Here is a 72089-nt window from a genome sequence, read left to right as displayed (position 1 = left end):
TCATGGCTACAGAAATAAAAGAGCAACACAAGCACTATAAAAGTTCATGGTGGAGCCAAATAAGGGCTGTGATTGGCTATTAGGGGCCTCTATGCACCCTATCAGCTTACAGGGGCTTTATTTGGTAGGAAATCTTGTTTTTATTCAACCAAAACTTGCCCCCAAGTCAGGAATTCAAAAATAACTCCCTGGTTTGGGGGCACTGAGAGCAACATCCAAGGGGTTGGGGAGCAACATGTTACCCCTGAGCCACTGGTTGGGGATCACTGGTCTATGGCAGGGTATTTTCTGGTGTTTAGTACCATGAAAAAGTAGCTGCTACTAGTAGCTCAGTGTGTCTTAACCCTAAAGGCATTCAAGCTTTATTAATCTGCAATTCAATGGAAACTGATAAAGTGTAAGGACATTTTTTTAAATTAAATTACATTATGTGTAGACATATTTAGAACATTTCATTTGTCCCTATCATCATTGTCCTTATTTCATTATGTATTTTCCATTGTTCATGATCTTCCCAACTTGGTAGCCATAAATTTTCTAACAAGAATGTTTCTACGGACTCAAGCCTTTGAACTTTGGTTTAACACTTGACCTTGTGTGACACTAAATTACTCCCCTTGTAAATAAGTGTTACTAACGAGCATTGGATTTCAGTAGAATAATAGGCATCTAGTGCCAATCAATCCCTATTTATCTATGTGATTGTCCCCTGTCTTTATCCATATGAATTAAGCACCAATCAAGTGCTGCAAATCCCTTTCTGTAGGCCCCTAATTACCCCAATGACTTTGTCTATGTTTGACCCTATTTGGATCAATGATTCTGACCCAAGCAGCTCTTTTCCCATCACTCACTACATAATACAGGTATGGGATCCCTTATCCGGAAACCCGTTATCCAGAAAGCTCCGAATTACGGAAAGCCTGTCTCCCATAGACTCCATTTTAATCAAATAATTCAGAATTTTAAAACTGGTTCCCTTTTCTCTGTAATAATAAAACAGTACCTGTACTTGATCCCAACTAAGATATAATTACCCCTTATTGGGGGCAGAACAGCCCTATTGGGTTTATTTAATGGTTAAATGATTCCCTTTTCTCTGTAATAATAAAACAGTACCTGTACTTGATCCCAACTAAGATATAATTACCCCTTATTGGGGGCAGAACAGCCCTATTGGGTTTATTTAATGGTTAAATGATTCCCTTTTCTCTGTAATAATAAAACAGTACCTGTACTTGATCCCAACTAAGATATAATTACCCCTTATTGGGGGCAGAACAGCCCTATTGGGTTTATTTCATGGTTAAATGATTCCCTTTTCTCTGTAATAATAAAACAGTACCTGTACTTGATCCCAACTAAGATATAATTACCCCTTATTGGGGCAGAACAGCCCTATTGGGTTTATTTCATGGTTAAATGATTCCCTTTTCTCTGTAATAATAAAACAGTACCTGTACTTGATCCCAACTAAGATATAATTACCCCTTATTGGGGCAGAACAGTCCTATTGGGTTTATTTCATGGTTAAATGATTCCCTTTTCTCTGTAATAATAAAACAGTACCTGTACTTGATCCCAACTAAGATATAATTACCCCTTATTGGGGGCAGAACAGCCCTATTGGGTTTATTTCATGGTTAAATGATTCCCTTTTCTCTGTAATAATAAAACAGTACCTGTACTTGATCCCAACTAAGATATAATTACCCCTTATTGGGGGCAGAACAGCCCTATTGGGTTTATTTAATGGTTAAATGATTCCCTTTTCTCTGTAATAATAAAACAGTACCTGTACTTGATCCCAACTAAGATATAATTACCCCTTATTGGGGGCAGAACAGCCCTATTGGGTTTATTTCATGGTTAAATGATTCCCTTTTCTCTGTAATAATAAAACAGTACCTGTACTTGATCCCAACTAAGATATAATTACCCCTTATTGGGGCAGAACAGCCCTATTGGGTTTATTTCATGGTTAAATGATTCCCTTTTCTCTGTAATAATAAAACAGTACCTGTACTTGATCCCAACTAAGATATAAATAATGCTCATTGGAGGTAAAACAATCCTATTGGGTTTAATTAATGTTTTATTGATTTTTTAGTAGACTTAAGGTATGGAGATCCAAATTATGGAAAGACCTCTTATCCGGAATACCCTTGGTCCCGAGCATTCTGGATAACGGGTCCTATACCTGTAATAGCAAATAGTCCACACATATAGAATAGCCAGAGATCATGTGACAATTCTTTGCAATATGACTGATTTTTGGCACTGTTCAGTATGTTCCCAGAAAAATTTCACAAAATGCTGGCAAACCATGCATTAAATAACTGTCCAAACCACTGCATCTGAAACCTGCCAAATCATGTCATCGATCTCCACAAACAAGAACTAAAAAGGAAAAATTGACGTTATAAGTGACTTCTGTACAGGAAGTTTTTGTCGTACGAGTTTACTCGTACGTTATTTCTAATGTTTCATAAGTTCTGTGGATTCCATGGCTGTGTCTAGATATAGGAAGGCAAAGTTGCCAATCACTAATAGGTGCGTGCATTAACAGTAGGGGCCAATAACGTTTGTTTGGTTTTGTTGCACAAATAAAAGAGGCAAAAAAATCCCAAAAACCTCTAAAACCATGAAACAAGTAAAGATTAGTTAATTTAATAAGGACAGCTGCCATTGGCTTCTACATGACCTTGACAGCTTTTAGATGGCGTATTGTTACTTCTGGATTAGTAATGGGCCCCTTCAGTTCTTGTTATTATTATTTAACCAATTATGAACATGTGATTATTTATGAAAAAACTTGAAAAGTCGATTAAAACGCAAAGAAACAACTCAAAAGCAGTAAAATCACATCACCCTTTACTTCCAATGAAAGAATATCAAATAAAAACCCAATTTTTAGCTTGAATTTTAAAAATACAACTCCTATTGACTTCTACATGACTGCCCCAGCTTGATGCAGAATTTTTTTATTGGAGTTAATAAATCTTGAGTGTTGGAAACGCAAATTTGAGAGTTTTACCATAAAAAAACCTGAATCATAAAAAATCAAGGCAAATAAGAACAGATGCTTGTGTCTCTTTTGTGTGCCCAATATTATTGGTCATGATGACCATGATGATGATCCTTCTGAAAGGATGAAGGCTCTTCCATGACAGAAAGAAAGCCCTGATATCTGAACACAGAAGTTTTTCCATAAGGAAGGCCTACATCCTGGCACTTTAAAAAACATGGAGAAGACTAGAAGGGAGGAAAGTATGGAGACATTTTGCCCATGTCATACACTTAATGAACATTATGATGCTGCCACTGGATTATATTTCTACATAAATATGTTTATTCAAGGTCAACATACATGGCCAGTACTGTAGCAAACAAACCTCTGCTTAGGTACTTCCATATGTAAAGCAAGAGTTTCCTGTAATGGACCATCTAGATCAGGGGCCCCCAACAATTCTGAGCCACCGTCAATTGTAAAAAGACTTGGGGAGCAACACAAGCACCATAAAAGTTCATGGAGGAGCCAAATAAGGGCTGTGATTGGCTATTAGGCAGCCTCTATGCACCCTATCAGCTTACAGGGGCTTTTTTGGTAGGAAATCTTGTTTTTATTCAACCAAAACTTGCCCCCAAGTCAGGTTTGGGGGCACTGACAGCAACATCAAAGGGGTTGGGGAGCAACATGTTGCCCCAGAGCCATGGTTGGGGATCACTGATCTAGAGCTTAGGCCCACTTAGCAATATTAGTACCTGCTGTAGGCACTAATAGGTTTTGTTGATTTCTATAATGGCATAATAGTCGACCTACCTCATAGAAAACAAAACCTATTTCTGTCCGGCTATGAGTAGCAGCTACAAATCCTAGTTTGCAGGTTCTGCATCAATTAGAACCTTCAAGAAATAAAAATAATAGTTCCTAATATTCCTTCTGACCAAAAATTCATAGAATTTAACTTTTTATGTATTGGGCAGGATGGATTCATAGACAGGGGAAGAATTCAGGAGTTTCCATCCAACAAACCAAGGTGCCGGCAACTTAACTACTCGCTTGCTATCTAGGCTTCTAGAATACGGTAATGTTATTCTGTGGGGCTTGATGTTCTTTTTCTTGGGGTTAAAAAAAAAAGCAAAATCATTTCACATGATGAAGTGACAGAAGCGAACTGCATACCGTCAGCGCTGCCAGAGACCAACATGAAAGGGTTTAAATGCTTCAAGCTGTGTAAGCATGCATTTGTTCGAGCAGGCCTAACTGTTCATTACCGACAGGCAAAACTCTAGTTAAACAGATGAAAGTTAGTTCTTTTTTTAATCATTATTGAAAGGACAAGGGTCTTTGTGTGGGGATAAATTAGGGGTTATGGAACCAGGCAGGTCAACGAAGTGCGGCTGATGCTTCTGGAACTCCAGGGGTTAAAGACGTCGCTGGTAATCCCATATATATTTATCTTTATCACCTCCACTCCTTTGAAAAAAAATTAATAATAGCAAAGTACATTTTGTCAAAGAAGAAAAAATATTTCCCTGCTGTGTCATTAGGAAGGTTTCTGGTCCAACAAAAATTTGTTTCCTTCCTTCTGTGCTACTCACATTTTTCCTTTTCCTTGGCTCACCTTCCAGTCCTCATTAATAATTCTTTCAAGTGTTTTATCCCCCCCCCCCAAGCTTAAGTGCAGCTCCCCTTCCAAAAATAGGCAATTCTGCATAAAATTTTAGGGCACATTTGTAAAAAAAATAAAAATTTGAGTGGAAGAAAGGGTTTTGTTTTTTAATTGGTTGCTGGTGGTGATTGACAATGTTTTAGAGCAGGGGTGGGCAGACTTTTTCCATCGACGATCGACCAATGACTCCTCCCCCAAGAGGCAGTGTATGTACACATTCACCCCGCACTTCCGCATCCCCCGGCTTCATCACGGACCACCAGAAATCCACAGGGGATTGACTGGCGGACCGTGATCGACGTCTTGGCCACCCCTGTTTTAGAGCAACATGGCAGCTCATCATAGCCTATTGACAGGGTATGTAAAAAAATAAAAAGGATAGTCATCTAGAGCAACCATTCAAATGTGTACTTTTACTCAATTGACTAGTAAATACTACCTGCTGATTGGCCGCTAGATAAAAGTGACAATTTACTGGACCATATACCTAAATCTCTCTAGCCCTCACCTATATTAGGGCAAGCACCCATGCAGCGAGTCACTTGCCCACTATACTGTAGATCACAAGCAAGTAGCTGCTCTGAAAAGGGTTTCCACCGGCGACTTGTATTGAAAGCCCTTCGCATTGCTTTGAGAAGTTTCGTCCTGCAGGCAACTTTGTGCGACTAAATAATCCGAAGTGATGCAAAGGGCTTTCCACCGGCAACAATAGAAATCACCGGTGGAAAGTCCTTTGCATCGCTTCGGTTTCTGAAGTCGCTCCCTTTTCGGAGTGGGTACTCACCCGCGATAGCAGAGATCTGTTGCGGGCGAGTAAGTCGCTCCATGGGTGCTTGCCCTAAATCCTTTCTGAAGGTATCTGATGATCTGACATTTCTATACGACTGAGCTTCTTAGGACCAGTTGATCTGTATCCATTATTACTACTACCACATTTAGCGGAATCACAGGGCATATGGCAAATGGATAAATGAGAATGTGCCTTAAGGTCTGTGATTCTCCTTTACTAAAATAAGATAGAAGAAAGATAATATTAATTATTGTGCCCTGTTAAAGAACCCCAAATATCAGATCTTACTCAGTCTTGCACAAGAGTTATGTAATTGCTGTAATAATTGAACAACCATTGCTCTCCTTGTGGGGCCATCCATTTGGAGTGATCATTGTTGCAATCTCATTGGGTTGCATTTGCTTGCTTCAGGTCTACAGGTCAAAAATAACACATGCAGGGTACAAGGTGCAAAAAATGGGCACTGAGACCTACGTTTGTCCCATGAATACAGTTCAGCAGCTCTGTATTCATAAGAGGCATGTGGAGGGAAGAACATAGTTGTGGACTAATCACTTCAGTGTGTCCATATATTGAGCATTACAGCCTTCATTATCTAAATCAGGGATCCCCAACCTTTTTTTTACACACTCAGATGTAAAAAGTGTTGGGGAGCCACGCAAGAATAAAAAAAGTTCTTTGGGGATGCCAAATAAGGGCTGTGATTGGCTATTTGGTAGCCCCATGTGGCCTGCTGGCCTGCAGGAGGTTCTGCTTGGGGTAAAACTGTGTCTCTGGGCTTCCAAAACTTGTCTCCAAGCCAGAAATGTAAAAATGGCACCTACTTTGAGGCCACTGGGAGTAACATCAAAGGGGAGGTGAGCAACATGTTACTCACGAGCAACTGGTTGGATCACTGCTCTAGATGGACAACGGGATCTCTAAGAATAAAGTCATGTGATCACTCACCTTGATGACAATTCATTTGCCCCACTTCTTTTGCAATCTGATCAATCCCAGTGGTGCAGTTGGCCTATCTATGTAAGCAGTCAAATAATATGCTACCCACATACCTTGTTCCTGGATGTTCAAAGCAATGAAACAAGAGTTTTGGCTAAGCCAGTGCCTTCATGTGTGGCCAGATTTTGGTCTCATTCGAACTTGTCATGATTTAATATGTGACTTTACTGATATTTCCTTTATGATCAAAGACTATGATTTCTGTTCCCATTCGCATTGCCAGTAATGTGTGCTCTGAATGAAAAGTGTTTGGGAACATCTAACATTGAGATGTAACTTTGTTCCATACCCTTAGGTCATCTTGGCTAAGCTTTTGGCATCATTTCTAATTACATGGACAACACATGTATGAAATCTGTGAGTGATAAGCAAATAACGCACAGCAACACAACAGGCCGCGTCACTTTATCTTAATAATAATTACTTGTATAATGTATAATGATGTAGTAAGTGGGAAACTGGACAATGACATCGCACCATACAACATTCGCTTATTGAGGTTGCCATTTGAACATCAATAGAAAACAGGTTGAAAGATCATGTACAGAGGGTGCTTGCCAATGGTAAATTCTCTAATTGGACTACGTGTGACAAAGCAGAGAGCTTTCACCATACATAAGGGCTATCAATCTCTTATAGTAATTCAAAATGGCAAAATATAAAAAAAAAGCATCTACATAGATATATTTTTTATAAAGAGTCAATATAAAGCAAGTTATTTGAAGTGTAGTACAGGTATAGGACCCGTTATCCAGAATGCTCGGGACCAAGGGTATTCCGGATAAGGGGTCTTTCCGTAATTTGGATATTCATACCTTAAGTCTACTAAAAAATCAATGAAACATTAATTAAATCCAATAGCATTGTTTTGCATCCAATAAGGATTAATTATATCTTAGTTGGGATCAAATACAGGTACTGTTTTATTATTACAGAGAAAAGGGAATCATTTAACCATGAAATAAACCCAATAGGGCTGTTCTGCCCCAATAAGGGGTAATTATATCTTAGTTGGGATCAAGTACAGGTCCTGTTTTATTATTACAGAGAAAAGGGAATCATTTAACCATGAAATAAACCCAATAGGGCTGTTCTGCCCCCAATAAGGGGTAATTATATCTTAGTTGGGATCAAGTACAGGTACTGTTTTATTATTACAGAGAAAAGGGAATCATTTAACCATGAAATAAACCCAATAGGGCTGTTCTGCCCCCAATAAGGGGTAATTATATCTTAGTTGGGATCAAGTACAGGTACTGTTTTATTATTACAGAGAAAAGGGAATCATTTAACCATTAAATAAACCCAATAGGACTGTTCTGCCCCCAATAAGGGGTAATTATATCTTAGTTGGGATCAAGTACAGGTACTGTTTTATTATTACAGAGAAAAGGGAATCATTTAACCATTAAATAAACCCAATAGGGCTGTTCTGCCCCCAATAAGGGGTAATTATATCTTAGTTGGGATCAAATACAAGGTACAGTTGTATTATTACAGAGAAAAAGGAAATCAATTTTAAAAATCCTAATTATTTGATTATAATGGAGTCTATGGGAGACAGGCTTTCCGTAATTCGGAGCTTTCTGGATAATGGGTTTCTGGATAAGGGGTCCGATACCTGTATATCCAAATGTTATAAATAAATTCCAATAAAATAAGTACAAACTCAGTTCATCCAGATCTGCTTCTAGTATAGGCTTTAATCAATGCCGTTGCTATTCCATTTGAAGTGCAGTGTACCACTGCAGAAAACAAAAAGGGCACCTACAGTTCAGTATAGCCCATTTATTAAATGTTATAGTAATATAATGTTGATAAAGCTGCATATATCCCATTTTTCCAACACTGTTTTTTTTAAAGGGGAACTCCACCCAAACACAGCTTTTTGAAAAGTAAACATAACTTTGAGTAACTTTGCAATATAGATCAATTAAAAATATGCAGCCTTTTCATGATGTTTAATGTAATAATCAGGTTTGGAACAGTTCCCTAAGCCCCGCCCCCTGTTCCCCTGCTGATCTGGCTGGCTACTTTGTGACTCAAATAAAATGTAACAGTAGTCGCCTGTCCTCAGCCTGCCTTCAGCCTGCATTCTCCCAATCCCACAATCCCCTGCTGCCCACGTGATGTCAATAAGGAAAGGAACATCCCAGTGCAATGCATTGTGGGTTATGCAGTTCCTGCATGCTGTCTGTAAGCTGTGGAGAAGTTGTTACAGTTTGTAACCTCAGTGGTTTAGTCCCTCCTCCCCTGCCAGGATTTCAAATGATGCCAAAAGAGAAGAACTGTTTTGCAGCTGGATTTCAGCATATAAAATGGTATTTATTCCTACTTTTTGAAGGAACATATTACAGTGATAGGGATATTAGGGGTTTCAGCATCATTTGAAATCCTGGCAGGGGAGGAGAGACTAAAACATTTATGTTACAAAAGTCCTGCTTTGATTGAGAACTGAGCACGCATTCCTACTGTGTCTCACACCACATGGCACTTACTCCCTGTGTATTTATACTTATTTATTGTATTTATTATAACACTTGTCCTCCCTGTGTGTAATTTTGTATATTGTAAGATTGTACAGCGCTGTGTACCCTTGTGGCGCTTTATAAATAAAGTTATACATATATACATACATACATAGAGAAGTGGATTAGAGGAGGAGAAGGAATCCTATATGATTAAGGGGAGGCTGCAGCCTTAATATTAACCTTTGAACAACCAGAGTGGCAGGTATTTAAAGATTTCAAAGAAGCTGTTCTCTGATTATTTTGTTTGGGGGGGGGTTACATGTCCAATGTAATTGATCCAAAGCAATATTTTATATAAACCCCCCCAGATACACAGTACCAGTAGCCCACTGTCCTTTCTAACCCGGAAGGGACTTGGCACTCTATTAGTTACTGTGCCCCTTACAGAACCCGTTGCTTGGTGCTTAGCATCCTTGTCCCACTCAATGTCAACAACTGCAAAAGTATTTTATGAACTTGGTCTCCTGGGAAGTTATTGCCAACACAATCTGACAAGCCCTTAACGAGAAACATGAGGCCCACAAAACCTTAAATACTTAGGGAAGAAAATTAGATTTAGCAATTTATGGGATTAAAGGATCCTCTTTGTTGCTGCGCTGAGCAATTAGTGGTGCACTGAGCAGAAGGATTGGGTGCGCTACATCGGGCTTGACAGAACACATGAAAGCTGTTCAGACCACATGTTTAATTGCACATAGCGTATGTGTCATCGTTTGTAATTAATTGCCAAAATACACTTTCTATGGAACTCTTCAACAAAGAAAACTATTCTGCAATGATTTCCTTACAGTTCCTTGTTCCTAGAACACTGTACATTGATCCAAACATGTCAATTAGATTCTATGGGTTTGTGTGTGTCCTCCTCGTCAGGTTAACCAAATTGGGAGCATAACTGAATAATATAAGATCTATAAGTCCTATATGAATATTGGGGTACAAGAATGGGTGTCAGTTTGAACACTGTAAGATCCTGCCAGGATTTCAACCAGGAACCCACTGCTTGCTGTGCAGTTTCCTTGCCTCCTTAGTTTTTCAAGCAGACATGATGGCTATAGGTGCTCTCTATTGCTCGCCAATTATCCAGCCTTTACACTCCTATCTCTCAGTTTCTCCCACGCCCGATATAGGTCTATCTAGCATAGTTCCTGGGTGCACATTTTGTCCTGTCAGTCTGGTTCTGACCCCTGCCTGTATCCTGACTGCGACTGAATCGGCCTGGACTGACCCATTTGCCTACTTGACTTTGCTTCTGGATCCTGATTTTGTACTGCACTGCTGTTCTGGTTTTGACCCGGCCTGCCTGACTCTGATTCTAGTAAGCTGCCTTAGATCTGGTTCTGTTGCTTGCTCAGAACATTTGCCTTGATCCTTTCACCTTGATCCTACAGCCATAAGCACTCACAGAAAAGCTGTGAGTCCTCTATCAAAAGAAACACAGGATTTCTGGTCTCCTTTGTTGTGAACATGTTCTTAGGTATCAGACTTCCTCTCTTTTAGGGCTCCTTCAGGTTTGGGGCTTGAGTCTGCTCAGTTCTCTCCTCTCTCCCTCCCTTCTCCTGCTCCCCCTTACCGTAAGTGGGCGCAAATTGCTTTAGATACTAATTAGTGCACTCCCTTAAAGATACAATTCTAGGGTAAAAAAAAAATTGTGGCTAATAGCACATTTGAATTTTGTACTTCAATTTCCATTTGTAATTGAACTCTCAAGTGTCATTAGATTGAGGTCAAGCGCCACCAAAGGAACATGCTTTCTTCTTCACCCATGCCCTGAATTCCATTTTATTTCTGCCTTTCATGAGATTACTGCCCCACTGTATTTTTGTAGTTCCTAGGTTTCTTCTATTTGCACTTTGTCTATTATTATTATTAACATTTATTTATAAAGCACCAACATATCCCACAGCGCTGTACAATAAGTGGGTTACATACATTGGGCATACAGAGTAACATATAAAGCAACCAATAACCGATACAAGAGCTGAAGAGAGCCCTGCCCAAAAGAGCTTACAATCTACCGCCACTACACCATCCATAGAAGGGAGGTACTGGGGTAACGGGCAAAGTGCAAATACAATAAATGTAGCCATGTTTATTACAATGGCAAACTTAGTTTCCAGACTAGTAATCCATGATCCACCCCACACATGACCTACCAAATCAAGTTTCCATCTAAAACCCAGGACACTCCAGCAAAGTGTCAATGAGGGAATCCCTACCCTTCTACTGACAGATGGGAACTGTATAATGAAATGATGTTACATTTTTTACGTCTGCTCAGTTGAGTTCTTCCGAGGACCTTTTATTGTGGAAGTATTTTTTATTTCCCAAACTGATATATACAACACTCATGGTGGCCCGAACTGTGAGATCACCCATTGGAACCGAATAGCCATTACTTGTGAAACAAATTATCTAAGAGGCTAAAGAAAGATAAATTTGCAGTACGACCCAGTACAAAATATTAATGACCAAGCCGTGAACCAAAAACAGTACATCATCCCAGATTAGACAATAAATGTACTTTCTAGCTCCGTCTTTCACACCATCTGTGAAATGTATTAAGATATGAGCTTGTATTGTTCGCTGAGGTCTCAGAAACGGCTATAAAGGCTCCCAGGAGATGTGCAATATTTCTGCTTAATGGCATTAACTAATAACAGTCGCAATATATTCATCTTATCTCTTGCCACTTATTACAATTTAAGTCACTCTTCCCAGAATCTTCACCTTTCCATTGTAAAATCATTTTGCTGGAAAGTTTGAGCAAATTGGTGGCTTGTTTTCCAACATAAGGACACTTTGCCCCTATTCTAACCTTCACAGCAACCAATAACATATTTATTTACTTTACTGTACTGTCCAGCCTATACTGCTACTTTTCCAAACTGGATTTGAACCCTGGTTTCCTTAACCAATGAGGTCCTAGAGGCATTGTTTCCTGTAGATACCTGTTTCTTCTTGTTGTCCAGTTCCTTGCTGGGGACTTACTACTTATTGTAGTTCTGTTTCTTGTCTGGTTCCTAGCTCTTGTCTATTTTGGCTGGGGCAACCCTGGTTCTTTAACCAATGAGGTCCTAGAGGCATTGTTTCCTGTAGATACCTATTCCTTGTTGTTGTCCAGTTCCTTGCTGGGGACCTACTACTTGTTCTATTCTTCATCTGGTTCCTAGCTCTTTTCCATTTGGCCTGGGGAAACCCTGGTTTCCTTAACCAATGAGGTCCTAGAAGCACTGTTTCCTGTAGATACCTGTTTCTTCTTGTTGTCCATTTCCTTGCTGGGGACCTACTACTTGTTTTATTCTTCATCTGGTTCCTAGCTCTTGTCTATTTGGCCTGGGGCAACCCTGGTTCCCTTAACCAATGAAGTCCTAGAGGCACTGTTTTCTGTAGATACCTGTTTCTTGTTGTTGTCCGGTTCCTTGCTGGGGACCTAATACTTGTTCTATTCTTCATCTGGTTCCTAGCTCTTGTCTATTTGGCCTGGGGCAACCCTGGTTCCCTTAACCAATGAAGTCCTAGAGGCACTGTTTTCTGTAGATGCCTGTTTCTTGTTGTTGTCCGGTTCCTTGCTGGTGACCTAATACTTGTTCTATTCTTCATCTGGTTCCTAGCTCTTGTATATTTTGCCTGGGGCTACCCTGGTTACCTTAACCAATGAGGCCCAAGAGGCAATGTTTCCTGTAGATACCAGTTTCTTTTTGTTGTCCAGTTCCTTGCTGGGGACCTACTACTTGTTTTAGTTCTATTCCTTGTCTGGTTTCTAGCTCTTGTCTATTTTGCCTGGGGCAACCCTGGTTCCTTTAACCAATGAGGTCCTAGAAGCACTGTTTCCTGTAGATACTTGTTTCTTGTTGTTGTCCAGTTCCTTGCTGGGGACCTACTACTTGTTTTATTCCTCATCTGGTTCTTAGCTCTTGTCTATTTTGCCTGGGGCAACCCTGGTTCCCTTAACCAATAAGGTCCTAGAACACTGTTTCCTGTAGATACTTGTTTCTTGTTGTTGTCCAGTTCCTTGCTGGGGACCTGCTACTATTTCTCATCTGGTTCCTAGCTCTTGTCTATTTTGCCTGGGGCTTTGTTCCCAGTTTTGGCCCTTTTAATTGGCCCATCCCTTCCATTCCGTTTGACTGTCTAGTGGTTCTGATGCTAATCCACTGGCATGGCTGAACTTGCAGATCTCTACCCAGACCTGATTTTGGGCTATTTGCTTCTATTCTCTTATTCTCTTATTTTATTTTAGTCAGTACTATGAATTTCAGTCTACCCTGATCTTCGGCTTCTTTATGTGTGGTGCCACTGGCTGCCCATGTAGGCTATCAGGAACCCTGATACAGTAATTCATGGTGGCATCCAAGGATGGTGAACCCAAGATAAAGGGAGTTGTTATAGGTTGAAGATTAATAAGATCCCCCACTGATAGAGAAGGAACTTCTCAAATATTATAAAAATAAATAACTAAATATCATAACTCATCTATACACATTTATTAAACATCAACGTCCGCCTTATAGCGATGACAGTTCTGCTTTAATTACTACATTTTCTTCTCTCTTCCTCTTCATTGCCCTTCTGTAGGATTAGGCTTAATTCATTCATTTTTTTTCCATAAATCCTTTGTATGACTGGCCCTTTATAATAGGAGATCTGAAACACTAAGTGCTCCCTCCACTCATCTATCTACAGTCATAAATAAGGTATGGGCTGGTGTAGAGTAGGCATACTGCAGCAGCAAAAAAATGAAAAGTTCAAGCTAGGGTAATGTGTCAGCAAAATCGCACACGGGGGATCCCACCCACATATATTTTCGACCCCCGTATCAGAATATCCTGTTTATTTTAATATCAAGCGTTCTGAGTAATACGATTAAGGGCTCACGTGAGTACGTACTGCCAGCTCTATACCTGGCACCCTGAGAAAGTGCAGGCACTGCATCGTAAACTACATTCTAAATTTTATACAATAAAGTGACTTTATCTGCTCATTTATCTGCGAGGCTCTTTTCTGTGGGCCATAGAAACATCTCAAGATGGCTTAGATTTAATCCTGTTTCTCAACAACATTTTTTTACAGCTCTCACAAAACGACCGCATCGGGTATAAATAATCCTGTTTTACAGCAAAAGCAAGAAAAAAAACTCAGTTACTGACATTTGAAAGCAATTTCTTGGGTCACTTTCCTGCTGGGATGCGGCGTCATAGAGATCTGTTCTAATCAAGCACAGGGCAGACAGCAGCTTTTTTATCTCTGTTGTTTTCAAGGGGAAGTTCTGTTTCAATAAGGTGCAGACGATGGTATTCAGCATAGGTGGCTGTGTTACTGAAGGGTGAGTGCACCCCGTAGACTTTAATGCCCTATGTCTTCAGGCTGGTCATTCGCTTCAGCTTAGAGCTGTGGAAGGGGGGGGGGGTTCAGCCTCAAGACGGGTTGGGGTGAGAATTAGGGGAATGACTATTTGCTCATTTTCAGTTGGTCACTAAACAGAGTTGTTAATTCCAACTAGGAGATAATGTACTAGAAAAGATTCAGCATAGGTGTATCCAAGTCTTTGGTTCCCAAGATGTTGGGCTTCAACGGCACAGCCAGGAGTCATTGGGGGAGTTAGGAGTCTGGGGAGAATGGCCATTAGTTTTCCTGGATACCTCTGAATGCCCAGCATGAAGGTCACTTAGGGTGAAATCTGGGGAATATTTGCCATCGATATTTGCCATCCTAGAGAATGGGGGTCAATATTTATTTGTTTCCCTAGCTATCCATAAAGCTATGACTAAATATATCTGTACTTACTACATGAGCTAAGGGGGGTCCTGGCCAAAGGTACAACCTTTGAGTTGGACTGGGTACACAGACAGGGCTCAGTCATTTAATGTGAAGCCATCCAGTTCCAGATAGACTTATTCCACCACCATGAAACCCTTACTTTGAATTAGACATTATTACTGCAGAAGCCAAAAAGAAACCCCCAGTTAAAGAAGCCTCAAAGGTCACGTGCTTCCGCTAGCCCCCCGAGTCAGTGGTACATAACACAGTATGGATCAAGTGCAGTGTGCAAAGTGCAATTTCAGATGCCATGTTTTTTCCCCCACAATTCATGTGGCATGGCAATAAGTATCCATTGGTCCATTCACACACACAATATGCTTCTTATGCAGCCTACTATGGACTATGGAATGCCTCTGCCATTATTTTACACCACTTTATACCTTGCATAAGCCATAAAAGTCAATTAGAAAAATACTAGCAGCAAAGTTAATTTCCAGCAGCAAAAAAAGTGAGTAAAATACAGCGATATATGCAATATATGTCAAGGTTTCCAAATCAATCTATTTTTAAACACAATAAGATAATTTCATATTTTTGTTATAATTCACTGATGTTTTACACTGACTTCAGTATCGTGGAATGTAAACTTAATAAACCCCACAGCATCCCAGGCTACCAAATCATTATCACAGCAGTAGGTCTTTTATTTTACAAGTTTTCACAACCCCAGTAAACTTCATGACATGACTTTGGGATATTTATTTTAATTTATGTTTCATTTATTTTTCTCTTCAGGGATTAACATGGCACATAAGGTTTTATTTCATATATAAAATTATGGGGTTAATTTATTCAAATTTGAGATCACATTTTTTTTAGCAACTTCAGATTTAATTTTATAATCGAGTTTTCCGAAACTCAAATTTTAGAGATGTGTCAAATGAAAAAACTTGCACTATAAATGAGAAAATATACCTGCCATTTACTTCAACAGAAGTTCCATATCATCTGTGAAAGCAATGGCAGGCCAAGAACTATTATCCTAGTATGCAGTGTAATAGCAAAATATCTTCTGTGTCTTTCAAAAAGTTGCAATATCCATCGACATTCTACAGAAATACGAACATCCAGTCAAAAGCAGGTTCTCATGAAGCCCCTGTCTTTGGAGAAATCAGGAATTGCATTAGGAAATTTTTTTTTTTTAGAAAGTTAATTGTGGCCCAAAATACTGAGTCACTTGTTACTCATTGGTTCTACCAACAAAGCTTCCAATATAGTACTTGAGTATAGTAAGCAATTCCTATTGTATCTAAGGCTGTGATCCCCAACCAGTGGCTCAGGGGCAACATGTTGCTCCCCAACCCCTTGGATGTTGCTCTCAGTGCCCCAAACCAGGGAGTTATTTTTGAACTCTGACTTGGGGGCAAGTTTTGGCTGAATAAAAACAAGATTTCCTACCAAATAAAGCCCCTGTAAGCTGATAGGATGCATAGAGGCTGCCTAACAGCCAATCACAGCCCTTATTTGGCTCCTCCATGAACTTTTATGGTGCTTGTGTTGCTCTCCAAGTCTTTTTACATTTGACGGCGGCTCACGAGTAAGAAAGGTTGGGGACCCCTGTTATAAGGGAATTATTTAACTCACTTTTATCACTAAGGACTCACATGTTTATGATAGCCTAAACTTCATTACACTTGGAAATAAATGTATTAAAATTCGAGAAACGTAATCTTGAATTTGTGTTTTTCAAACTTGAATTTCTTAAAACAATTAAATGTAAAAATCTCTGCAAAATGTCCCCATCTAAAGGTGGCCATACACGTTAATATCCGATCACTTGGCAAGGTCCCCAAGCGAGCAGATCTTCTCCCAATATCCCCACCTACAGGTGAGTAATATCGGGTGAATTTAGGCTGATACGGATTTGAACGCCGGTAATAGGTGTAGTCGGTATGGGACCGCATCACGAGCTGATGCGGTCCCCAATCCGACTAAATTTTTTAACCTGCCCAATCAATATCTGGCCAATTTCAGGCCAGATATCAGTCGGGCAGGCCTGTCGTTAGTGCCCCTACATGGGCCGATTAGCTGCTGAATCGGTCTAAGGGATCAGATATCGGCAGCTATCGGCAGTCCTGTGTATGGCCACCTTAAAGCCTGTTTATATTCTATAGAAGTCAATGGGGGGGGGTGTCTGAAACTTTTTGGGTCAATGGGATGTTATGAATTATAAGTTTGACCCTGTTCAGCTAACGATGGCCTGACCATGGCTCTTGCTAATGAGGAAGCTCCCCCCTCTGGGTTTAAGTTACGGTAATGTAATATAAACCCTATAAAAAAACAGACTGATTGGCCTAGTGCAGTAGCCTATAGCAGCCAACTAGATTTTATATTTTAAAGTGACCAGTAAATGCTACCTGTTGATTGGTTGCTATGGGACACTAGACCTGTAGGAAACTTTGGATAGTATGGATATAATTCACATTTGTATTGAGTAAAAGAACAGCCAGTTCTTTTAACACCGTTTATAAAGTATCAGCATAAATTAAAGCTTTAGTAAATAAATTTTCTCTTGGACCAAATGCCCAAATGTATTTAATAAATTCCTGTAATAAAAAGAACCTACCGTAGGTATTGTATACAAGTATGTGCTGTCACTGCCAAAAAAACAGGAGAGATAAAACCCCCCAGAAATATCCTTTTTTTTTTCCCAGCAAGATGGAGAAATCTATTTATGACATGTAGGAATTTCTTGTAACGTACGGAATACTTTCAACATTCTACCAGAGTTTGTGTGATCTGATTGGCAGCAAAATAAATAAGAAGGGTGGTCTGTTTAAAACACCTGTCCAAGTCCAATCACATTACATTTTTATGGAATCAACATCTGAAAATACTGTGGCTGTTGCATTTATTAAACTGCATGGGAATATCTCCAGAACAGATGGCTGAAAGCACCATGGCAAGCACACGGAGACCAACGAGCCAGAGAATTGTGTAAATAACCGGCTAATGAATGGGTAATTAGTACAGAGAGGGGCTCTCGCTGTAACACTGTGAGCATTATACTAGCACGGCCCAATCATATCATGGAAAGATAAACAACCATAAAAGGCTATGAAGGCTTTTTAATACCAACGTTGATAAAATACTGGCTCCTATACTGTCTCCTGGTTACCCGTATGAAGAAAGAGCAATCGTGTTGTGATATCTCTCTATATAGCAAAATATAGAGGCTTCTACTATATATTGCTTATTATGGTATATTGCCAGCGCTGACAAAGGTCAATATCCATACAGGATACACAAAAAACCAAGGAACTTTATTTTCTATAGAAGGTTCCATTTCTGACCTGTTTTCTGATATAAGATATAAGATAACACCCCCAGGCATTCTATTTTACAACAACTTACATCTAAAGGTATGGGACCCGTTATCTAGGATGTTCGGGAATTATATCTTAGTTGGGATCAAGTACAGGTACTGTTTTATTATTACAGAGAAAAGGGAATCATTTAACCATTAAATAAACCCAATAGGACTGTTCTGCCCCCAATAAGGGGTAATTATATCTTAGTTGGGATCAAGTACAGGTACTGTTTTATTATTACAGAGAAAAGGGAATCATTTAACCATGAAATAAACCCAATAGGGCTGTTCTGCCCCCAATAAGGGGTAATTATATCTTAGTTGGGATCAAGTACAGTTACTGTTTTATTATTACAGAGAAAAGGGAATCATTTAACCATTAAATAAACCCAATAGGATTGTTCTGCCCCCAATAAGGGGTAATTATATCTTAGTTGGGATCAAGTACAGGTACTGTTTTATTATTACAGAGAAAAGGGAATCATTTAACCATTAAATAAACCCAATAGGGCTGTTCTGCCCCCAATAAGGGGTAATTATATCTTAGTTGGGATCAAGTACAGGTACTGTTTTATTATTACAGAGAAAAGGGAATCATTTAACCATTAAATAAACCCAATAGGGCTGTTCTGCCCCCAATAAGGGGTAATTATATCTTAGTTGGGATCAAGTACAGGTACTGTTTTATTATTACAGAGAAAAGGGAATCATTTAACCATTAAATAAACCCAATAGGGCTGTTCTGCCCCCAATAAGGGGTAATTATATCTTAGTTGGGATCAAGTACAGGTACTGTTTTATTATTACAGAGAAAAAGGAAATCATTTTTAAAAATGTGAATTATTTGGTTAAAATGGAGTCTATGAGAGATGGCCTTTCCGTAATTCGGAACTTTTCTGAATAATGGGTTTCCGATACTTGTACCTGCAAGATGATTATACTTAGTAGCCAAGTAGCAGTATACCAAGTAGCAGAGGGGTGCATGAACGTGTACATACGCGGAGACATCGTAGAGGGGTGGGACACAGCATGCAGATGTTGTGGAGGGGGGAGCCATGAAATGAGTGGAGAGGTGAGAGATCCCGGACTAGGGGTTGGCCTAGCGCCCCCTCACTGTTGCGCCCTAGGCAGGTGCCTACCCATATTTCTGGCCCTGCCTAGTAATAGGACCAATTATGTGGCCAGCCAAGCAGGGACAGCATATGCAAGATAAAGCACAAAGGCACCCTACCTACACTTACCCTAAATTGGACATAATTCATACACGAAGGAGCCACTCTACCATCTGCCTTTGGCCCCCTGTATGCTACCATAAGCCGTGCACCCCTTCTTTTGCACTTCCAGGCCAAACACAGTAGCGATCATGTGTCCAGTTCAGTGCTCTCAGAGAAGCCATTGAGCATGCACCACCAGTACAAATTCCAGCTGTATTAATATCTACTGGAACATTTCGTCCAAGGACCGTTTTGGAACAGAGCTGTCAGACTATCTAAATACACTGTATTGGTCCAGATCATGTGCGAGAAACCAAATAATAATAAAATGTTGATGTCATCCAAAGAGGTTGATGGAACTCCTGAGCAGGCTACAAAAAATCTCTTGGTTCACCTCATCCGGCCCTTGGGCCTCCAGTTGGGCCACTTTACAGTTGTTTTATGGACATTTTGGAGCTTTATTTTTATTGTTAATTCATAAATCATTAAATTGAATTGCTCCGAAAGAAGCTTTTCAGTGCAAAAGGGCACTTTTTAAAGATGGTCAAGATTCAATAAATCCTTTTTTGAAGTTTCTTCAAAGTACTTTGAACAAATATGTTTTTTTGCACATTATTGTTCTGTAATTCTCATAATATCAGTGATTGCTATGGGTGAACGACTTTCATTCTAGCTGTCCGCGGCCAGAAAATATTAATGCTAATATGACTTATTTATTCCACATGGAAGCAAACTAGTGATGCAATGCGTGATGTCATCGCAATATTGAAGTTAATGATCCATAATTGGACTTTCGCCTTGGCGCTCACAGTGTAACCCATTACGGTGTAACGGTTCGAAGAAATAAATGAACCATTTCTCTGCTCTAACAGACCTCCGAAGTGTTAACACTTAGAAATTTAAATATTATGAACACAGAAGAAGGAGTAATTACCCGAGCATCTGCAACAGATTTCTGGTTTTGGAATAATTTTTTATTCTTTGTTATAGTTTCTTTGCTGGAGAAGCAGTGGCACTTCCTGTCACTACCTACATTACGTACGGATAAATCTTTCCTTGGAATTTTAAGCTCAGGGTTTGAGTAGATGGATTGGAGCATTAAATAACAGTGATGATAGAATTCCAGGCCAGATAGAAATATCTGTTTCACTTTTAATATCAGAGACTTTCTTAATTATAACAATACCTAACAGACAGCACTAGTGACCACTGTGGCACATTCACCCAAAACATGAGGGTTAAGGAAATGGCCTAGATCAGGGGTCCCCAACCTTTCTTACTCGTGAGCCACAGTCAAATGTAAAAAGACTTGGAGAGCAACACAAGCACCATAAAAGTTCATGGAGGAGCCAAATAAGGGCTGTGATTGGCTATTAGGCAGCCTCTATGCACCCTATCAGCTTACAGGGGGCTTTATTTGGTAGGAAATCTTGTTTTTATTCAACCAGAACTTGCCCCCAAGTCAGGAATTCAAAAATAACTCCCTGGTTTGGGGGCACTGAGAGCAACATCCAAGGGGTTGGGGAGCAACATGTTGCCCCCGAGCCACTGGTTGTGGATCACTGACCTGGAGGTTAACTGAGCAGCCTTTGATATGGGATCTCATACTAGAAACCTGGTTCAATTCCCTCTGGTAACCCCTTGTGACCATGCACAAGTCACTTAATCTCCTAGTGTCCCAGCATACTTAGTGCATCTAAAATGGCTGCCTCACTTGCTGTAAAGTGCTTTGAGTCCCACGGGAGAAAAGTGCTATATAAATGATTCCCTTATTATTATTAACTTATATCCAATATATAACTGGGACACAGCTCCATTCTTTACATGTGGGGGGGGGGATTTTTTTTCTTAATGCTTTTGATGAGCTTCCTTCCCACGAATAGGGCTTTGGCAAGAACAGTTTTGACCCCATCAACTTTGGATTTAAAAAGAGGAAAGTGTGGGTTCCCCAAAAAAATAAAAAACAAAAAGTAAGGTTAAAATCTTATTTATTAGGACAAGGAAAAGCCTAATGTGTTTTGTGCTTATTGGGGCACTATAAGCAATATAAGTGCCACAATAGGCACGAAACGCGTTAAGGTGGCCACACACGTGGCGATCTGACGATGTTTCGTCCGCCACACACCGTCAGGGCTGAAACAGCAGATATGGATGTAGAAACAATAGGATTTCTACCTCCTTCTGCCGATTCAGCCCTGAAGGTAGATTTTGGTCAGGCGCCTTCTATGGCGCCCGATCAAAATCTTTTAACCGGTTCGATCGGCGAGTCGACCGATATCAGCAGCTTCCTGCGATATCGGTCGACTCGCCGACATGCCATACACGCACCGAATATTGTACGAAACAAGGTTTCGTATGATAGTATCGGTGTGTGTATGGCCAGCTTTAGGCTTTTCCTTGTCCTAATAAATAAGATTTTAATCTTACTTTTTGTTTTTTATTTTTTGGGGAAACCCATATTTTCTTCTTTTTGAGGGCAATATTATACACCCACAGACTGGTGGGTAAGATTTTAATCTTAATTTTTGTTTTTTTGGGGGGGGAACCCATACTTTCTTCTTTTTGAGTGCAATATTATACACCCACAGACTGGTGGGCAAGATTTTAATCTTACTTTTTGTTTTTTTCTTTTTTTAGGGAACCCATACTTTATTCTTTTTGAGTGAAATATTATACACCCACAGACTGGGGCGTTTTATAGGTATTTTCCCTTGTGTATAATTATAAACTATAATTACTGAGTAATTTCCCTTTTGAGCACTAATTACCACTCTCCACTTGTTTACCATCAACTTTGGACTTTCAGATTTAGCCAATTTTAGGACTGTTTAACATTCTTCAATAACAGCTGCGCAGTAGCACTTTATAACTTGGTAGGCCGCTAGCATATGGATACATTTCTTTTATTCATCTAGCATCTGAGATGACAAATTTTACTAAGCCAGCATGAAGGCAAGGATGCTTTATGCAAACTGGCTCCTTAAATTAATCTGCTTCTTCCATAATAGTCACATTTTCTTCCCACTTGTACCTCACTTAAAGAAGAGTTTAAGGGTACTTTAATATGTAATTTTTGCATATAATATAGAGAGCTTTTATTTACTGCCTCTAGTGTTTGGAGTGTCATAGAAGCTACATTGTTTAGTCAATTTTGCCCTTTTCATATGAGTGAGCTCATAAGCCTATGCTATGTGAGACATCTGGTGGCTTGGAGACTTAGCTGGTCTAAAATTCAGCCACTAAGATGTTAAATGTGAATTTTTTTATCCTGCTATGTCACATGTTGTTAAAGAGGAAACTGGAAGCATAAAATCAACTACTGGTGGTCTTTTTTTTTTGCCCCGCAATTTGTGTTTTTGTGCACTAAAACAAGACTTTTTTGGTGTAAACAAGTTCATTTTTATTGTGTATCAAAGCCACAAAAACACAAATCTAAAAGCTGCTGAGGTTATGTAGAATTTCAATGGGAGCTGTCCTAGGTAAATTGCAACAATCTTTATTTAATTCATGGTTTTAGAGGTTTTGGGAGTTTTATTCCTTTGTAAGCACACTATGGGGCACATTTATCAAAGTACGATTGTTTCCAAATACAAAAAATTTGTATTATTTTTGTGACATTTCAGATCATCAGAAATTATCGTATCTAATCCGACTTTTACCCATTTTGGGATTCGAACTCGTACTTTGATGAATCTGCCCCTAAGGGGCACATTTACTAAGACACGAATCTGAACCGAATTGGAAAAATTCCGATTTGAAAACGAACATTTTGCGACTTTTTCGTATTTTTTGCGATTTTTTCGGCATCTTTACGACTTTTTCGTTACCAATACGATTTGCGCGAAAAAACGCGAGTTTTTCGTAGCCATTCCAAAAGTTGCGCAAAATCTGCCGATTTTTTCGTAGCGTTAAAACTTGCGCGAAAAGTTGCGCCTTTTTCGTAGCGTTAAAACTTAAAAGGTGCGAAGTTTCGCGCAAGTTTTAATGCTACGAAAAAAGCGCAACTTTTTGCGCAAGTTTTAACGCTACAAAAAATCGCCAGATTTTGCGCAACTTTCGGAATGGCTACGAAAAACTCGCGTTTTTTCGCACAAATCGTATTAGTAACGAAAAAGTTGCGCCATTTTTCCGAAAAAATCGCAAAATATCAATCATTACGAAAAAAACACAATCGGACGCATTCGGCCCGTTCGTGGCTTAGTAAATGTGCCCCTAAGTGTACTTAGTGCCTATGTAAATTCTAATGAATAGGAACAGAACTTCAAAATCAGTTGAAGAATGCATATAAAACTGTACAACGAGCATGTAGAAAATGCTTCGTTTATCATGTAAAACAGCTCTGTAATAACAGCCCTCTTCAGAAAGGTCATGAGAGTTTTTGGGTGGAAATTGAAGTTGAGGTTCAAACCAATATACATTTTCAAATTACAGAAATTTATACAAGGGCTGCCTCTGAAAATTGCTTTCCTTGTAATTCGGATGTTAGAACTAGGTCACAAAATGAAGCATCAGATATGAAGTTCAGAGTTCAATTACCTTAGGGAATTAGTTGGGGCAGGGGAGTAACCCTTTGCTAATGGCAGTTTCCACTGGAGATGGGCGAGTAACCAATACTGACACTGCCATAAACAACCGAGGGCGAAGGTCAGAAAGAGAAAGACAAAACAGTTCTGTTCACTTACGGAATGGCCGAGGTCTGCAGAAAAGACAATCAAATCCACATGATCAACAACAGCAATCATCCAATAAAACTGCTTTTCTTCTGCGGCAAATCTGGTTTTTAAGAGATTTTCCCACATATTTACCGTAACTTTGAAACAATAAAATAGAACAAACAAAACATACAGTAAAAAAGGGACAGTTGAACTAAATAACTACATAGCTGTGTTCAACACAAACAGGCAAAGATGACATGGGCTTTAAGATAAACCCAATAGGGCTGTTCTGCCCCCAATAAGGGGTAATTATATCTTAGTTGGGATCAAGTACAGGTACTGTTTTATTATTACAGAGAAAAGGGAATCATTTAACCATGAAATAAACCCAATAGGGCTGTTCTGCTCCCAATAAGGGGTAATCATATCTTAGTTGGGATCAAGTACAGGTACTGTTTTATTATTACAGAGAAAAGGGAATCATTTAACCATGAAATAAACCCAATAGGGCTGTTCTGCCCCCAATAAGGGGTAATTATATCTTAGCTGGGATCAAGTACAGGTACTGTTTTATTATTACAGAGAAAAGGGAATCATTTAACCATAAAATAAACCCAATAGGGCTGTTCTGCCCCCAATAAGGGGTAATTATATCTTAGTTGGGATCAAGTACAGGTACTGTTTTATTATTACAGAGAAAAGGGAATCATTTAACCATGAAATAAACCCAATAGGGCTGTTCTGCCCCCAATAAGGGGTAATTATATCTTAGTTGGGATCAAGTACAGGTACTGTTTTATTATTACAGAGAAAAGGGAATCATTTAACCATGAAATAAACCCAATAGGGCTGTTCTGCTCCCAATAAGGGGTAATTATATCTTAGTTGGGATCAAGTACAGGTACTGTTTTATTATTACAGAGAAAAAGGAATCATTTAACCATGAAATAAACCCAATAGGGCTGTTCTGCCCCCAATAAGGGGTAATTATATCTTAGTTGGGAGCAAGTACAGGTACTGTTTTATTATTACAGAGAAAAGGGAATCATTTAACCATGAAATAAACCCAATAGGGCTGTTCTGCCCCCAATAAGGGGTAATTATATCTTAGTTGGGATCAAGTACAAGTACTGTTTTATTATTACAGAGAAAAGGGAATCATTTAAACATTAAATAAACCCAATAGGGCTGTTCTGCCCCCAATAAGGGGTAATTATATCTTAGTTGGGATCAAGTACAAGTACTGTTTTATTATTACAGAGAAAAGGGAATCATTTAAACATTAAATAAACCCAATAGGGCTGTTCTGCCCCCAATAAGGGGTAATTATATCTTAGTTGGGATCAAGTACAGGTACTGTATTTGTATACAGATACACATGTTTAAAGCTTCCTGCAAAGGACTCAATCGAGGACTAATCAAGTTATATTAAAAGGTGATGGATAACTCAAGCACAACTGTAAGTAGTAAAGACCCACAGGCAAAGTACAAAGTATACAGAGAGAAAGCCCTTATGATGTAATGCTATGAATACAAGAAAAAAGTATTCCGTACCAAAAGTTTATTCTATAGTTGTTTATTTAACATGCCCTTTGGCATGTTAACAGTGGCCATATTTATGACTGGCCTGTGTGCAGTTTCCCTTAATTTAATTAGTTAAAGCTTAGAAAAAAAAACACCAGGGACCAAGGAACTTGGGTGCCCCGCTGATTGGTCAGTGCATTTGGAAGCCCACTGTCTTCTGAGGTTGAAATTGTGTTGGAGATCTGCAGACATGCCCTAATGACAGAGATTTCCCAGTACAGGTATGGGAACCGTTATCCAGAAAGTTCCAAAGCCCGTCTTCCATAGTTTCCATTATAAGCAAATAATTCACGTTTGGAAAAATGATTTCCTTTTCTCTGTAGTAATAAAACAGTACCTGTACTTGATCCCAACTAAGATATAATTACCCCTTATTGGGGGCAGAACAGCCCTATTGGGTTTATTTAATGGTTAAATGATTCCCTTTTCTCTGTAATAATAAAACAGTACCTGTACTTGATCCCAGATAAGATATAATTACCCCTTATTGGGGGCAGAACAGCCCTATTGGGTTTATTTAATGGTTAAATGATTCCCTTTTCTCTGTAATAATAAAACAGTACTTGATCCCAACTAAGATATAATTACCCCTTATTGGGGGCAGAACAGCCCTATTGGGTTTATTTAATGGTTAAATGATTCCCTTTTCTCTGTAATAATAAAACAGTACTTGTACTTGATCCCAACTAAGATATAATTACCCCTTATTGGGGGCAGAACAGCCCTATTGGGTTTATTTAATGGTTAAATGATTCCCTTTTCTCTGTAATAATAAAACAGTACCTGTACTTGATCCCAACTAAGATATAATTACCCCTTATTGGGGGCAGAACAGCCCTATTGGGTTTATTTAATGGTTAAATGATTCCCTTTTCTCTGTAATAATAAAACAGTACCTGTACTTGATCCCAACTAAGATATAATTACCCCTTATTGGGGGCAGAACAAACCTATTGGCTGTATTCAATATTTAAATGATATTTAGGTTAAGTTATGGAGATCCAAATAATGGAAAGATCCCTTATCCGGATACCCCCAGTTCCCGAGCATTCCGGGTAACAGCTCCCATACCTGTATATGCTGCCATACAGCATTGAATAGAAGAGCAATCTGGGGAAATAATCCCCTTTCCATATTCTTCCTCAGCTTCAGGCAAACACCCCCCATGTCTTTTCTCAATCTCACCTCCCGATGCTTTAATATTTACAAATCCTGAATTAAACACAATGATATCATTATATCAAATGCTTACACCACAGTGCAGGCAAACTTGTTTACTGTGACTCTCAACACGCTCCATATTGTAAAGTTATTCAAACATTTGCTAAAGAAAAATGCAATAAAATGCAATTTAATTAAATGTAAAAGTCCAAGCAGAAAAAAAAGCCTCTGAAACACAGCCCCACTAAATGTTTTTCTTATAATGAAAGCTTATGGATTTTTATATATATATATATATTTTGTGTTTATTTTTATAAAGACTATGGTGAACAGTAATGTATTCTCTGATCTTCATCTTACTCCAAACAGAGAGCACCTGGGCAGTAAAACAGGCCTGTGTTTTATGTTGAGCACAGCTCATGCATGCTATATACAATAAACCTGCCCAGAGTATAATTTCAAAAGCTAAATGTCGACTAGAGGAAAAAAAACATAAACCCATGTCTGAATATGTACATAAAAGATGTAAACCTTTTCATACTACACTCTGTTCTATGCTGGAACCTTTATCGTTTATTACAAACCAGATTTTAAAGCTGGACTGCTGCTTACAATGGGGGGGGGGGGGGGATCAGATAGGATCTGTGCCACTGTGACAGAATGCTCTGTTATACAGATAGCTAGAATCTCAGCCATAAAGCAGGGCAGGACTGCTGCTTACAATGGGGGGATCAGATAGGATCTGTGCCACTGTGACAAAATGCTCTGTTATACAGATAGCTAGAATCTCAGCCATAAAGCAGGGCAGGACTGCTGCTTACAATGGGGGGGGGGGGGGGGGGGGTCAGATAGGATCTGTGCCACTGTGACAGAATGCTCTGTTATACAGATAGCTAGAATCTCAGCCATAAAGCAGGGCAGGACTGCTGCTTACAATGGGGGGATCAGATAGGATCTGTGCCACTGTGACAGAATGCTCTGTTATACAGATAGCTAGAATCTCAGCCATAAAGCAGGGCAGGACTGCTGCTTACAATGGGGGGGATCAGATAGGATCTGTGCCACTGTGACAGAATGCTCTGTTATACAGATAGCTAGAATCTCAGCCATAAAGCAGGGCAGGACTGCTGCTTACAATGGGGGGGATCAGATAGGATCTGTGCCACTGTGACAGAATGCTCTGTTATACAGATAGCTAGAATCTCAGCCATAAAGCAGGGCAGGACTGCTGCTTACAATGGGGGGGATCAGATAGGATCTGTGCCACTGTGACAGAATGCTCTGTTATACACATAGCTAGAATCTCAGCCATAAAGCAGGGCAGGACTGCTGCTTACAATGGGGGGGATCAGATAGGATCTGTGTCACTGTGACAGAATGCTCTGTTATACAGATAGCTAGAATCTCAGCCATAAAGCAGGGCAGGACTGCTGCTTACAATGGGGGGGATCAGATAGGATCTGTGCCACTGTGACAGAATGCTCTGTTATACACATAGCTAGAATCTCAGCCATAAAGCAGGGCAGGACTGCTGCTTACAATGGTTACCGGATAGGATCTGGGACAGGATTTTAAAGTAAAAAGTTACTGATGGTGCCATAAAGGAGGATATGGATTAGGACAGACCTGGGAAAATGGCTGTAAATGGGGGCGCAGAATTGATTGTATTGGGGTTCTAAGTAGCTAGGGAGCCTGACAAAGGGAAGACTCTAGATATGGACAACTTTGCACAACCCACAGCTTTGATTAGTGTTTTACTGACCAAAATAAAAACAATTTCCCTTTCCTAACTGCTTTTAACCTTCCCGCCATTTAGTATTATGAGTAAGGCTGGCTTTGCCACATGTCATATAAACTTGCCCAATGTCATATTAACTTGCCCAATGTCATATTAACTTGCCCAGACTAGAAACATTACACCCGGGACCTGTATAATAAAAAACAATTGGGCAGCGGAGGAGAATCCCGATTTATCTGACACCTGAAGGCAGCACGCCTTATCCAGCCTAGAAATTACACTAACAACTATAAACCATAAGGAATAGGCACTCTGATTGCAGCGCGCATGCGCAGTAGGGCAGCCGGAACTCTCCCAAGATGGCGGCGCATTGCTCTCTCTCCCGATGTGTGGTGGCTCCTGCCGGAAAGCATTCAGCTTCCGTTATCTTCCTGCATGGATCAGGTTAACTTTTACTCTCCCCACCTTTAGGGGCTTTAGATGTGCGTTAGACAGGGGAGCGGCATCTACAGCATGAACCTCAACAGCTGTTGTACTGGGGAATACTGAAACAGTACTACAGCAGCTTATGTGGTACAATCTTAATCAATTAGCAAAGCCAACTGATATTCCTATGTAATTTAGTGCTGGAAGCCACTCCCAAAAAAGCACCCACAGAAAAGCACCCACCTCCCATGGAACTAAGGTCTTTAAACTTTTGTAGTGTTTTGTACAGCAATGGTTCCAACAATGTTTAGAACTGCAAATTGCTTATTATTGGCAGTGCACTTTTACTAATGGTTTTTGCTTTTTTTTTTCACAATTTGTGTTTTTTGGCACAAAAATAGATTTTTCTGGCGGAAATAATGAGATTTTTTCGGCATTTATTATGCGTCATATATGTGTAACCCCTATTTGGCTGTAAACAGTCCAACCCAGGCTTGTGTAGGTGTTAGAGCATGGGGTACATGCGACTCTCTTAGACAGGATGGGCCTTCGCTAGATGGAAGAGACCTGCGGAGCTGGGGGTGTAGTGTAACTACAACTCACTGTAGCTGTGGGCAGTGCAGATTAGCAAAAAATGGACGCCAGAAGGTTCTTGCAGTTTAACAATGGAAGAGATTTATTGTCAGAGACAAATAAAGAAGCAGGGTTAAATCAAATACTCACATACAGATGTAATAGGATAGTAGCACTCTGAGGACAGCAAAGAGAGGGTACACACCGGTTTATCCCACCTCCTTTAGAGTCTGGGCAGGGTAAATGTTCCTGGTCAGCTTGGCGCCCCTTTGGAAGCAGTCAGGATAGATACCTCAGTCCTCAGGTTGAATACCTGTAGCTTTAAGAGTCCTACAGCCGACTGTGGATCAGGGTTTAGGTTCCGTCCTGTCTCCTATGTCTTAACTGTGACCCTATGCTGAGGCAGCAGTGCCTGTATGGAAGGTACTTCCAGCTTCTTTCCTTGGTGGAGCCGAAACTGCTCTTGCTTCCTTCCCTCTCTATCTCACTTTCCTAGAAAGTGCTCTACAACAGTAACTATCTAACTGGTCCCTGTCCCCAACTTCACTAGAGTAGGTGATAACTCTGGGGTAAATTCTGGCTTTACTGGGGCTCTGTTGATCCCAGGCTCAGTGGACCTTCCACCTGAGACACAGAGGCAGCCAAACAGGAAGACCCACCCCTTTGCCTAACACTATATTGGAGTGTAGAGGGTGGAGTCAACCTGTAAACCAATAAGGCATAAGTGCAAAGGATAAACTAGATACATGGGACTTTGCCAAGTAACAGCATAAACTAAGGAAGTTGTAGGGTTTAAGGCCATAGGGGCAGTTTAACCCTATGGGTCCCTACAGACCCAAGGCCTTAAAACTTTTGTAGATGAAGCCCTCATTGGGGTCCAGCATTAGCTCAGGGCCCCCTTAGTTTACAGATATTAAAAAAAAATATTGGTGAATCGGACATAAAGCCATGGTTCTAAGAATATCTAGAACTGCAGATTGTTTGCTAATTATTATCAGTGTACTTTTACTAAAGATTGTTTTTTTCACGATTTGTATTTCTGGGCAAAAAATAGATTTTTCTGGAAATAACAGGATTTTTTTTGGCATTTGTAATGCGTCATAATTGCGACTAATCCAAAAGCAAAAATATGTCCTAATAGTGCTGGGCGGTATGACCAAAAATTTATATCACAGTATTTTTTAAAATTATATCGGTATCACGGTATTTGACGGTATTTTTTTTTCCCCATGCATGATTAGGTGACCACCCCAAACACCCGCCACCCGCACCCCCCCCGCCACCCCAAACACCCCCCATCCGCACGCAGCCCCCCCACCCCCCCATCCGCACGCACCCCCCACCCCAAACACCCCACCCCAAACACCCCCCCATCCGCACGCACCCCCCCCACCCCAAACACCCCCCCATCCGCACACACCCCACCCCAAACACCCCCCATCCGCACACACACCCCCCCACCCCACCCCACCCCAAACACCCCCCCATCCCCTTCACATAAATATAACCCCCCACCCCACCCCCCCCAAACACAACCCCATCCCCTTCACAAAAGTATAAGCCACCCACCCCCACCCCAAACCCCCCCCCCATCCCCTTCACATAAATAACATCCCCCCATCCCCTTCACATAAAATATAATTGCTTGCCAGGCACCCCCCCGACAGCTCACATTGGTATCCGACTCTGAATGCGTCCTAGCGATGGCGCTTTTGTAGAGTGTGCGCGCTGACGTCACGCGCGCACCCGGAAGTATTCACGCACACCGGTATGGGGGTATGTAGAAAATTCATATCGGTTTAAAAAAAAAAACCGGTGATCGGTTTTTACCGGTATACCGCCCAGCACTATGTCCTAAAGCCGTCGACCTGTCCTTTTTCATTTGGACAAATTCTATTCAATTTAGTTGGTTTTAGAGGTTTTCAGTGGGGTTTTGACTCTTTCGTTTGAGCTATAAAACGGAAAAAAAAGGAAGTTTTTGAGTTTTTTTTTATTTGTGTAAAGTTAGTTTAATCAAGGTTTTTTAAAAAGAAAAAAAAAACACTAAACCACCAAAATGAAAAATGGGCCTCCCAGTGACTCTGGGCTTTCATGTGTATCCAGAAGAGCAAATTGCTACTCACCCCAAGTCTTGTCTTATCTGGTTTTCAGGCTGGGCCGTAAGTGATTCTCCATGAAATTATGTTGGCTTTATGTTGGGCATTGGCCCAGAAAGTTACGAATTATGGGAAGGCCATCTCCCATTGACTCCATTATAAGCAAATAATTCTAGTTTTTAAAAATGATTCCTTTTTCTCTTTAATAATAAAACAGTACCTGTCCTTGATCCCAACTAAGATATAATTACCCCTTATTGGGGGCAGAACAGCCCTATTGGGTTTATTTCATGGTTAAATGATTCCCTTTTCTCTGTAATAATAAAACAGTACCTGTACTTGATCCCAACTAAGATATAATTACCCCTTATTGGGGGCAGAACAGTCCTATTGGGTTTATTTCATGGTTAAATGATTCCCTTTTCTCTGTAATAATAAAACAGTACCTGTACTTGATTCCAACTAAGATATAATTACCCCTTATTGGGGGCAGAACAGTCCTATTGGGTTTATTTAATGGTTAAATGATTCCCTTTTCTCTGTAATAATAAAACAGTACCTGTACTTGATCCCAACTAAGATATAATTACCCCTTATTGGGGGCAGAACAGCCCTATTGGGTTTATTTAATGGTTAAATGATTCCCTTTTCTCTGTAATAATAAAACAGTACCTGTACTTGATCCCAACTAAGATATAATTACCCCTTATTGGGGGCAGAACAGCCCTATTGGGTTTATTTAATGGTTAAATGATTCCCTTTTCTCTGTAATAATAAAACAGTACCTGGTTAGCTGAAAGCATTTCTAATGTGTAGCGCTGGCTCCTTCTGAAAGATCAGACTCAGGCACACTTTACTGCTGCTGCAAGTTGGAGTGATATCCCCCCCCCCCCACCCCCAGCAGCCGATCAGCAGAACAATGGGAAGGGGGCATGATAGCAGCTCCCAGTAGGTATCAGAATAGCACTCAATAGTAAGAAATCCAAGTCTGGCTTGGGACTCCTCCAGTTACATGGGAGTAGGAGAAACAATAGGTTAGCTGAAAGCAGTTCTAATGTGTAGTGCTGGCTCCTTCTGAAAGCTCAGACTCAGGCACACTTTACTGCTGCTGCAAGTTGGAGTTATATCCCCCCCCCTCCCCCCCAGCAGCCGATCAGCAGAACAATGCGAAGGGAGCAAGATAGCAGCTCCCAGTAGGTATCAGAATAGCACTCAATAGTAAGAAATCCAAGTCCGGCTTGGGACTCCTCCAGTTACATGGGAGTAGGAGAAACAATAGGTTAGCTGAAAGCAGTTCTAATGTGTAGCGCTGGCTGAAAGCTCAGACTCAGGCACAAGGCACTGAGATGGCGCCTACACACCAATATTACAGCTACAAATACATTTGTTGGTTCAAGAATAAAAGGTTAAACGGCAGAGGGAATTATTTGCTGTGTAACAGTGTCATTTAGAAATATAAAGTACCCCATAAATATCATGACAGAATCCTTTTAAACCTGGGGGGGGGGGGTGAGTAGACAAGCACAGGTCAATTTCCCATATCTATATTGGGCTTGGAAGAATACTACGTGCACAACAGACCTAGAGCAAAGTGGGGAGTAGTTTTTCCTAAATTGGATGAGCTGGGTATTTCATTTTATGTAATCCTGAGTTGGCATACAGGATTCTACAGGGGCCAAGGGTGTGCCCTGACACCTTCTGCCATGGTAGGCAATCCATGTAGTGAAATGGAAACTGGCACAATCCCACTGGCTTTTGGAGCTGAGCACCCTCCTTAAGATTGTGTTCCAGTGTGGCTTGGCTGCATACTGGCTCCATACTGGCTCAGCTTTTCTGACTTTGACCCTTCAACACCAAAACACAAATAAACTTAGATAAAGTCATATTAGGGTCTTCTCTTGGGGGGTTCACAGCTGCCAATTCTACTCAATAAATGTAGCAATAGACATGGTGTTTAGGTGGCTTTGTACTCAATGGTCAAAAGTAAAGATATCATTGATATTTCTCTAAAGAGAAATCCAATCTAGCTGATATATTGGTTATTGCTGCAGATGCCTGTAATGTTTGCTGTGATATATATTCATGTCCCTCCCCATTAAAAATGTGAATAGTACAGTGGTAAATGAGTGTATGGAAGCCTTATTCACTAAGTGTGAGGCAGGGTGCAAAAGCCAAAGAACAGCCCCAGACTTCCTTGTCTTTTGCATTTTGCACCCTCTCCCCACTCTTGGCACCCATAGGTGTAGGTTTCCGGTCACCAATATAAAGCAGAAAGACCTTTACTTTATTTATGTGCAAGGGGTCCTGAGACCCTTGGGACCCACAGGTTCAGGCTTAAAATGGGCATCTACTTCAGGCCTGGGTTGGGTGCAAGCATTGCCCCCACTGTGCATAGAACCTGTCACTGTTGTCAAATGGATTTGGGAAGGGGATGAGTGCTGGTCAAAAAGTTTTTGACCCACACATTACCACTGTGCTGCTCTTATGAATACTTTGCTGCTTGTGTTTGGCAGCTCTGTATTCTTGAGGTTTAGGTTGGGAAGATAAGTGGAGCTTACCTTGCAAGCTATGGAGCGCCAGTAGTCACAAGATTCTGTGGGGCCCTAGACTTACCGTTTTCCTATGGCACAGGCTGAAGTACAATCCTGACTGAATTTTCTAATGTTTTTTTTTCATTATTCATGATTTGGGGGGGGGGGGGTTAAGCTAAAACTTGAATTTTTTTGTGATTAGTTATGTGGAGAAACTGCGACAAAACCAGAAGAAAAAAATATGCCATCTAAAAGCTGTCAAGATCATGAAAAGTCAATGGCAAGTGTCCTATTTACAAATGGAAGATCTTTCTTTGCTTCATGGTTTTCAGAGGTTTTTGGGGGGGGGGGTTGACATCTGCATTTGTGCAACAATAAAAGAAAGTTGCAGGAAAAGGAAAGGCGTTTTGGTATTTTCTGCCAATAGATTTGCCACATTAGTTCCACTATATTTATTCTGCAGAAACCATTACCATACCTGAGTAAAGAGCTTGAGAAGCTTTCTCCGTTTCCTTAAGATAGCAGCAGCCATTTTAAGTGGCTTCCTGCCTGCAGTCTCTAGCCGTTATAGCTCTGATCATACATTCCTAAGGGAGTTGGGAGGGAGTTCTTAGCAATCTCGTGGGAGGGGAGAGAGGAGAGAACTGCGCAGACTCTGGCCACGGGAATTAAGGCTGTTTCTGAGAGAAGAAGTCAGACACTGGAACATCATGTTTACAAAAGAAGAGACAAAAAATCCTGTGTTTCTTTTGATAGAGGACTCAAGGATAAAGCTTACTTAGTTTTTACCTTTCCTTCTCCTTTAAAGATTAGAAAGTTCCAACTCAGGGTTTTCTGACCTTTTTTTGTAAGGGGGGGCCCTTATTACAAATGGGGCTCAGTTTGAAACTCAGGCAAACGCACACCAAATAACATTTTTTTTTACCCCTGAGTTTAGAAACTTGTGCTGCTCAGCGAATGCTTTTAATTTAGTGCTGTTGAGATGAAGTGACTAAACCGGACTATGAGTAATTGCAGTTTTATGTACTGCTGTCCTATCCTGCCTTGGATGTGCGAGGGACAAGTCTCGGAGATTTGCAGGCCATCCATCCTCCCTTTGCTAAAAGTGGTAATTCTTGAGTCAGAAGCTTTAAACATTACTCAGCCGGAGTAATTGCCCTTAAGCTCTATTTTGGGATCTTGACAAATGAACATCTCTATAAAAATGATGAACTTTTTCGAGCTTGTAGCCCGAAAAGTCAGAAGTTTGTTTGTTCCCCCGGGCTGCTAATAGCCCAATGATATTTATTTATACCGTTCTTACACTGGACAAGAGAGGCCAATAAAAAAAGGGCTTTTGTGTTAATGGCACCTGATAATTATTTAGGGATGAGTCTTTTTATTCCATTAGCGAACCAAGCTGGACGTTTCTACTTGTCTGTGATTAAATATTTAACAAACAGTGCTTTATATATTAAAGGGGATATAAAATTCTAATTAAAGAAAATTACATTCTGAGGGGCAAAAAATACAAAATGGAGCAAGATAGCAGCTCCCAGTAGGTATCAGAATAGCACTCAATAGTAAGAAATCCAAGTCCGGCTTGGGACTCATCCAGTTACATGGGAGTAGGAGAAACAATAGGTTAGCTGAAAGCAGTTCTAATGTGTAGCGCTGGCTGAAAGCTCAGACTCAGGCACACTTTACTGCTGCGCTGCAAGTTGGAGTGATATCCCCCCTCACCCCCAGCAGCCAATCAGAAGAACAATGGGAAGGAAGCAAGATAGCAGCTCCCAGTAGGTATCAGAATAGCACTCAATAGTAAGAAATCCAAGTCCGGCTTGGGACTCCTCCAGTTACATGGGAGTAGGAGAAACAATAGGTTAGCTGAAAGCAGTTCTAATGTGTAGCGCTGGCTGAAAGCTCAGACTCAGGCACAATGCACTGAGATGGCGCCTACACACCAATATTACAGCTACAAATACATTTGTTGGTTCAAGAATAACATATTAAATTGTAGAGTGAAGACTGTAATTTAGAAATAAAAAGTACACCATATAAATCATGACCCCCATTGCCCTTAATGGGTTAACTATTTTGTTGGACCACAGACAATTGCATCTCCACTGCCAATGAAGTTAATTTCATCTGCACATGTCAGAGTCTTGTTGTCTTTTAAAAGATTTGCTTCTTTGTACCTTGAACAGATGACAGTCGTAATGCACAGTGATTCCAACGCTAACGAGCGAGGCGCCTCTAATGAGATCATTGGCTCGAGATTACAAGGAGCTGTTTGTGAGTCACTACCTAATGGTCAACACTCAAGGCTTTTGAGCTTCTCATTGGCCATGAAACATTTAGATCTGGGCATTGTGCTGTCTCTGTTGTGGGCTTGTCACTCCCTGACCCATGATTAATGTAGAATTAGTCACGGGATGGATACACGGCGTCTTCTCTGCACTAAACTCACCGACGCTAATGCCTTCCCGAAGCAAGTGGATTCAAATCTCATAAAAATCAATGTTAATCTCTGCAGAAATGAAAATAAAATAACCGTTGAAATACACGTCTTTGCATTGAAGAATATGTGAAAATTTCCAACGATTTATAAACCTTAAGGTATCTTGGAAGGGGTTACCGGTATGGGCGATGGCCTTTTTCCATCGTAACCCTTGTTTTCTCTTTCCTTGGGGTGAGCACGAAGTGTAATAATGCTACGGAAAAAGCAAAATGTGATGACTAAGGTTTGCACTGAAGATATTTTTTACTATGTGCACATTGAAATAGATATTCTGCATATGTTTTGCAGAATTAATCACATTGTAGCTCTCCCTATGGGATCTTACAGCATCTGTAACAATGTACAAAGCATGGGTCGTAACTTGCATCGGTACTCCTGTATTCTGGCTAAATTCCAGCCAGTGCGCCTTGGCAGATGCCACTTAGGGGTACAGGTATCGGACCCCTTATCCGGAAACCCGTTATCCAGAAAGCTCCGAATTACGGAAAGCCTGTCTCCCATAGACTCCATTTTAATCACATAATTCAGAATTTTAAAACTGATTTTCTTTTTCTCTGTAGTAATAAAACAGTACCTGTACTTGATCCCAACTAAGATACAAAAAATACTTATTGGATGCAAAACAATCCTATTGGGGTTAATTAATGTTTTATTGATTTTTTAGCAGACTTAAGGTATGGAGATCCAAATTACGGAAAGACCCCTTATCCGGAATACCCTTGGTCCCGAGCATTCTGGATAATGGGTCCTATACCTGTAGTAGGAGTTTTTTTTTTATAGTATGGGGCCAATATAAACAGATTACAGAAAAGTATCCAGAATTCTCAGGACCTGGGATATTCTGAATAACAGCTCTTTATGTAATTTGGATCTCCATACCTTAAGCCTACTGAAATATCATTTTAACACTGATAAAACCCAATAGGATTGTTCTGCCCCCAATAAGGGCATGGGCGTCCGCAGAAAATTTTCCAAGGGGGGGCAAGTAAGCTAGCATCATCCTGCAACAGACATATATATATAAATATATATATATATATTTTTTTTTTTTTTTTTTTTTTTGCAGGATGATACTAGGGGAGGCTAAATATGGCCCATACACAGACTGACCTACAGCTAATGTGACACTTAGTGGATTCGCTGCTGGCGTAAAAAGATAACCTCCCAACTACCTCTTGCCGTTCCCACTGACTCCCAGGGATACTGTACAAAAGTGCGGGGGGGGCTTTTTTTTTTTACCCTAAAATGTTTAGTATGTAAAAGTATTCATACGCGCACTTCTGTGAGGGGATCTGCAAACATTTGTGTTTGTGATCAGTTAGCTTAAAGGGCTAGTTCGCATTCGAATTCACTTTTATTTTTAATGGTTTTTCAGTTATTTAGCTTTTTGTTCAGCAGCTCTCAATTTGGTATTTCAGCAGCTATCTGGTTGCTAGGGTCTTATTTACCCTAGCAACCAGGTAGTGGTTTAAACAAGAGATGGGAATATGAATAGTTAAGTGGCCTACTTGGAAAAATAAGTAATACAAAATTATAATAATAATAAAATTGTAGCCTCACAGAGCAATATTTTTTGGTCCCCATTTGAAATCTGTATAGAGGCAGAAGAGAAAGGCAAATTATTCAAAAAAATTAATTAGGAAGACCAATTGCAAAGTTGCTAGGAATAGGCAATTTTATAACATACTAAAAGTTAACTTAAAAGTGAACCACCCCTTTAGATGTGTTTTTGTTAGTTTTTTTAGCAAGAAAGGCAGTGGGTACTGACTCCGCATTATATACAGTGAGACGCAGTCCGTATTTACAAACCCAGCACATTATATACATTGAGGAGCAGTGGGTACTGATGGCAGATATTCAGGCCCTGGCACTATAACACTGGCACTGATACACAGCATTGGCCCCACTGTAACTTACTATAAATGAACAAAACAATGACAAAAATAAAAAAAAATAGTAAGTGCAAAAAACAACAACAAATATACAAACACACAATGAGCTTTTTCAGAGGGAAAGAGTTAACTTACCCTCCATCTGTTAGGGTAGGGGATAGATTATAAATTATTATAGGTGTCAGGTCAGGCAAAAAACAATTTAATGTCAGCTAGTGATTCTTTAGAACTGTATAGTACAGGTATTGGACCTATTATCCAGAATGCTCGGGACCAAGGGTATTCCGGATAAGGGGTCTTTCCGTAATTTAGATCTCCATACCTTAAGTCTACTAAAAAATCAATAAAACATTAATTAAACCCAATAGGATTGTTTTGCATCCAATAAGGATTATTTACATCTTAGTTGGGATCAATTACAAGGTACTATTTTATTTCTACAGAGAAAAAGGAAATCCGTTTTAAAATTCAAAATTATTTGATTAAAATGGAGTCTATGGGAGAAGGGCTTTCCGTAATTCGGAGCTTTCTGGATAACGGGTTTCCGGATAAGGGATCCTGTACCTGTGTATAGTACCTGTGTATAGTGCCTGTGTATAGTACCTGTGTATAGTGCCTGGGTATAGTACCTGTGTATAGTGCCTGTGTATAGTACCTGTGTATAGTGCCTGGGTATAGTACCTGTGTATAGTACCTGTGTATAGTGCCTGGGTATAGTACCTGGGTATAGTACCTGTGTATAGTGCCTGGGTATAGTACCTGTGTATAGTGCCTGGGTATAGTGCCTGGGTATAGTACCTGTGTATAGTACCTGTGTATAGTGCCTGTGTATAGTGCCTGGGTATAGTACCTGGGTATAGTACCTGGGTATAGTACCTGTGTATAGTGCCTGGTTATAGTACCTGTGTATAGTACCTGTGTATAGTGCCTGTGTATAGTGCCTGGGTATAGTACCTGGGTATAGTACCTGTGTATAGTGCCTGGGTATAGTACCTGTGTATAGTACCTGTGTATAGTGCCTGTGTATAGTGCCTGGGTATAGTACCTGGGTATAGTACCTGGGTATAGTACCTGTGTATAGTACCTGTGTATAGTGCCTGGGTATAGTACCTGGGTATAGTACCTGGGTATAGTACCTGTGTATAGTGCCTGGTTATAGTACCTGTGTATAGTACCTGTGTATAGTGCCTGGGTATAGTGCCTGGGTATAGTGCCTGTGTATAGTGCCTGGGTATAGTACCTGTGTATAGTACCTGTGTATAGTGCCTGGGTATAGTACCTGTGTATAGTACCTGGGTATAGTGCCTGGGTATAGTGCCTGTGTATAGTACCTGGTGTGGTATGGTGACAAAAAGGTCCCCGGTTTCCTGGGGAAAAGTGATTGACAACAGGTATGTTGGGCCACGGATTCTCAGACATTTTTACTGAGGTGAGACCAGCAGTGTTTTGGGGCATAGAAACACTTTGTTTCTCTGCAGTTTTTTAAATTGTTGATCCGGGGCTGGTCTTACGGGGAATCCGCAAGAGCAGGGTGGGTGGATTCCCAAATCCATAGGCCAGGTTTTCAGGAGGCCCTAGGCCTATTTGTAGTACACCTGAAGCTGTGCAGGGGAGCTGATGAGCCTGTGTGTGTGAGAGAGAGACACGCTGCTGGATTTGCTCAGCTTCAGGAGAAAGAGAAGCATTTATTTTTGTGTTAGCCAGGAGGCTTGATATTTCTGTTCCAATTCTTGTTTTATACCCCCTGCGAGGGGAAACTTCTGCAACCGCTGAAAAATAAACGCGGGCAGGAAGCCCTTACACCGGTCTTGGTGTGTGCAGTTGCCTCATTTGCAGCCTACCAGCGAGTGAACCCCCACAATTGGTGTTTCGGATGCGGGCATCGACTGCCACACGCGGGAGTCGCCTGACCACAGTAAGTCTCCTGTGGGAATTGTGTGGACTGTATATCGTATAAGTGATATTTAAAGGGACACTGCACATAAAAGTTATAATATGGAGGATGTCCTCAAGGCCTTGCTGCAATCCACGGTTGCCTTACAAAGGGCCCACCAGGAGAGCACGGCTACCTTACAAAGGGCCCACCAGGAGAGCACGGCTACCTTACAAAGGGCCCACCAGGAGAGCCTGGTGCTACAGCAGCAGTCTAACGCCAACCAGCAGGAGGCAAATCGTTTGTTGGAAGCCCAGATTACAGCACTGGCACAGGCTGCAGAGAAAGATCGGCAGTTGCAAAGTGAGCTGGTAAAACAGCTGACAGCCAAGGTCTCTGGGGATGCTGCTGTGGCCCCTGGAGTACATCGCTCCATCCCAGGCAGCAACCTCCTGCAGAGAATGACTGGGCAGGATGATGTGGAGGCTTTCCTCTGTACCTTTGAGAGGACGGCAGAGCAGCAAGCCTGGTCAAGGGAGCAGTGGGCGATGATTGTTGCACCACTACTAGTGGGGGATGCCCAGAAAGCTTTTTATGATCTGTCCTCCGAGGACGCTAAGGACTATGACAAGTTGAAGTCTGAAATCCTGCGGAGACTGGGGGTAACCACCTCTGTGAGGGCCCAGCGGGTCCACAGTTGGGACTTTAAGGTTAAGGGGTCACCGCCTTCCCAGATGTATGATCTCATTAACCTAGTGAAACGTTGGCTGCAGCCAGACTTGCTTTCCGGACCTCAGGTAGTGGAAAGGGTCACAATGGACCGATACCTGAGAGCCCTTCCCACAGAATTACGGCGGTGGGTGAGCCAATCTGACCCAAATACAGCAGACCAGTTGGTGGAACTGGTGGAGCGATACCTCGCTGCTGAGGACTTCACTACCCGGGTGGTGTCCACCCCGAAGAGGCTGTCTGCAGTTGTCCTACCCAAGAAGTTGGCTACAGTGGAGAAGCCCAGCGCAGAGGACCCCGGGAACCCAGGTTCAGAGTCAACAAGAGGAAGATCTCGCGGAGACAGCCCACGCCAGACCCGCAGAGCTCCCCAGTGCTGGAGGTGCCGAGAGTGGGGACATATTGCCCCCAACTGCCCAGCTGATCCAGAACCCATGGAGTGTGGAACAGAGAGGAAGTTGTCTCTGTTCGCTCGACCAGGTCTTGTTGCAGATCCTGAGGTACCTACTTGTGTCGTCCAGATTGGTAAGCGCACTGTGAATGCACTGTTAGACACAGGTAGCTTAGTCACACTGGTAAACACACAGCTCCTGAAAGACTGTCCTTTAACCCAGCGTCAAGTGGGAGTGGTGTGTGTACATGGGGACTGTAAGAAATACCCCACGGCCCTAGTGACTTTTGTGACCCCCGCAGGGACTGTGTGCCATGAAGTGGCAGTGTCTCCCATACTCCTGCACAGTGTAATTTTGGGCAGAGACTTCCCCTTATTTCGAGAACTGTGCCAGGAACAGGTTCCGGAGACTGAGCATGGGGAGGGGAGACTTCACCCAATTGAACTGGATCCTTCTACAGGGACTGTTAAGGACAGTACAATGTCTGGGGGAGAGAAAGTGGGACCACTCGTCTCAGATGTTATTGTAAATGGTACTGATGAGGGGTCAGAAGAAAATGAGTTGTTTCCCTTAGCTGTATTAGTTGGCGAATCTGAAGCAACTGCGGAGACTGTTGAGGAACCTAGCATGCCTGAGCTAGAGGTCTCCCGCGATAACTTTGGAACCGCCCAGCTAAGGGACCCAACACTTACTAAAGCTTGGGAAAATGTCACCATTAATAATGAGAACACAGAAAATCCTGGTGTAGATTGTGTATTTCCTCACCTTGTTGTACAAAATGACTTGCTTTACTATGTGGATAAGATTCGAGGGGAGATTATGGAACAGCTAGTGGTTCCCCAGCCATATAGGAGAACGGTTCTCAATCTGGCCCATTCTCATCCACTAGGTGGCCACCTAGCATATGAGAAAACCAAAGACCGAGTGTTACAGCGGTTCTTTTGGCCGGGGGTATATGCCGATGTAAAGAGCCATTGTGAATCCTGCCCAGAGTGTCAGAAATCTGCTCCAATGCCCCATTTTCGCAGCCCGTTAGTCCCATTGCCAGTAATTGAAATTCCATTTGAGCGTATTGCAATGGACTTGGTAGGGCCACTAATAAAATCTGCTAGAGGGCATCAGTACATTTTGGTAGTCATGGACTATGCCACTCGGTATCCAGAGGCTGTTCCCTTAAGGAACACCTCCTCAAAAACCATTGCCCGAGAGCTGTTCCACATGTTCACCCGTACGGGAATTCCAAAAGAGATACTTACAGATCAGGGGACTCCCTTCATGTCTAGAGTAATGAAGGAGTTGTGCAAATTTCTCCAAATCAAACAGTTACGCACATCTGTTTATCATCCCCAAACTGACGGGTTGGTAGAAAGGTTCAACAAGACCCTCAAGGGGATGTTAAAAAAAGTGGTTGATAAAGATGGGAGGAATTGGGATTGTTTACTTCCCTATCTTATGTTTGCCATTAGAGAAGTCCCACAGGCCTCTACGGGGTTTTCCCCCTTCGAGTTGTTATATGGGCGCCACCCACGAGGGCTGTTGGACGTGGCAAAGGAGACATGGGAATCTGAATCCACCCCATACAAAAGTGTGGTAGAGCATGTTGCAGACATGCAAGACCGTCTTGCAATGGTCATGCCCCTTGTGAGAGAGCATATGCTTCAGGCCCAGGAAGCTCAAAGCCGAATATATAATAGATCGGCCCGTGTCCGAACTTTCCAGCCTGGGGACAGGGTGTTAGTCTTGGTTCCTACAGCAGAAAGTAAGTTCCTGGCCAAATGGCAGGGCCCTTACGAGATTATAGAGCGCATAGGGGAAGTTAATTATAAGGTGTCCCAACCAGACAAGCGTAAGAAGGAGCAGCTCTATCATGTGAACCTAATTAAGTCCTGGAAAGATAGGGAAGCCCTGTCAGCCTATTCTACAGCTGTAGAGGTAGAAATCCCTCATGTGCCTGAGGTAAAAGTGGCTGAGACCCTCACTAACAGCCAGAAGCAGGAAATGAGAGAATTCCTGATCAGGAATAGACAAATATTCTCAGACCAGCCTGGGCTTACTGAGATGATAAAACATGACATTATAACTGGACCTGGGGTTAAAGTCAATGTCAGACCTTATAGGATACCCGAGGCCCGACGCCAGGCAGTTGCAGGGGAGATTAAAAGGATGTTGGAGCTGGACGTAATTGAGGAGTCCCATAGTGAATGGTCCAGCCCCATTGTCCTTGTCCCAAAACCGGATGGTAGCATCCGATTTTGCAATGACTTCAGAAAGTTAAATGAGGTCAGCAAGTTTGATGCATATCCTATGCCCCGGGTAGATGAATTGATTGAAAGGCTAGGACAGGCCCGATACATCACCACTCTAGATCTTACCAAGGGGTATTGGCAGGTACCCCTCACCGAAGGGGCGAAAGAGAAGACGGCCTTTTCCACTCCTGAGGGGCAGTGGCAATATAAACGCCTACCGTTTGGCTTACATGGGGCCCCAGCTACGTTTCAGAGAATGATGGATCGCATTCTCAAACCACACAGAGGGTATGCTTCAGCCTACCTGGACGATGTGGTTATCTTTAGCCCGGACTGGGAAAGTCATTTGCCTCGGGTAGAAGCGGTCCTTGACTCTATCTGGAAGGCTGGTCTGACAGCAAACCCCAAAAAGTGTGCCATGGGGTTAGAAGAGGCCCGCTATTTGGGGTATGTTATTGGAAGAGGTGTAGTCAAGCCCCAGGTGTCCAAAATTGAGGGAATTCAGCAGTGGCCCCGGCCCAATTCCAAGAAGCAAGTGAGGGCTTTTCTTGGGATAGTGGGGTATTACAGGAGATTTGTCCCCAATTTTGCCTCCCTAGCATCCCCACTTACTGACCTCACAAAAGGGAGTAAAACTGGAGCAGTTACATGGACCCCAGAGGCAGAAGAAGCCTTTCTAAACCTGAAGGCATCCTTGTGCAGATACCCAGTGCTAATAGCTCCTAATTTCAAAAAAGAGTTCCTTGTACAGACTGATGCCTCTGAGGTTGGGTTAGGGGCTGTTCTGTCACAAGTGGTGAATGGGGAAGAACACCCGGTAGCATACCTAAGTAGGAAACTAACCCCCGCTGAATGCAGGTATGCCATTGTTGAGAGGGAGTGTCTGGCCATCAAGTGGGCATTGGAGAGCCTGAGATATTATCTCTTAGGGAGGCAGTTCAAACTTATCACCGACCATGCCCCACTTAAATGGATGGCCCAAAATAGGGAAAAGAATGCCAGGGTCACCAGGTGGTTCTTATCTCTTCAGAATTTTAAGTTCTCAGTGGAACATAGACCTGGAAAGTTGCAAGGTAATGCAGATGCTCTCTCCAGGGTATATTCGTTGATGGCATGCTGTGCTCAGCCCCACGGGCTTGAGCAGAGGGGGGGGGATATGTGGTATGGTGACAAAAAGGTCCCCGGTTTCCTGGGGAAAAGTGATTGACAACAGGTATGTTGGGCCACGGATTCTCAGACATTTTTACTGAGGTGAGACCAGCAGTGTTTTGGGGCATAGAAACACTTTGTTTCTCTGCAGTTTTTTAAATTGTTGATCCGGGGCTGGTCTTACGGGGAATCCGCAGGAGCAGGGTGGGTGGATTCCCAAATCCATAGGCCAGGTTTTCAGGAGGCCCTAGGCCTATTTGTAGTACACCTGAAGCTGTGCAGGGGAGCTGATGAGCCTGTGTGTGTGAGAGAGAGACACGCTGCTGGATTTGCTCAGCTTCAGGAGAAAGAGAAGCATTTATTTTTGTGTTAGCCAGGAGGCTTGATATTTCTGTTCCAATTCTTGTTTTATACCCCCTGCGAGGGGAAACTTCTGCAACCGCTGAAAAATAAACGCGGGCAGGAAGCCCTTACACCGGTCTTGGTGTGTGCAGTTGCCTCATTTGCAGCCTACCAGCGAGTGAACCCCCACACTGGGTATAGTACCTGTGTATAGTACCTGTGTATAGTGCCTGGGTATAGTACCTGTGTATAGTGCCTGGGTATAGTACCTGTGTATAGTACCTGTGTATAGTGCCTGTGTATAGTGCCTGTGTATAGTACCTGTGTATAGTGCCTGGGTATAGTACCTGTGTATAGTGCCTGGGTATAGTACCTGTGTATAGTGCCTGTGTATAGTACCTGGGTATAGTACCTGTGTATAGTGCCTGGGTATAGTACCTGTGTATAGTACCTGTGTATAGTACCTGTGTATAGTGCCTGGGTATAGTACCTGTGTATAGTGCCTGGGTATAGTACCTGTGTATAGTACCTGGGTATAGTACCTGTGTATAGTGCCTGGGTATAGTACCTGTGTATAGTGCCTGGGTATAGTACCTGTGTATAGTGCCTGGGTATAGTGCCTGTGTATAGTGCCTGGGTATAGTGCCTGTGTATAGTGCCTGTGTATAGTACCTGTGTATAGTGCCTGGGTATAGTGCCTGGGTATAGTACCTGTGTATAGTGCCTGTGTATAGTGCCTGTGTATAGTGCCTGGGTATAGTGCCTGGGTATAGTGCCTGGGTATAGTACCTGTGTATAGTGCCTGGGTATAGTGCCTGGGTATAGTACCTGTGTATAGTGCCTGGGTATAGTGCCTGTGTATAGTGCCTGTGTATAGTGCCTGGGTATAGTGCCTGTGTATAGTGCCTGGGTATAGTGCCTGTGGGATGAAAACTGCAGCAAAAGTTGAGAGTTGGTTCTTAGGTAAAGTTACAGCTGCAGATTCTTCTTTTCAGTCTTCATTTCTGTTTCCAGTTTGCAAAATCTCCCGATCCCTGTGTGCATCTGTGCTCTGATTGGTCAATTTTACTGTCTGTCAAGGAAGCTGTGCTCTGATTGGAGAATCCACAAGAAGAAAGATCCAATCGGAGCACAGCAAAACGGGCTTGAGGGGACAGTGCAGAAACGGAGTAAGGGAATCATTTAACCATGAAATAAACCCAATAGGGCTGTTCTGCCCCCAATAAGGGGTAATTATATCTTAGTTGGGATCAAGTACAGGTACTGTTTTATTATTACAGAGAAAAGGGAATCATTTAACCATTAAATAAACCCAATAGGGCTGTTCTGCCCCCAATAAGGGGTAATTATATCTTAGTTGGGATCAAGTACAGGTACTGTTTTATTATTACAGAGAAAAGGGAATCATTTAACCATTAAATAAACCCAATAGGGCTGTTCTGCCCCAATAAGGGGTAATTATATCTTAGTTGGGATCAAGTACAGGTACTGTTTTATTATTACAGAGAAAAGGGAATCATTTAACCATGAAATAAACCCAATAGGACTGTTCTGCCCCAATAAGGGGTAATTATATCTTAGTTGGGATCAAGTACAGGTACTGTTTTATTATTACAGAGAAAAGGGAATCATTTAACCATGAAATAAACCCAATAGGGCTGTTCTGCCCCCAATAAGGGGTAATTATATCTTAGTTGGGATCAAGTACAGGTACTGTTTTATTATTACAGAGAAAAGGGAATCATTTAACCATTAAATAAACCCAATAGGGCTGTTCTGCCCCCAATAAGGGGTAATTATATCTTAGTTGGGATCAAGTACAGGTACTGTTTTATTATTACAGAGAAAAGGGAAATAGTTTCTAAAAATGTGACTTATTTGATTAAAATGAAGGCTATGGGCGATTGCCTTTCTGTAATTCAGAGCTTTCTGGATAATGGATCCCATACCTGTATTCACAAGAAACTGCTAAAAGAAAATGGGTGGAGAAAGCTTAAAAATGGACAATAGTTAAGGCAGTGATCCCCAACCAGTGGCTCGGGGGTAACATGTTGCTCCCCAACCCCTTGGATGTTGCTCTCAGTGCCCCCAAACCAGGGAGTTATTTTTGAATTCCTGACTTGGGGGCAAGTTTTGGTTGAATAAAAACAAGATTTCCTACCAAATAAAGCCCCTGTAAGCTGATAGGGTGCATAGAGGCTGCCTAATAGCCAATCTTTTACCTCCTTTTATGGTGCTTGGATTGCTCTCCAAGTCTTTTTTCGCGAGTGAAAAAGGTTGGCTTAAGGTATAGAATTTATTATGGGAATGCTTTGTAAATGGAGCATCTGTCAATGTTTTGTTTTTTTCAATTCTCTGAGCAACATTCTTGTTTTTTGTGCCATATCCAGTCAATCTGAGACAGTCTATGGTTTCTTCATGCTCATATGGAAATCATAATAATGGCACAAGCAATTTATCAAGATGTTTTTAGCCATGCCACCTAGAAACTAGCAACATGCAAACATCTACCTAATAGTCATCAGTATCTTATAAATTACAAACATCCCCAGTCTTCTACTGACCCCAGCTTGCTCGACTTATTAACGTAAATCAGCTAATCTAAGTAATGGGACCATGACACCATCTTGAATAAGTCTTCACATTGAAGTTCAACCAACTGGACTGCCAGTAGGGTCTTGGTTTTGCACTTGTATTTCACAAGGATCACTTGATTTTTGGGCAAATCTTACGTAAGCATAGAGATTATTTGAGCAAATAGTTGTTTTGACATTTGACCCTGACAACCATGGGAGAAAACACTATATAAATCAAACATAAAGTTGTTACCACCCAGTGAAAGCTTGAATATTGCCGATCTTCTAAACAAACTGAACCACAGTTTAGGTTAACATAATTAGTAATTCCCTTCCCTTAACTGAGCAGATGGCCTTATTGTGTTATTCGTTTTGAGGAATTTGTTTTTATATTATCAAATTAAAACTGGGCAGGTCGTTATTAAATGGCCTGAGTCATATTCACCTCCATCTTAACCACTGCTAAATGACTTAGAGCTTAGAAGAACCCTCTTTAATTGTGTTTGGATGCCTTTTCTGATTTTCTTAGCTTGAAAGTGCAAAAATATCATAATGGTTATAGAAGTGGGCAAGAAAGCAATTGAGGCTAAAGCTGTTATAACATTTTTCTCCAGTGTTGCTAAGGATTAGAATCATTTTGAGTGATTGTTTTTATTCCAGCTTAATGTTCCTGCAAACTAGGGATCCTTGGAGCTGTTAAGGCACCGCCATCCAGGACTTGTTTGCAATTCATTTATAATTGGGTCATGTATGTTCTAGAAGGCTAATTATGTATCATACGGAATGGTGGAAAGAAGTTGAAAATGGGTTTGGAGATATTTTCTCACCAAATTAAATCTGGCCAAGCTTGTTTTAAAGCTCTGCCATTAGACCACAGCCGATAGGTCAGTTGTTCTCAACCTTCCTAATGCTGCGACCCTTTAATACAGTTCCTCATGTTGTTGGGACCCCCAACCATAAAATTGTTCCTTAGACCATCGGAAATATGTGTTTTCCGATGGTTTTAGGCGACCCCTGTGAAAGTGTCGTTCGACCCCCAAAGGGGTCCCCGACCCACAGGTTGAGAACCGCTGCGATAGGTGGTCATACCCTCGACTGACCCTCCGTTGCTTGAATTTCCTGCCGTGTCAAACCAATGCTTATGTCAAGTCATGGGCAAATATTCACTTTTGTTCAAAGTTGGCCTTGTATGATGATTTCATTCAGACTTCGATCATCGCCTTCAGTCCAAGCCGAACACAATCAAGAGAAGCATTTTACTGCAGTCTCTGCCAAATATAAATCGCCAATCTGCCCACTGCTGCTGTCTCTAATACATATTCAAGGCTGGGTTGAAGCTGAACCTACACATTTGGGAAACACATTTTTGGATGCAGAAATGTAAATTTGGAGGCCGGTGTTAGTTATTATACTTTATTTAAAGATTAGGTGTTTGGTGAGCCTTTAAATATTAGCATATGTTTCCTTAAGGCCTACTAAGTGATTTTAAAGAAAATTCATTGAAAAATCTATAATGTTAGCTTACACTTAGGGCATTGGCAGACGGGGAGATTTGTCACGTTCGTTTAATGTGCTACCACGGGTGACAAATCTCCAGAAAAGCTTTCCCACGGGCAATAATGTAAATCCCCGGTGGGAAAACATATGCAGCATTTCCATTTTTACGAAGTCACCCAAAGTTGCCTTGTGATGAAACTTCAGGCACCTTCGGAAAATGAAGCACCTTGTAATAGTGATGTGCGGGTTCGAGAAATACTCGATCCTAACCCGCCCGAACCCTACCCGACCTGGCTTCCTCCCTCTGTTTATAGACCTGCGCCCGCCCCGCAATGACACCATAAAAGGGGATGGAGCTTGCGGGTATGCACCTAGAAATTAGAAGAGGAAGCTAGCAGTCTAAGGAAGCGCTCTACTCGAACCCGCTCGCAACCCGCAGTTGATGTGGCGAGGTCGGCCCGCACATCGCTACCTTGTATGTTTTCTTTCCCACCAGCAATTTACATTATTGCCAGCGGTAAAGCATTTTCAGGAGATTTACTCTCCACGGTAGCGCAGATTTATTTAACCACGGGGGACAATTCTTCCCATCTGCCATCACCCTTAAGTTCTAAATCCATGGGATTTGATATGCATGTCGCTATGTCTTTCAGTTCCGGGGTTAGGTTCTTATAAATTAAGAATGTACCAGTGAAGTTTACTCATCTAAATATATAGGTCCTCTTCTCTGTCCCTATTTCAAATGAAGGGTGGGCGTGTCCTAACGGTCCCTGCCAGAAGCACAGTAGGGGAGGGACAGCCAATCACAGCCCTGCAGTCATACAAGCAAAGACAGGCTTCAGTTCCCTATCAGGTCAGCCTAGCTGCTGATTGGTTCCTATCCTACAGTGCAGTTTACTGAGTGCCGCCGCCCCCCCTGCACATCCAGAGAATTCACCCGGCAGGAAGTGGAACAGATGGGTGGGACTAGTGGGGTTTTGGTGGAATTTCTCAATAAATCAGAAACGAACTTTTTCAAGCACAATCCTTCTATATCTATAATTCTTAATTTTTATAGGATGTGTCTCCTTTAAATAAATCCCCTCTTACCACTGTGTGTTAGTCTTTAGCCCTTCTTTTTTTATTACTCTAGGTGATTCGGGTCAAGGAATTAAATCATGGATAAGGGAAATCTTAAAACAAGACTTGGCATTCAAACACATAAAAGTCATCTTTCCAACTGCTCCAACTCGGTAAGTGCCATCTGGTAGTTATTTTTTCAAATCACTCATCTCCCTAAATTTGCTGGTAAATGCCTTCTGGCCAAACATCTCTTTTATAGAAATCCACTAATCCATCCTAAGTCCTAACCCATCCTAAATGTGAAATTCTTTCCATGTGGTCAGTGTTGTAGATGAGCCCGATGTTTGTACTGTGCTTGTACTGCAACTTCATCTCCACCTTGAAATTAACTTTGAAAACGAGGTGCCGTTGGGATTATACTGTATTTGTGAATTATCTTTTTTTATTTAGGGCTTTTTGAACTGATGTTTCTTTTTTATGGAGTTTAAAATACCATCTGCTAACTACTAATCACCGTCCTTAGCAAACAGTTGTGCGAATGACACACTGGAAGATAAATCGGAGATGGCCTAATGAGAAGCATCATATATATATATATATATATAATATAAACTCTCGCTTTACATTCTACTGACCCTTGCAACCAGATAAAATTCATGTGTCTGCCTTGTAAGCTATAAGAACATTCCTGGAACAAAGCAGTTAGCGGCAGTAGAGTGTATAACTTTCTGTCAACCAAGACTATAAGTGCCCATACATGGGTCCTTCAGACCAATTCAGCAGCTTATCTGCCCGGTTTATGGGGATCCCTGAAGGGGCAACCGGACCGATATCTGGTCTAAGATTGGCAAGATATCCATCAGGCAGGTTTGATTTTCCCATCGGATCGGGGGCCACATCACTGATGTGGTCCTCACTCCAACTGGTCCTACTTCCATTAATCGTTTGGCCCCAAGAGTCAAACTATGAGATTACTCCAACCTTAGGTGGGCATATCGGTGGAACAATCCACTCGTTTGGCGAGATCTTATAGCGTGTGGCCACCTTTAGGTTGATGCTTCCTCAGTTGGTTGGCAGAGAAGAACACACAAGCCTTCCTCCTCCTCTTCATACCTGGTTTCTGGCAGTCTACAGAGAACTCTGTGCAGCTAGAGTTATATACATATATGACTGAATATAAGGGAAGAAAAAACCTCCCTGTGTAATGAAAAGACGAACGCAGTTGTCAGCGGTTGCTATGAGTTGAGGATCCTTAGCTGCAGAAAGCAAACCTACACTTTGTATTTTTACCAATAATTATTAAATACTAGACAGAATCAGGAACAGATAATTTCCAAATGCCATTATGCCCATTTCTTCTGTTTATTTGTTTTATTGAGTAAAGTCTGCAGAATATTACTTGATGATTGGAATATTCATTGCAGTTAGGGTTACCATACGCTGTGCAATCCACTTGTTTGGCGAGGTCGCACTAGGGCCAAACGATTGAACTAAGAAGGTGGGTATATGGGACGTTGGGCCGAGGAGCCATCAACGAGCCAATTTGGTCCCCAATCTGACAGGGAAAAATCAAGCCTACCCAATTGAGCTCTGGCCAATTTTAAGACAGGTAAGCCCAACGGCGGTGCCCATACACGGCAGATAAGCTGCCAGATCGGTCTGAAGGACCCCAATTGACAGCTGAAATCTGCCCAGTTATGGCCACCTTGACTTACCAGCCAGTTGTAAGGTGGGTGACTAAAGGGGTGGGCTGTGATGCAGGGGGGGGGGGTGATGACCAAAGGGGACCAGGCCATGAGGTCATGGACGTCCACTGGATGAATGGGAAAAGAGAATAGGTAAGTTTGCGGCACATTTTGGGCAGATCGGGGGCAAGCCACAGTCTGACCATTAAGATTATTACAACTTTACCGCCAAGTACATTGTTTATTTGTAATACTGGCCCCGGCAGGTGTTCTGCATGCTGGGCCAGTAAAATACCAGCCAGGTGGCAATCCTATTTGCATCTTCAAGGTAGTAAAAGGTAAAAAAATAAAAAACAAACGGTTACCTATAGCAAGCTGTTATTTTTGATCAGTCAAGTATGAGTTAAAAATAAGAACAAAGGTCAGATTATTTTGGGTAACTGCACTGTTCCCTCTTGTGCCCCATAGTGCCCCGGGGGTCATAAATGACCCCATTTTCTAATAAAATGTAGTTTGAGACTTACATCTTGATAGATGATGACATAAATCCTCAGCTATTCGACATTTTTTACTAACAAAAGTGAGAGCAAATTGGATTTCATTAGGGATAATTGCCGAATGCCTAATTAACAGCCCTATTGACGGAGTTTTGAGAACTTTGCACGAGGTTCTTACAAACCCCAGAATGATTCATCCGTTTGGGTTTTCCCATAAATGAGGGGCTGCAAAATAATATATTGTGTATTTTTTAGGGAGGCATGCATTAATGATAATTAGCACGTGCTTTACGGAATGCTGCTCCCAGCTGTACACATAGGCGGGGGGTCGGCAGCCCGACCAACACATTCAGCAGGAGTGGGACGCCCGCCATGGATTTCCCCACCGCTGTTTTTTTATTTTTTTTATATTGCTGGTAAGAGTCACAGGCCCATTAAAGCGTGAGTTCCAAGCCAAAACCTGCCAGTAACTTGCAAATAGTCTCTGTGCCAAGTTACTAGATATCATTACCAGCAAGAGAGATGTTAATCACTCCTTTTACTAATATAAATGTTGTGCTGCTTAGTAGATATATATTTGTGAGATGCATGGTGGTATATTAGAAATGTAAAGATCATGGATTTCTCCCACTGCAATCTACACAGTTCCACATTTTTTGTTTTTCCTTCATTCTTTTCATATTGCTACATTCCTATATTTTATTGTTATCACAATAGCCTCTGGGAAGGGACTGGGGCTGTGGAATAGCAGGTATAGTAGGGAGAGATGGTGCCTATAGTAGCAGTGGGGGGATAATAGCCTCTGGGAAGGGACTGGGGCTGTGGGATAGCAGGTATAGTAGGGAGAGATGGTGCCTATAGTAGCAGTGGGGGGATAATAGCCTCTGGGAAGGGACTGGGGCTGTGGGATAGCAGGTATAGTAGGGAGAGATGGTGCCTATAGTAGCAGTGGGATAATAGCCTCTGGGAAGGGACTGGGGCTGTGGGATAGCAGGTATAGTAGGGAGAGATGGTGCCTATAGTAGCAGTGGGGGGATAATAGCCTCTGGGAAGGGACTGGGGCTGTGGGATAGCAGGTATAGTAGGGAGAGATGGTGCCTATAGTAGCAGTGGGGGGATAATAGCCTCTGGGAAGGGACTGGGGCTGTGGGATAGCAGGTATAGTAGGGAGAGATGGTGCCTATAGTAGCAGTGGGGGGATAATAGCCTCTGGGAAGGGACTGGGGCTGTGGGATAGCAGGTATAGTAGGGAGAGATGGTGCCTATAGTAGCAGTGGGGGGATAATAGCCTCTGGGAAGGGACTGGGGCTGTGAGAGTATAGAGAGTATAAAGCATTTTTCATGTCACATATTTTTACAGCTCTGCTTTTTATTGTGGCTTTAAAGTGACAGTGTGACTATAATATGCTCTAATGCAATTTTTGACAGCAGCTGGGATCTCCCAGGGGAGCGCTGATTCCATATTTATTTACCTCTGACCCACTCAGCAGCTGCTCGGCTCTCCCCGGAGCCCCCTAATATACAATGCAGCCCCAGATTCATCACTATTTTTTTTTCCATAAAAAAAAAAAAAACAATGGAAGTTTCTCTTGGTTGCTATTTAATATGTTACCCTACTAAGAAGCTAGAAGGCAGAAACCCATTGTTTGTAATATTTTTATCCTTTGCAGGAGTGTAAGTGCCGAATAGGCCGGGAAGGTTATGAGCCCTTTGGCTGATAAGTGCCATAACACTGAGCCCTGATACAAACCAGATGGGCCGGAGCGGTGCCTGCCACGGTTTGGTACTAGTGCACAAACAAAGGCAGTTTGTACAGATATGATTACTTTTATGGGCTGAAATGTAAATACTAAAGCCCCGGACTGTCCTTAGAAAACCCACATTTCCCTCTTTCTTTAAATTCTTTTTATGTAGTTGCACAGATTTGGCTTTGTAGTGATTAAATGAGCGTGATGAGCTTGCTCGTTAGGCGAGTCCAGATGCATTTTGCACTGAGAAAAGAAAGAAATGGTCACAGAAATGTATCCGCTCCGTATATACAGGTTATAATAATGCTTTCAGCTAGGCACCCTAGGGTGCGTGCCAGCTCCAGTCATCACGCGGATTGGAGGCTAAAACTGCCAACAACGTCTAAATTCAATTCAGCATCCAGCTTCAGTTTTATTCTCTGGTATATATACAGTTATGGGACCTGTTATCCAGAATGCTCGGGACCTGGGGTTTTCCGGATTAGGGGTCTTTCTTTAATTTGTATCTCCATATCTTTTTAAAAAAATCATTTAAACATTAAATAAACCCAGTAGGATTGTTCTGCCCCCAATAAGGGGTAATTATATCTTAGTTGGGATCAAGTACAGGTACTGTTTTATTATTACAGAGAAAAGGGAATCATTTAACCATTAAATAAACCCAATAGGGCTGTTCTGCCCCCAATAAGGGGTAATTATATCTTAGTTGGGATCAAGTACAGGTACTGTTTTATTATTACAGAGAAAAGGGAATCATTTAACCATTAAATAAACCCAATAGGGCTGTTCTGCCCCCAATAAGGGGTAATTATATCTTAGTTGGGATCAAGTACAGGTACTGTTTTATTATTACAGAGAAAAGGGAATCATTTAACCATTAAATAAACCCAATAGGGCTGTTCTGCCCCCAATAAGGGGTAATTATATCTTAGTTGGGATCAAGTACAGGTACTGTTTTATTATTACAGAGAAAAGGGAATCATTTAACCATGAAATAAACCCAATAGGGCTGTTCTGCCCCCAATAAGGGGTAATTATATCTTAGTTGGGATCAAGTACAGGTACTGTTTTATTATTACAGAGAAAAGGAAATCATTTAACCATTAAATAAACCCAATAGGGCTGTTCTGCCCCCAATAAGGGGTAATTATATCTTAGTTGGGATCAAGTACAGGTACTGTTTTATTATTACAGAGAAAAGGAAATCATTTAACCATTAAATAAACCCAATAGGGCTGTTCTGCCCCCAATAAGGGGTAATTATATCTTAATTGGGATCAAGTACAGGTACTGTTTTATTATTACAGAGAAAAAGGGATCATTTAACCATTAAATAAACCCAATAGGGCTGTTCTGCCCCCAATAAGGGGTAATTATATCTTAGTTGGGATCAAGTACAGGTACTGTTTTATTATTACAGAGAAAAGGGAATCATTTAACCATGAAATAAACCCAATAGGGCGGTTCTGCCCCCAATAAGGGGTAATTATATCTTAGTTGGGATCAAGTACAGGTACTGTTTTATTATTACAGCGCAAAGGGAATCATTTAACCATGAAATAAACCCAATAGGGCTGTTCTGCCCCCAATAAGGGGTAATTATATCTTAGTTGGGATCAAGTACAGGTACTGTTTTATTATTACAGAGAAAAGGAAATCATTTAACCATTAAATAAACCCAATAGGGCTGTTCTGCCCCCAATAAGGGGTAATTATATCTTAATTGGGATCAAGTACAGGTACTGTTTTATTATTACAGAGAAAAAGGGATCATTTAACCATTAAATAAACCCAATAGGGCTGTTCTGCCCCCAATAAGGGGTAATTATATCTTAGTTGGGATCAAGTACAGGTACTGTTTTATTATTACAGAGAAAAGGGAATCATTTAACCATGAAATAAACCCAATAGGGCGGTTCTGCCCCCAATAAGGGGTAATTATATCTTAGTTGGGATCAAGTACAGGTACTGTTTTATTATTACAGCGCAAAGGGAATCATTTAACCAGTAAATAAACCCAATAGGGCTGTTCTGCCCCCAATAAGGGGTAATTATATCTTAGTTGGGATCAAGTACAGGTACTGTTTTATTATTACAGAGAAAAGGGAATCATTTAACCATGAAATAAACCCAATAGGGCGGTTCTGCCCCCAATAAGGGGTAATTATATCTTAGTTGGGATCAAGTACAGGTACTGTTTTATTATTACAGCGCAAAGGGAATCATTTAACCATGAAATAAACCCAATAGGGCTGTTCTGCCCCCAATAAGGGGTAATTATATCTTAGTTGGGATCAAGTACAGGTACTGTTTTATTATTACAGAGAAAAGGAAATCATTTAACCATTAAATAAACCCAATAGGGCTGTTCTGCCCCCAATAAGGGGTAATTATATCTTAATTGGGATCAAGTACAGGTACTGTTTTATTATTACAGAGAAAAAGGGATCATTTAACCATTAAATAAACCCAATAGGGCTGTTCTGCCCCCAATAAGGGGTAATTATATCTTAGTTGGGATCAAGTACAGGTACTGTTTTATTATTACAGCGCAAAGGGAATCATTTAACCAGTAAATAAACCCAATAGGGCTGTTCTGCCCCCAATAAGGGGTAATTATATCTTAGTTGGGATCAAGTACAGGTACTGTTTTATTATTACAGAGAAAAGGGAATCATTTAACCATTAAATAAACCCAATAGGGCTGTTCTGCCCCCAATAAGGGGTAATTATATCTTAGTTGGGATCAAGTACAGGTACTGTTTTATTATTACAGAGAAAAGGGAATCATTTAACCATTAAATAAACCCAATAGGGCTGTTCTGCCCCCAATACGGGGTAATTATATCTTAGTTGGGATCAAGTACAGGTACTGTTTTATTATTACAGAGGAAAAGGAAATCATTTTTAAAAATTAGAATTATTTGCTTATAATGGAGCCTATGGGAGATGGCCTTTCTGTAATTCGTAACTTTCTTGATAACTGGTTTCTGCATAAGGGATCCCATACCTGTATATAGGATCCGGTACAGCGTTGGCTCATTGATGCGATCTGACTGCCCATATACACGCCAAACAAGCGGATTGCACCATGTATAGCCACCTATACAGACACATATAGTGCCCAAGCCGGAACTGAAATCAGGAACCCAGCTGTTTGGCCCACAACGTGTTCAGATACTATAGAAGTCAATCAGGAGGGATGTATCTAAAGCATTCAAGCAATTTGTTGTTCGAGATGTCATTTTACACACAATGCACAACTCAGAAACCCCTAATATAATTATCACTGTTATCTGCTCCTTTAAAAAGTAAAAATAAATACCATTTTTATATGCTGAAATCCAGCTGCAAAACAGTTCTTCCCTTTCTGCATCATTTGAAATCCTGGCAGGGGAGGAGGGACTAAAACACTGATGTTACTAATTGTAACAACTTCTCCACAGCTTACAGACAGCATGCGGGAACTACATAGCCCACAATGCATTGCAGATGTTTCTTTCCTTATCAGGGAATTGTGACATTTGTAGGGTGCAGGTTGATAACATTTGACAGTCAACTACTGTTATTTGAGTCACAAAGTAGTCAGCCAGATCAGCAGGGGGCGGGGCTTAGGAAACTGTTCCAAACCAGATTATTACATAAAATATCATGAAAAGTCTTCAAATTTTTAATTGATGTATATTGCAAAGTTGCTTGAAATTGTTTACTTTTCAAAAACCTTGTGTTTGGGCGGAGTTCCCCTTTAAGATTTAGGTTCAGGGTCGGATAGAAAAACCCCAGTTGGCCGCAGCTCTAGTGGGCCCCGCCGGCCCAGACTCAACCCTTGCCGGCGCTCCCCCTGCCCGATCGTTCCTTCCCCTGACACATTAAACTTACGCGCGCTCAGGGGAGGATGTCGGGTGCGGCACCATGTGGGGGGGGGGTAGGGGACGTGGCCGGCGGGGCCACTGGGGCGGGAGCCCTGGTGGGCCCTGCACCCTCCAGTCTGACCCTGTTTAGGATTTAGTTCCAGGTTTTCTAGATCCAGTGTAGAAAGATGTCCTTACAGTATGTTGAAGAGGACAGTGCCGAAGGTTACAGGGTACGCTTCATGTTATCTTCAGAGTAGAATAATTTGGGGGGTTTGGGGGGCCCATGTGGGGGCGGGGTTAGGGGACGTGGCTGGCGAGGGCACTGGGGCTGGAGCCCTGGTGGGCCCTGCACCCCCCAGTCTGACCCTGTTTAGGATTAAGTTCCAGGTTTTCTAGATCCAGTGTAGAAAGATGTCCTTACAGTATGTCAAAGAGGACAGTGCCGAAGGTTACAGGGTATGCTTCATGTTATCTTCAGAGTAGAATAATTTGGGATTTTAAGTCTTTAATTAGTTACCTGGATGTTCAAACTCCGGAGGGTGGGGGGGGATTCTGAAAAAGCGTAAGCCTTTTCAACAACCTTCTCCTTCCACCTCCTGGACTCCCCGCCCGCTGCCTCCCCGCCGCTTCTTACAAAGGTCCCTCTTACTTTCCCTGCTCCGTGCAGCTGCCTTCACCTCCCTAGGATCCCACATTTGGCTTCCAACTGCGAGACTATATATTTATATAGGGACTGATGCCATTCCTGTTAGCACTTCTCTTTGTTACTGACTCAGCTGCTTTCATTGAACGCTCTACATGGTGACGAATAAACCTTCAAGCTGGTTGGTGTCCAAAGTAAATTTGACAAAGGCCCCCGAAGCCATTCTTTATAGCAGCTCCCATCTTTGGGTGTTCTGCCCTGTCCCGTTGATCAGCAGTATCCAGTTATCTGCCAAATAAATCTTTTAGAACTTTGATCCACGTTGAAGACAATGATTCATGATCCGGCATCAAAGGAAAACTCTGAAAGGTTTTGAGCATTCAAACAAATCTGTGTATCACAGAGTGGAAAAGTTGTGGTTTTCTTTAATAGCAGTTGACGGAATGAATTTGTGCTACCAATAAAATCTCAAGAAAATCGTAAAATACTGTAGAACGGGAAGATTTTTTTATTAGGCACCCCCAATGGACACCCCAGGAACCTACTCCTTTATTAATCAGCATGCCTTTGCTTTCTAGACTACGCTTCCAGATCAGCAGGAGAACAGAGGGCGGGGCTTAGGGACCAGAATGCTCGGGACCTGGGGTTTTCCAGATAAGGGGTCTTTCCATAATTTGAATCTCCATACCTTAAGTCCACTGAAAAATCATTTAAACATTAAAGAAACCCAATAGGATTGTTCTGCCTCCGATAAGGATTATTTATATATTTGTTGTGATCAAGTACAAGGTATTGTTACCTGTTAACTTATTACAGAGACAAAGGAATTCATTTTTAAAATTTTGAATTATTTGATCAAAATGGAGACTATGCTTTTTGGTTAACAGGTTTCTGGATAATGGATCCCATCTGTATATGTGTGTAGATATGTATATATATATATATATATATATATATATAGTCTTGCAAAGAATCGGCACTCACCAGTATCGGGCACAGGCTGGGTGCTGACAAAAATAATACATCAAACTCAACAGTAGAAAGCACCCACAGCTACAGCATCAATCAGGTCAGTGATCTATTTCAGCATACCATCCACGCGTCTCGATCACCACAGGATCGTCATCAGGATGTGATGTGACCTGATGACGATCCTGTGGTGATCGAGACGCGTGGATGGTATGCTGAAATAGATCACTGACCTGATTGATGCTGTAGCTGTGGGTGCTTTCTACTGTTGAGTTTGATATATATATATATGGAACGTACGAAAAAGTCAAGATGCAAGGCCGACTAAAGTAACTAAGCAAGTAACTAATTTAGATTCTTATTACATAGCAGCTATAAACCAGTGCAGTTTGCATCAGAAGAAGCTCCTGTAAGCTGATAGGGTGCATAGAGGCTGCCTAATAGCCAATCACAGCCCTTATTTGGCTCCTCCATGAACTTTTATGGTGCTTGTGTTGCTCCCCAAGTCTTTTTACATTTGACTGCGGCTCATGAGTAAGAAAGGTTGGGGACCTTAAACAAACGGAGGGAGGTTCTAGAGCTATTTACTTAGGTATGGTAAAGCTTTCTGCAGAGTAAATATAGCGTTCTAGCTTGCACTATTATGACTAATCTATTGGCAATAAAATCCCTGAGTAGCTTTTCTTATGTATAAGTATATATAAGTATATATAATAAGGAATTTATAACCATATTCAATTTTATAGTTCAATATTTTGCATTAATACAAATTAATTGCCTTTCTATCCCTGTACAGTTTTGGAAATAACAATATAACATCTATTTTTCTTTATCATTTAGAAAAATGTACAAAACCATTGGGTTTCATTTTTCACATATTTGGTAATACATTCCCTTTATACTTGTTTCATTAAAACTTTGTTTTAGGGCTGGGCGATATACCATTTAATACCGAATACCGGTGTTTTTTTTTAAAACTATATTCATTTGTCAGATACCGCAATACCGGGGTGTCAGGGTACTCACCCATGCGACCTGGTCTCGTGCGCGTCCCGTTGTCCGCGGGACATTGCACACGCGCGTCCAGGTGCGCGTGCGTCAAAGCGCACGTACATGTCAAAGCATGCACGTCCGTGGCGCACTGACGGCGCCGGTTCTGCGCATGCGTGGGGGGTATTTAAAGCTATCAAACGCCTCCTCCTGTGCTATGTTGTCTGCGGCCTTGCCTGGGAAACTAAGCCTGCCTGACTTACCTTACGACGTTCTGTTGCCGATCCTTCGCTTGCCTGACTCTGATTTTCAATAATGCAGTAATTATTCTCTAATTTATTAGGAAATGGGGTTAACACCTAATCATGCATGGAAAAAAAAAATACCGTCAAATACCGTGATACCGATATAATTTTGAAAAATACCGTGATATAAATTTTTGGTCATACCGCCCAGCTCTACCTTGTTTATTTACATATTTTCAAGCTGTATAAGAATTTGAGCAGCCATCACTGCATGTTTTATGATTGCTTAATCAACACCATGGATTTATACGAACATCATTTGATACACAGAAAGTGTCTTTTGTAATGAATTACATTTTGTTTGTGTTTCAGCCCATATACACCAATGAACGGAGCCCTGTCCAGCGTTTGGTTTGACAGATACAAAATATCCATTCAGAGCCCGGAACATCTCGAGTCTATGGACTCAATGTGTCAGGTTCTAACAAGCTTGATTAACGAAGAAGTTAATATGGGTATAACGAAGAACAGAATTCTTTTAGGTAGTCATTTTTTTCATGGGTGGTAATGATGGAGGATTTGATTAACGACCCTATTGTTAGTCATGACCACAATATTATATATATAAACTGCCATGGATGTTACAGTAAATAAGCGTTAAGCTGGGTACACAGGGTCAGACTGGGGGGTGCAGGGCCCCCCCAAGGTGCCTCCTCTGACCGCGTCCCCCGCCGCGCATCCCTAAACCCCTCCCCGCAGGGGCTTCTGTCCAACGTCCTTCCCTGAGCGCGTATGTGAAACGCATCAGGGGAGGACATCGGAGGCCAGAGGAAGCAGCAATAGGGTTGGGTCTGGGCTACTGGGGCCCACCAGGTATTTTCCCGGTGGCCCAGTCCGACCCTGTGGGTACACAAGGGTGAATACTTAATTATATTCATATCATAGGTTATTAACAGATCATTGGCTAAAAGGGTGCCTATCTCTAGTGCCCGGTCAACTAATTCAGGTGATTTACCAACATTCATCAGTGTGTGTCTGGCCAACATTGCCAGTGGTTTGCCTGTCTATAACATGGGCATCTAGTTTACCCAACTCTTTCATCTTGGTTGGTTAATGTCTCCTCTCCAGACTTATTTCTGTAGGTGCCATTATAGGCCAAAAAGTTGCAGGTTTTGTTAAAAAAGCCTTGTTCAACCTGAATTTAACCAGTAATAGTGATCACATGTTTTTTCCATGAAACCATAAATAAAGAGGTAGGCATATACATTAGAGCATGTTATGGTTAGTTTAATGAATTCTGTTTTCCTGTTCTGCTTTGGCTACAAAGTAATACATATGGGAGGTAAGTTCTCAAAAAAAGAAGAAATGTCACTCTACTGCCAAAAATAAATGAAGAAAAAAGATAAAATAAGGAACAAAATAAATAATAAATTTAAAACGGGTAATTATATCTTAGTTGGGATCAAGTACAGGTACTGTTTTATTATTACAGAGAAAAGGGAATCATTTAACCATTAAATAAACCCAATAGGGCTGTTCTGCCCCAATAAGGGGTAATTATATCTTAGTTGGGATCAAGTACAGGTACTGTTTTATTATTACAGAGAAAAGGGAATCATTTAACCATTAAATAAACCCAATAGGGCTGTTCTGCCCCCAATAAGGGGTAATTATATCTTAGTTGGGATCAAGTACAGGTACTGTTTTATTATTACAGAGAAAAGGGAATCATTTAACCATTAAATAAACCCAATAGGGCTGTTCTGCCCCCAATAAGGGGTAATTATATCTTAGTTGGGACCAAGTGCAGGTACTGTTTTATTATTAGAGGATCAAATACAGCTCCCTGATTCAAATGTCTACATTCATTTTTACAAGTCCTAGTGAAGCGACAGAAATAAACCGAAGCAGGTCACAGAGCTTTGAAATTCTCACCTGCAAATGAAAATACTGAAATAACCCCTAATGATAATTTATAGCCCATCTGTGAAACTGCCGCACCTAACTGCCTCCTAGACGACCTGACGAGTCTGACGCGCTCCGGCATTACACCACTGTATTGGAAACAAAGGTCGCCCGCTGCCAGTAAAATCACCTTTCCCTTGGAAAGACATTACAGAATAGGGAGCCATAACCCCGGGCGGATGGTACAGTCGCTCGTTAGTTTCACATATTTGTTAGTCAGGCCAGGGAAGACCCATTCTTCTGAGCACATTGGAAAAAAATGAAAGCAATCCCCCTTTTTTCAGCATGTGTTTTCTGCATCAGGTCCCTGAAATTCTACCTTTTGTGAATAATAACATTTTGCCACATACTATAAATATTCATGGAAATCACTGTCTCCGAAGAGTTCGCCATAGACTTTACCCAGGGGCCGTAGTGCTGCTGAGTGATACGCTGCAGGTTTTTCCATGGAAAATATACGTTCAAAGAGGTAGCCGTATGCACCGTCTTTTCTCCCCATCCCTCCCCTGTTGTAGCGCTAACCACATGAAAGTATCATTACCTAATATTCTACTCTGGAGGTGACTGCATTGTAAAAGATTGCTCGTGAGTCATGGCAGCTCCCCTTGCCAGATTGTGACTAACGGGGTGTAAAATGCAGCTTCAATTTTCTCAAGGACCGTAATGAGATTTCATTGAGCTCTCCTGGACCTCCTTATGCAACTCTTGTCTATAAAATGTGCATTATTGTATCGATTGGGAGTAGCTGGTGGCTTATATTACACTTTTCAGTCTATGCCTTTACATAGAACCATACACTTTAGTGCAGTGGTTCCCAACCTGTAGGTCTGGCTGCCTTAGGCGAGCCCAGTGCAATGATGGGGGGGGTTTAATAACCAGTACAGGTATGGGACTTGTTATCCAGAATGCTCGGGACCTGGAGTTTTCCAGATAAGGAAACTTTCTGTAATTTGGATCTCCATAACTAAAAAATCATTTAAATATTAAATAAACCCAATAGGCTTGTTCTGCCCCCAATTATTGTGGACAGAACAGTCCTATTGTGTTTATTTAATGGTTAAATGATTCCCTTTTCTCTGTAATAATAAAACAGTACCTGTACTTGATCCCAACTAAGATATAATTACCCCTTATTGGGGGCAGAACAGCCCTATTGGGTTTATTTCATGGTTAAATGATTCCCTTTTCTCTGTAATAATAAAACAGTACCTGTACTTGATCCCAACTAAGATATAATTACCCCTTATTGGGGGCAGAACAGCCCTATTGGGTTTATTTCATGGTTAAATGATTCCCTTTTCTCTGTAATAATAAAACAGTACTCATCATTTATTTAAATGAAGGGGGTATTTTTTATGAATAATAAATTATATATTTTTTAAAAATCTGTGATCAAAATATGTTCTTTAATGTGATAAGTTTTGTTCCATTTTACTTGTTCCTTTCTTTGCAGGCGGGTTTTCAATGGGAGGAGCCATGGCGATGCATTTAGCCTATAGGTACCATAAGGATGTTGCTGGAGTATTTGCTCTTTCCAGTTTTCTCAATAATGGCTCCATTCTGTATAAGGTAATAGTAACAAAAGAGTCCGTTATTTACTCAGATATTTACTGTATCTTTTGTCCAAATTTTTGGGAAATATATTGTTGCCACGTGCTTCAATACTAAACATACAGAGACTAACAATTACACTTCATCTCATAAGAAATGACATATTGGTTGTGTACAGTTGTTGGTTTGATGATTATAAAATATGGCTTAATACAGAGTGAGGGTCATTTATGAACACCGGGCAAATTTGCACCTTGGCAGTAACCCATGACAGCCAATTAGGTGTTTGCTTTCATTGTTCTCCCTGCAGCTGGCTTAAAAAAATTCTTATTGGTTTCTATTGGTTACAACCCCAGTGGAAAGTGACCTAGTGTTCATAAACGACCCCCATTGTGTTCTCTTTGGTCCTATTACCAGTGGACACCCTGACCATCATTTCTCTAGCACCTTTAGAAAGGTATTTTATTTTACATTTCATAAAAAAACTCAAAAGAAAAATCTCTTATTGGGTGTTGTATACTTATTATAATGCTCTCCAACTTGTGTTGTTGGTTATTATTGGTGACTGCAAGAATAAGTGGGAATTGTTGTAGTCAATACCCCAGAGTAAAACTGGGAAAACGTACTATGGCCGAATGGGTACAGCCAAAACCCGGTGGGTTCGGGTTGCATGGTAACCCTACCCGTACTGGTTAGGGTGGGTAGGACTACTCTTAAACGACCATACAAGTGGCTCTTTAGCCTAGCCCAGCAGTTCTCAACCTGTGGGTCGGGACCCCTTTGGGGTTTGAACGACCCTTTCACAGGGATCGCCTAAGACCATCGGAAAACACATATTTCCGATGTTCTAAGGAACCGAGACACCGCTCCTCTATGGTTGAGGGTCACTACAACATGAGGAACTGTATTAAAGGGTCACGGCATTAGGAAGGTTGAGAACCACTGGCCTAGCCTAAAAGTGTCCGTAATACAATGGCACTCAGGGCTACAAACGGGATAAACCCTTAATTCAAATTTTTATTGCGGTAGTGCAACGTTTCGGGGCAAAATAACCCCTTTATCAAGCATACAAATCGGTATATACCGATATTGTATGCTTGATAGAGGGGTTATTTTGCCCCGAAACGTTGCACTACCGCAATAAAAATTTGAATTAAGGGTTTATCCCGTTTGTAGCCCTGAGTGCCATTGTATTACAGACAATATTGTATTTTTGGAGGGTGCCGATCCCTCTGGCAGTGAGCACCGGGCGTCTGTTTCTTCTGGAGAATTAAGGGTGTTCGAGGAAGGTCTTTGCTGTAGGCTAGCCTAAAAGTGGTCACACAGAAGGCAGATAACAATCCAGCCCCTTCACAGGCATAGTCAACAGCTAATCTACCTGTGTATGGAGGCCTCTGTCAGGGCTGCCCAACCAATATCTGGTCAAAAATTGGCCAGATGTTGACTGGGCAGGTTTAAAAATCAAATATTGATGCGGTCCTCATCTGACGGCCTATGTTTTTTGTCATTCCTTGGACAAAATGATTGGATCACCCCAAGATTGCCCACCTCAAGGGAAAGGATCCGCTTATTTGGTGATGCCACCATCTTTCAATGTATGGCCACCTTAACTCTTACTTTGCCAGCCATAGCGCAGTTAGAAAGATGTCTCCATGCTGCAGGTCAATACAGATTGTCCAGTTCAGATGTTTTGACCCAACTATCACTAGCACATACCTCAGAAACGACGGGTGTTTTCCCATCTTCCTGCTTTTTTTCTTACCAGGCGCTTAAAGAAGCAAAAAGTTCCCTGCCAGAATTATTTCAGTGCCACGGAGTAGCCGACGAGCTGGTTTTACACAAGTGGGGCGAAGAGACCAATAATCTTCTAAAATCCCTTGGTGTCAGCTCCTCGTTTCATAGCTTTCCAAACCTCTACCATGAACTCAATCTGCCCGAGCTGGAACAGTTAAGATCCTGGATTTTACAGAAACTGCCGGAGGAACCCACGGGGGCACAATAGAGCGTCAATTGTGTAACGAAACAGAGCAAAATATTTTTCTTCTAGTGATGTGTTTTTCCTCCACTCGCATAGAAAATAAAGAGCTCATTTTGAAATTCTGAATTTCAATCATTTGAAATATGTTGATAGTCAATGGTGATTCTGCGTTTTGTCTCTCAACATCTGTTCTTTGCCGTCTGTGCACCGGTGATTGGTCAATACTGTCAGTGGCTGAGGGTGTCTGTGTTTACACAAGGAAAAGTGTTATTCACAAATAGCCAGTGATGTTATTTGATAGCCAATCAAAGGGAGATTCATAGATGTGTTTTGGCCTAAGGAGGTCTGTTCAGTTCAGTTCAGCCAGCGTTTTAGTGGGACATTTACATTTTAGAATTAATAAGCCGCAGATTTACATCAGTTTAAAAGTGAAATGGGTTGGAACTGAAGGGGAATGTTGAAATATAATTAATGGGAATGACATGTGAAGGCTCATTTATGAGCCCAAATGAATGTGCCAAATGCCAGAATAGACACTGAGCAGGCATTGAGGCCATACACAGAGGTTCCTGTGCCCAGAAGTGCTTCTAGCAGAAAAAAGCCCTAGTGCCCTCCTCCAGCTTCCACCAATCTCCCCAAAAAATTGAAATTGGACAGAGACTCATTTTGTGGGCAAGTGTCATGGTTACTTTCCCCAGTATAAATTAAAAAAGACTATATATCATATATAAATGGCACTCAAAGGCTTGTAGAATCAAAAATTATTCCGATTGAAACACAGGCATAGGCTCCACTTTGCACATTTTGGGCCTGATTCAATTTAGTGAGAAAAAGGTTGATGGGCGAGATGCAATTTAATTCCGAGAAACGTATCTCAAGTTTAACGTGGAAACTGAAAACATGAAAAAGTTCTTTTCTCCCTGAAATAAATCTTGTCCATAAGATAAACCACGAGATTACTTTGTGTCACAGAACTGAATCTGGCCCTTTGTGCTATATAATTAGCACCTAGATTGGAGATAAATATCACTGGTGATGTTGCCTGTAGCAACCAGTCAGAGCTTTGCTTTTGATTTCTAACTTGTATGTGACCGTTTATATCTAATTGGTTGCTATCAGCAACATCACTGGTGATTTTTATCTCCAATCTTAGTAAAGACGCCCCTTAGTCTTAAAGTAGTCGTACATGGGCAGATTTAAGCTGCCTATTCGGCCGTTTAGGCCATGTTGGCAGTTTATCTGCCCAAAGGATATCTGGACAATTTTTTGTCAGGTTTAAAAATCCCAACATGTTTCAACCCCCACCAAAAGAGGGGGGTCTTTGTCAGGGGCATACAAAATAGGAAGACCCTTTCTCCTTTGGTGGCCTCGAGACACGTTGAATTTTTTATGTAAATAAATTATATATTTTTCAAATACTATTTTGGAGTGCCCTGCTTTTCTCCTATTTTCTGTAGAACTTGGGGATCTTCCAGGGGACCCCTGCACTGAGCACCCACTCTGTTATCATGAAGTTGTGCCTCGCCAAATAACTAATTCGGATTTAAAAATCCCGTCGGTGTTAGGATCACATCAGCTTGTTGAAATGGTCCTTGGGCCTACAGCCTGCATTCCCCTCTTTGTGATCCGCCAAATAATCGGATGTTGCCCGCCATTTGGTGATTTTGCCAATTGAGGGGTTCTTTCAGTGTATGGCCAGCTGTAGGCCTAGAAGATATTAGCATATCTACTAACAAGTTTTGTAATGAGTGGTTTCCCTTCTAAATAAGGGGATATTGTTTGACTTGGCCTTGCATGTGGATGACCAAGTAGCAGTAAAGGTGCCCATACACAGGCCGATTCTAGCTGCTGATATCAGTCCCTAATCGGCTCGTGTATGGGCACTACCGGCAGCTCTGCCCAACCGATATCTGGCCTAAAATCGCCCAGATATCGATCGGTCAGATTATAAAATCGAGTTGGAGCAGGGACCGCATTGGCTTGTTGATGCAGTCCCCGAACCGACTTTGCCTATACCCATTGTTATAATTCGATCGTTGGCCCCAGGGCCAAACGATCGAATTAGCCTGGATTCTCCCGATATCGCCCACCCGTAGGTGGGGGATATCGGGAGAAGATCCGCTCGCTTAGTGGCATCGCCAAGCGAGCGGATCTGAAGGTGTATGGGTACCTTAATGCTTTTACTCAGGCCACTCCCACTTTTGATCTGATGGAGCTTGTTACACTCGCTGGACAGATAGAATTTTTATTCAGAACAAACCAAGTAATATCCATAGGAAAGCATTGCAGTGTCTCCAGTCTAGCTGCATATATATATGCAGGGTTATACTGCTCAAACAAGTCTATGTTTATGGCCAACTTCATTCTTCGGCTCCATCTTGGCTTGTGGTTGTAATCTTGGGATCCAGTTCATAAAAGACTGGAGTGGAACAAAAAACACATCAAATATATTTTTCTCCTACAATGTTGTAGTGAAACGACTGAAAGACAATTTTGCTGAGTTCGGTTTGTTTAGACGTAGTTTCCACAAGGGCCTATTCATATATTTCAAAGGGAATCTTTTTCGTCAGATCTTCAGTTAAAAGGAAATCAGTTAAAAGAAAATATGTTTATTCCTCGTTTTTTTTAGAATGAAAATGTATTTTTGAGCTCGGCCCTTTTAAATAATACTTGATTGAATTGCTTTTTAAAAAGCTGCGGCTTTTGCTTCTTCTGCAAAGAAAACATCCTCCTCTCGCCTCTCATTTGGTTTCTTTGGGTTTATTTAATGTTTAAATGATTATCTTTTCTCTGTAATAATAAAACAGTACCTGTACTTGATCCCAACTAAGATATAATTACCCCTTATTGGGGGCAGAACAGTCCTATTGGCTTTATTTAATGGTTAAATGATTCCCTTTTCTCTGTAATAATAAAACAGTACCTGTACTTGATCCCAACTAAGATATAATTACCCCTTATTGGGGCCAGAACAGCCCTATTGGGTTTATTTAATGGTTAAATGATTCCCTTTTCTCTGTAATAATAAAACAGTACCTGTACTTGATCCCAACTAAGATATAATTACCCCTTATTGGGGGCAGAACAGCTCTATTGGGTTTATTTAATGGTTAAATGATTCCCTTTTCTCTGTAATAATAAAACAGTACCTGTACTTGATCCCAACTAAGATATAATTACCCCTTATTGGGGCAGAACAGCCCTATTGGGTTTATTTAATAAAGTAATGAAAGATCCCCTATCACGATCCAATTCCTGAGCATTCTGGATAACAACAACAAAGCAACATATTTACACCACAATAAATGAGAAATGGCTTCACCTGACAAAAAATACGAAAATATTGTATCCAAACGATCGTAAAATGCACAAAAACCTTTCTGACTTTGAATCTTCAATGCATGAGCCTTCCATAGGACTCTCTGCAGCTCCAACCTGGCCAAAAGATACCAGGATACCAAAGCTTGAATGAATAACGAAAGTTTCGTAGTCGTTGTGCAAATTACGAAAAGTACGACTTTTTCGTGGAATAACGAACGTATCAAGAAAAAGTCGTACTTTTTTTTAACAATATTATCATTAACAGTACGAAACGTTCTAAACTTTAGAAAAAATACAAATTTTCTCTAATTGTGGTCATCCTGCTTTAATGAATGGGCTCTGTAGCCTCAATTCAACATCACAGTGATAGTCTTACCCGAAATACCACCCCAGGGAGTTCCACAGAAGGGACCATAGTGTCCAAAGCTTGAATCTATCTCATTTATCTTCTAAATCAGGGGTCCCCAACCACCGGGCCGGGGACCAGTGCCAGGCCGTGGGCTGTGATGAACTGGGCCACCTCTGGTCCCAATTACCTGTGATCCCAACTCCATGCCAACAGCTATGCGAAGCCTAGGAAGCTTTCTACTGATTGCAAAAAGGATCAAAAGTACTTAAAACTCCATACTAAGCGTCATGGGATGTCAGCACTTAGGTGGGAGTAAGAAGAGCAAGGGGGCTGGGCACATTAAGTTGCAGGGAAACAAGCTCAGGTCTCCCACTGATTTTGTATTATGATGAGCTGTATTATGCCCACCACCCCTGGTCCTCAAAAAAATTGTCTTGCATGAATTCGGTCCGTGGTACAAAAAAGGTTGGAGACCACTGTTCTAAATAATTCTAGGTTGTGATCTCCACCTCTGCGGGGAAGAATATGGTCTATATTATATATATATATATATATATATATAACTGATGGGAGTCATATGTAAACATTTATGGAACCCTTCAGCAGTCCTGGGGCCATCAGTAGCCCTTGTAAGGCCACATCCAGCTGTAGGCTTCCAGCTGACCATCCGAAGCATAACCTACAAATCCCAATCTGACTTCCCCTACGCAATATCCCTTCGTTCTGTGTTCATGACCAAATAGCCATGAACTGTTTCTGTCTAATCATGGTCATCATGCTTTAATCAATGGGCCCCGTAGCCTCAGTCCAACGTCACGGTGATAGTCTTACCCAAAATACCACCCCAGGGAGTTCCACAGAAGAGACCACTGTGTCCAAAGCTTGATTCTATCTCATTTATCTTCTAAATAATTCTAGGTTGTGATCTTCACCTCTGCTGAGGGGAAAAATATGGTCTATATTATATATATAAAAAACGGATGGAAGTCATACTTAAACATTTATGGAACCCTTCAACAGTCCTGGGGCCATCAATAGCCCTTGTAGGCCACATCCGGCTCTAGGCCTCCAGCTGACCATCCCTGTTATAACCTACAAATCCCAATCTGACTACCCCTATGCACTTTCACTTCTGTCTGTGTTCATGGCCAAATAGCTCGAGCGGCCCTTGGAAAATATAAATATAATTGTGTCGTAAAAATGTGACTGAACCACCTCATTGGCATAGAATTGTAAAGCACTCTCCGTCCTGTTCATTAATTATATTTTATAGGTTATCTATCACTTATTGAGGCTAATTATGAGAAATAGTTTGAGCCATTGGAAGAGACAGAGCCGTTATGCTGCGGCGCTGTAGCGAAGGGCAGTCCCTACGCGCGTCTCTACTTGCCATACTTTGCATTCCATCTGTAAGAATACGTAGTGATATTTTCACAACTGGGAAAATAGTGAAACAATACTGTCACTATGATTAATATAATGCTTCTGGAATATGGTGAGCACAGTAAATAATCATTTGACCTCTGAATACACCAAATTCTCGACAGATTCTTTGTAAACAGAGGAGCAATCCCAAGGAAGCCATTTTGTCTTTCTGTTTTACTGGTTGACTCGGAGGCCATTTTCAATGTGTGCTGTGATTAGAATGTAAGCTGTGTAGTTTTTGTTTGAAACCAATTTAAAAGAACAGTAACACCAAAAAAATTTAAGTGTTTGAAAGTAATACAAATATAATCTACTGTTGCCCGGCGAAAGTTGCGTGTTTGCTTTAGAAAGGCAATTATAGTTTATATAAATAAGCTGCTGTGTAGCCATGGGGGCAGCCATTTAAGATGGAAAAAGGAGACAAAGCACAGGTTACATAGCTGATAACAGATAAAACACCATTGTACTCTACAGAGTTTATCTGTCATCAGCTATGTAACCTGGGCC

General features: G+C 41.4%; 1 protein-coding gene across 1 annotated transcript; it reads left to right on the top strand.

Annotated features, from left to right (window-relative positions):
- Positions 1–28823: 28823 nt before the first annotated feature.
- Positions 28824–66606, top strand: lyplal1 (lysophospholipase-like 1). The gene is given in 5 exon segments (NM_001011253.1): positions 28824–28922; positions 50433–50532; positions 61366–61535; positions 64412–64527; positions 66275–66606. Coding segments are annotated over 5 exon segments (708 nt in total). The 5' UTR covers positions 28824–28837; the 3' UTR covers positions 66512–66606.
- The last annotated feature ends 5483 nt before the right edge of the window (positions 66607–72089 follow it).

The sequence above is a fragment of the Xenopus tropicalis genome, chromosome 5 (assembly GCF_000004195.4).
Source record: "Xenopus tropicalis strain Nigerian chromosome 5, UCB_Xtro_10.0, whole genome shotgun sequence".
NCBI classification, from domain to species: Eukaryota; Metazoa; Chordata; class Amphibia; order Anura; family Pipidae; genus Xenopus; species Xenopus tropicalis.
Note: the sequence above shows the minus strand (reverse complement) of the source record. Positions and strands in the feature narration are given on the sequence as shown.